Here is a 68,628-nt window from a genome sequence, read left to right on the forward strand (position 1 = left end):
GACCGCCATTATATGTCAAAAGCATCAAGTAAGTTGCTTGAAGAATGCTTAAAAAGTATATTATGTTTTCTTGTTTGCAATAGCTTGCATTTATAGCATATACTGGTTTTGGTTCCTGAAAAATGGAAGATCTACATTGAACTCGATCAACTTGTAAAGAATCTTGGTGTATGAAATGTAGATTAAGCTTGAGACTAGTCAATGGTTCATTTAGGATTAAAGAAAATCAAGAGAAGGCAAAAGTCTTGTTAGAAAAGAAAAAAAAAATCTTATAGTTTTCATACGGAATTACATAAGCAGATGAGGTAACAAACAATAGGAAAAAAATAAAAAATAAGTCACACCTCACAATCTCTTACACCAGCTTATAAAATAGAGGAAGCCCTAAAATAGAAGCTGTGTCTCTACTAGTTCAAATAATCTTTAAAATATTTGTAAAGAGGTCCATTATCTGGGACCCATCAACCTCATCTGTTCCTTTAGAAGAGTGCAAGTGCCTTTCCCTCCAAGACTCACATGAACTTTATTCTTTGCTATAACGGTAAACCAAACCCTAGTAATTAAGCATTCTAGGCCATTGACTTAACCTGGTATTATATTAAGATGTAGAAACTCTCCATGACTTTGGCATTAGGGGTCCCAAAGAGAGTCAGTCTGGTATGCATCCCACACATTCATCCCCACATCATTGTCAAACCCCATTGGGTCATCATCGTATGATGAATGCATCAACATGGTTGGAGATCCCAAAGTTGACTCGTTGATCGCTTGAATTTCTCTGGGCGAGAGTCTCACCATCGTTGTACCTATGTTGGAGGAGCTTGAGGTGTCCACTTGCATGGCTGACTCTACTGGCTCTGTTCTGAGGCAGAGTGCTGCCTGATGAGCTGCCATGCGAACGCTGTCTGCGCTAGAGTCTGCAGGACGTGGCAGGCTGTTGACGAGCTCGGGGAAGTTGAGACGAGCCCCTTGTCCCCTGAAATGGAATGCTGCAACGTCATAGGCGGTTGCAGCCATTTCAGGAGTCTCGAAGCTGCCTAACCAGATACGGTTCGTGGTCCCCGGTTCGCGGATTTCAGACACCCATTTGCCCCATTTTCTCTTCCGGACTCCTCTGTAGGCAGATGGTATACCAGCTTGACCATCATTTCGCGCATTGTTAGTGGAGTTACTACGACCAGACGACATGAGAAACCACACAACCAAGTTTTTTCTCAAAATGTTTTCTGTTTGAGTGCTTTGTCTGCTTAGATTCTGATGTTTGAATGTTAACAATGGTTTGCAGTTATTTGTAGGTGTGTATTAGTGTCTTAAACAGCAGATAAAAGCATGTAGACGTTTAATAATAATGTCAAAATTCAAAAGTGTAGCTTCCAGGAAACTTCAAAGATGGGTTTAACAAGTGTTATATCTCAGATGGAGAACTGTAGATTCACTTGTTATTGTGATTATAATAATGAGAATTGAGAATATAAAGGAAGGAGGCAGAATCTGGATTTTGTTTTAAAGTTGAAAAGAAGTGTAGTGAAGAAATGGAAGTAGTAGAAGGAAGCAGAGAGAGAGTGGATGGGTTTGGATTCTGATGTTGAAGACGCGGTTTTGTTGCATTATCTGTGGACCCATTTGAGATCCATTCCATAACTTTGTAATGCTAAAGCTTGATGGGGAAAGTGAATTTTTCCTCAAACGAATGTCAAAGATCATTGGATCATAAACTCTTTGAAAGTCAATTCAAATAGATAAAAAATTAATTGGCAATTCATTTCGCTTTTGTAACAAATAAATTCCCAAAAACTTTTCGAGTCAACTAAGAAACTTGAAATATCAATTATAATCCTTTTTGTATTGTAGCAGAGCAAATTTCATTATTTCATGTCAGAATGTTGGTTTTAAAAACTCATTGCCAATTTTATTTACTAATAGGGTATGGTACATTTTAGACAGAACTGATAAAATTTGTATGAATTTTTTTGAAATATTTTTCGAAAATTCTTATATTAATCAGTTTTATACGTCACTAATATATTTTCATCTTATCTAAAAAATTTGATGTAGTATTTACATTGATATCACAATACGTCTCTCTTCAAGGGATCACACAAATTATGGCATTCTTCAACTTCTAGCAACACATGTAATCCATCCTGTACTGACATATTCAACCTAAGAACTTCTTATCTAACCATTGTTGCACTATGAAAAATCCTTCACCTAACCCTTACAACAACATTCGACATATGTCACTGTCATCTTTATTTGCAAAGTTATCTCGAAGGCCACTCCCTTCACAAGAGAACATACATAGTCTTTGCATAGGATTACCGAACTTGAGAGACTTTTTAATTATCTTACAGATTTTTACCCTGGTGATTCTAATACCATTTGTAGGCTTTTAAATTCATGTTCAACTCTATACATTATTATGATATTGCTCACTTTGGTCGATTTCATAAAATTCGCAAAAAAATTGTTTTCGGGTTCTTTTCAAAATCTCGTATGCTAATTATAGTTGAATACTATTTATCTGGTATAATATTTGTCTAAATTCCTAATATAAGATTGGAATTAATATTCCAACAAAATATAGAAATTGTAGTATTTCCTCCGATAAGATTATAAGAATTGTAAGTGTTTCTAGGTATTTGGACACTTCAGTAAAAAAAACATATTGCCGAACTATCTATAATCAATAATCAAACTCTCGACGTTCTAAATCTATGGCTACTAACCATTGGACACTTATTTTATGTTTTATTTTGTACTGAATTGGGGTTTCTTACCCCCAATGCTCTAAGAAAAATGTTAGATTTTTTTTGGCTCCTAGAAGATTTTGTTTCTTTTGATGTTTAAGTTTTAGTCACAAATGATATATTTTTATATGTGTGTAGTTCAGTTATGCGAAACGGGATATATTCAAGTCACAATCTCTGCTTTACAAGAATTGTCTTGGTCTGAAAAGAAGAAACGTTGTTGTTTTCTTTGTCGGGAAAGACAGCAGATAAAAGTTCAGGTGAAGACAGAAACAAAGGAATTTCAATAACAAGAGGAGAAAAAGAACTACTGTAGTTGAAACATGTGTGACTGTTACCTTTATCAAACAAAAAACTATTCAATTTTAGTAAAAATGTGTGACTATGAGTTTAGAAAGTTAGAATCAGAAGCACACGAAAAGTTTCCTTATACCACCGACTTAAATTTTATCTTATATTCCCTCTATACTAAAATGATGTTTTAGAAATTTTAAATAGGAAGAAATATATATTTGATTTCATAAAATGATTCCTACTTGTAAATAACAATGAAATGTGTTATTACATATTTGAATAGAGACTGAAGCTTTATTTTTAGATTCATTAAAATAATAAAAACACAAAATATATTTTCTCTGTTTTATGAAGAACTAGGGGCATCTGCGCGAATTTCATTGTTGTTAAGTATGATATTTTGGATAAACTAATTATCTGATTTTCTTTATTTGTTAATAAAATTATTTGGTGTTTTTGTTGTTTTATGTAGTAGTAGGTGATAGGTTAATATATTATGTATTTGTTTTTTGAGATTTTTGCAAAATTGACTCAAAATTCAAAGTCAAACCTAAAACTAACCCACGTTTTTTTTTGGATTTTTCTTTTGTCTTATTTACCCCACAAGTTCATATAATTCACGAAAATGCCATCAAATTTATTTATTTTTTTCCGAAAATGACATTTTTACTCTCTCACCCTCATCATCTTCAAGTAATTACAAGATTGTCATTGTCATCAATACCCCAACCACCATGAACAACCAATTTGAAGCTCTTAATGCACCTAAAATCGATTTACACTCTCTCTTTCTCACTTGTTATGAACTAAAAACAACATCTCTTTCACTTTGTCTCCATATTCATCCAAAAAACTCAAGCTTTTGATTCAAATTTTTTTATGGTTGATAGAGCCATTCAAGCATACTATTCTTGGCGGGTTACTTTCGTTTGAGATTCTGGGTGGTTGGAGAAGACTCTGTGTGCTAAGGAAGTCATCTCACTAGTTTAAGGTATGAAATTGGAATTTTTTCCAGATCTGTTCGTGTAAAAGACTTACCCGTAAGTAGTCTGGCTGTAGAAGACTTACGGGTAAGGGACCATGTAGAGAAAATGCTCTATTACCACATCGAGTTCTTCTGGGGAGATATTGGAACAAATGCTGTCCCTGACGACTATGTGCCTCTTAGGGATCGATATCCACATAGCAATCCAATGAGTGTCGTTGTAGCTCACTGGCGCATAGACATCATCAATATCCGTCCCCCAAACCTTGTTCGATTGGAAAAATGATGGTATAGTGCCTGCATAATAATTTCACGTCCCACCAGGGAGTCTTCTTCCTAAACCATTCTGATCGGGCTCCGAGTCCTTAAAATCCTTGTAGTTGAATCTCCATTGATGAGCAAAGAGATGATCTAGGAAGCGCATTCTCTCGCTCCTGAAATGTTGTGGGTTAGCGTCGTACCTCTTCCTCAGCACATTAAATTAAGCATCAATATGCTGCATATAAAATAGGGTACAAGTCAGAAGATATCAGACGACTTACCAGACGACTTATTGGTAAGTCGTCTACAAAGAAAACTTATCAGTAAGTCATCTAAGTCATAGCAGAAGACTTACACAGTCCTCCAGCCACTCTAAGGAGGTCCGGAGGATTTGATACCACCAAGTTCTACTTGTACGTGGTTTTTTATCGAGAAGTGTTCTATAATGATTGCAAACACAAAATGTTGAAAAACAATCAGTTTTTGTAGACTAAAGCAAGCTATTATGGGAAAAGCAAACACTTACGGACAAGTTTTCAACCAATCAGCGAGCTCCTTCAACTTCTTCTTGTCAATTGGTGAAAAGGATTATAGCATGGATAAAGCTTTTTGTTTGGAATGATCACTTTGGCCGTGTTGTTTGCTGTATAAGGAGATTGCTGTGAAGCAGCAAGTTTCCTTGTTCGATCACTCTTTGCACGGCAAAATGCCAAAGCAGCATCCCTCTTTTCCAGATATCTAGCATCCTCCTTCTGTAAATCCGAAACAGTGGATTGATTTTTGTCCAATAGAACAAGGCTCGGTTCTGGAGCTTTATCTTTCGAGGAACTAGCATCTGCGGGCACATCTGGACCTTTATCCTCCGGCAAGCTCTTCCTTCCCGCGTTCGTCCCATTAACTCTTTCACTCTGCAATATACAAGATGGGTTTATACAATAATAACCAAAGATCCATTTCAAACAATAATAACCAATGACTTTGTCCAAAGATCCATTTCATATACTATAAACAAAGCACACATGTTCTGACATACAAGAAACAAAGCAAATGCAACTTTTCAGTTCTTATTCTTAAGACTTTGTCTAGTCAATCTCTTGTTGGGAGAGGATTCGTTACTAACCCCGGGTTCGAGCGTCGGTTTAGGTGGAGGGGTAGTGTTTTGAGCTGATGTCCCTTTCCGTTTTGTGGTGATACCAACCTTCTTCTCCACAGCTTCCACCCTTTCCGACAGATACTTGATCTCCTTAAGGCACGTCCCAAACCCTTCCCTCATGGCATCAACTATGTCCTTAAACATGGTTTTAATATCCTCTTTGGTCAACCCACCAACAGTCGTATGAACCTCTTCACTAGCCTCTGCAGCTGCCTCTTCACTAGCCACTGTAGCTGCCTCTTCACTAGCCTCTTTACAAACTTTCTTCCGAGGTCTTGACTGTCTTCCTTCACTACCTTTTTCTTCGCTGGACTCACAACTGCCGGCTTTGTATTGACCCAAGTACCGGTGACTTCCCAGCAATCCATGGTCCACTTCCACGGTTTCTTCACAAACATGAGTTTAATTATGTTCTCCGCGGGCGTGTCCTCAACATCAAACTCCCATTTTGGAAACATTTCACCAATGTCCTTCTGAACAAAGTTGATCACCCTAGTCTGTAGTAAATAGAAGATATGAACTTAGATATTTGACGGATTAAGAAAGATGGAAAGAAAAGACTTCGCAGACGACTTATAATTAAGTCGTCTGGAAAGTCTTCCAGCTGGACGACTTAGTAGACGACTTATAATTAAGTCATCTGGAAAGTCTTCCACCTGGAAGACTTAGTAAAATATTTATAATTAAGTAGTCTGGATAGTCTTCCCAGACGACTTAATTATAAGTCTTCTACTAAGTCATCCAGCTGGAAGACTTTCCAGACGACTTAATTATAAGTCTTCTACTAAGTCATCCAGTTGGAAGACTTATCAGACGACTTAATTATAAGTTTTCTGCGAAGTCGTCCAGATTGCAGTAAATACCTGACTGAGGATAGCCTCTTTAAACTCTCTACGTCTTTTGCGACCCTTGTAAGCCAGTATCGATGGAGACGGATTGTTTGGGAGAGGATTACCATAATTAGCACCCAATTCCGGCAGAGCTGTGTACACCCAGACCTGGAGAGCTTGCGCAAACCCATTAATAGTATAACAACCCGAAATATCTCTGCCCTTCATAGAGTCCATCAGCACCTTAAACGTGAGTCTCCCCCATGGATAATTCTCAAACCGTTCTAGCTCCATCACTAGCCTTGCCAGACTAACCGGTGTAGGGGTTGAATATTTTCTCCCTTCAATGTATCTAGTGAAAATGGCAAGGTACGCGAGCCGCTTGCGATCATCCCGAGACCACCCTTCGCATCTTTCAAATGCTGCTATTATCTCCTGAGTAGATGGCCCAGCATCGACATGAACTCCCAACATCTCCCAGAAAGAAGTCAACTCCTTTGTAACAACACAGTGAGGTATCTCAAGGTCCTCGATGTACTCGCAGTTTAGACCAGTGAGGTTTTCAAACTCTAACAATGAAAACCTCACAGGTTCTGGACCAACGAGACTCCACAGCTCATACTTCTTCTTTATGCCTAGTTGGAAAAAGAGCATGTAGTGAACCAGCCTTGAAGCCCAATCAAATCCCAGCTCTTGGAACTTGATGAAAACTCCCAACTTCGACTCCTTCAGCTCTTTATATTCGTCATCATGAAGAGCTTTCTTTAAAGCAGTATGCAACGTCCAACAAGTATGATACGAAATGCTATGCACTGCAGGGGGCTCTTCCCTTAATGTATGTATCCTACGGGGAGTTCTAGTATATCCATTTTTTTTACCTGCAAAACAATCAAAGACAACCATTTCAAAACAATCAAAGACTTATAATTAAGTCAACCATCTCAAAACAATCAAAGACTTATAATTAAGTCGTCTGGCAAGTTTCCAGCTGAAAGACTTATAATTAAGTCATCTGGAAAGTCTTCCAGCCAGAAGACTTTGTAGGCGACTTAATTATAAGTCTTCCAAGACTTCCAGTAGAACATTTTAAAGCCGACCTGAAAATTAGGAAAAGATATAGTCGCCTTCGACATAGCGGTTTTATATCTGCAAAAATAGACGTGAAAAAAGAACGAGTGTATAAATTGATAGAGACAACGTTTTATGTTCATTTCTTCCTCAATCAATCACTCGACAGTAAGAGATATAACTTACCGGCGGCGGAGTTCAACGAGACGCCTCTGAGAGAATGCGTGCTAGGGTTTCCTCTAAGATCTATATAGAGGAAGCGGCTGTGAGAACGGTGGTGAGAACGATGGTGATAATGGCGGAGAGACAACCGACAGTGCGAACGATGGATTAGAGAGAATCGACGGAAATCGCCTACGAAATTGCCTTTGAGAGAAACGGCAGGGTTTTTTGAATTTCGGAAAACAGTGAATAATGAAAAAAAAATACCTTATATATGTCCGGTAAATAATCCGGTTAAGTTTAAAAGTACATTGAAAAATTAAAGGTTCGGTCCGGTTTGGACGACTTACTAGTAAGTCGTCTGTCGAATACTGTACATCAGACGACTTACTCGTAAGTCGTCCCAGACCCTAAATTTAACCCCTAAACTAAATTGACTAAATTAACTAACTAACCACGTTATAAAGCCGTAATTATAGTTAAATAGTGTTTACTATACACAGAAATAAACACACTTAGGTAAATTTTAAAGTTTTCAAAAAAACATTTATGCATTCCAAAATCTAACCCTAAGAACACATACAATACTACAACATATGTTGGCAAAACCCTAAACCAAAGAATATCATGACTCACTACTTTCACTCATCTATGTTGAAAACAATTAACCTTTGTTATATCTTAATTTATATCTCTTAAAACATATGTTAATTACATGATTTCAATTTTTCACTTATCAAAATATTTTTTACAAAAATTTTAAATTATTTCTAAGTAGAATTAGTCCACACGACTTACTGTAAAGTCGTCTGGACAGACGACTTAAGGGGGTTAGAAACGTAAAAAAAAATTCGGTTTTTTTGTTTGTTCACAAGGGGCTGGTTGTAATTTCAATTGTCTTTTAGGTTACTTTTGCATTTGATTCAAGTTTGAGTTTACTTTTGCATTTGAAATCAAGTTGTGAGTCGTATTTGGCAATTTTTTCTTGTTTTTTCAATAATGTGTTGTTGTGTGCATAATATTAATTGTTAGTTGTGAAGTGAGTCTCTGATGATATTGAATTTTAATAACTTGCTTTTATGAATTTGTTGATTCTAAGATTAACGGTTTCGACTTCAAAATTGTATTTCTTTTTTATATATTTTGAAACATTATTCTTTTAAGATGTTTTGTGCCCTCTCCCCATATTTTGACCGTGAGCCATCACCATTTATGTATTTCATTTATCTTCCTGGTGTGCGGTGCTTCTCACCCTCTCCAAAAAGACTCACATTCGTGCTCTTATTCTTCATCGCCTTCTTCTCCTGTGAGATTATCTGATATTTTTTGTAAATTGGGATTATGAGTTCCCATTTGTGCGGTTGTTTCCCACGCGTTGTAGGCTGTTCCGGTCAATATTGGCACTACTCTTCTTCCTTAGATTTTGGCTTATGTTAGGGGCTGCATCCCCTTGAGTTGGGACAAAGTTTAGTCGTCTTTGATGTTGTCTTCCCCGTCGTTGGTTTGCCGTCAATAGTCCCTGTTCGTCTTGGTTTTCAAGATCTGATTTTTGGTGATCTAACATTTATGCTCTCTTTCATAGATCGAAGACGGTTCCATGGTTTGTTGATTTTGTTTCATCTCCCCTTCCTTCCATGTTCTTTCATCTCATTGCAGCTTTCATCACTGCTCACATCTCTGGCGGCTCTCCTTTCCTATGTGTATGCTGTGTTGGCTTAAATGGTTGTTTCTGGTGTTAAGCTAAGGCTTTGGTTTCTTGTTGCTTACCTTCCATTCTGCCTCTCTCAGTTTGTTTCTCTTGTTCCCCTCCTTCTCTTGGTATAGGTGTGTGAAGTTAGTTTCTTAGAGTTTTGGTCTTTTATATCCAGAGCTTTGTGGTTCTTTGTTGGCAGAGACACCTTGTATATGCGTGTTAAGTTTATGAGATAGTTCTTACCTCTTGGCTGGTGGTTGTGCTTCCGCTGATTTAGGCATATGTCTTTCTGCTTCGTGTGACTTTACCCTTCTGGTGGTTATTCTTCCTCTGGCCTGCTTTCTTGGTTCGAAAGTTTAACGTTCATGTAATTACTCTCTTTTGTTTAATCCAAGAAAAACCAAATGAATATCTATAACTTTGCGTTAGTGTTTGATCGCGTTCTTTTGTGTTCGGGATTGCTTTGTCTCACATTTTATCTTTCTAACATTCTCTAACCTCTGCTTGTTATGACCAAGATACACTATGGTAAGGTGAGATAAGTTAGTTTTCGTTCTTGATCTCCTTTCAGCTCCGGACCTTTATTGAGTTAGCGTTGTTATGGCATTTTCTGTTTTTTTTTTTTTTGTGATTGTGGAGGTTTTAGGTTTAGATTATGTGTTTGTTCTAGTTCTTTCTTCTTAGTTCGGTTATTTTATAATTTTTAATAGTAAAATAAAAATATAATTTGTAGATAAAATATTATAAAATAGTTAAAAATATTAAAATAATAAAAAATTATGTTACTTTTAGTTGTGAATAAATTAAATATTTATATATTTATATTATTTTATGTATTTGTTTATTCATATTGCATTTTAATGACCAATAAAATAGATTATTAGACTTTATGTGATGATGGTTAGTAGAAGAAGGATTATATAATACACAATTATAAAATGTTGGGTTAAATTGTAGTAATCTAAAAAAAAAAAACCTAAAATGTAAAAAGAAAAAATATGATGATACATGTCATGAAATCCCCCCTTCCACCTGTCAAAAGAAGAGAAAAAAATCTACTTTATATATATATATGTCAATTTGATACTCTAATCTCTTTCAGAAACAATAGTTGTATTCATTGTAAAAAAGTTTTTTGAGGTGAATAAATTTAAAATTCATTCAAAGAAAGAAAAATGTTATTTTGACATTTTCACAGATAGTAAGAAATGATTGAAATATATTTATGTTTTTAGTAATTACGCATATTTAACCAAAACTTGTTAGATAAATACAATTATTTTTAAAATCAATGCATTTTGTGAATAATATTTAGGTTGAAGTATATATAAATTGCATTAGAATTATAATTATAAAATGACATGGTTTGAGTAATAAGATAAAAATGTGTTATGTTTTTTGTAAAACATAGTGAGTATATAAAACTATCAAATTCAAAAGCCAGTGACAGTAAAATTTCCGGCTAACTACCAGTGTCAAATCATATTTAGATTTATGGTATATCAACAAAAAAACAAAAATCCAAACCTTGTGAATACTTCTTCTTTCCATTTTGTTGTTTGTATTGTACTTTTGGGTTTCCTCAGTGTAAGCACTGAAATGGGTCTAACGCGTCAAGGAAAACAATGAATCGAACCCCATATAACTCATATCCCAGTAAAAGATACAATGATGTATGGAGATATAACAATGCGCTGATTCATTATATATAAAATACATTAAACACTCACAAGACAAGTGCTTAAAGAGCTTATTTAGGAGCTTAATTAAATAAATTAGTAGAAAAGTGTGGTTTCCAACAATGGAAGATGTTCATTGGGTCTCATATAGTATTGATGATGAACATCGAGAGAAAGAGAGATGAATATGTTGCTTGAATGCGAAAGAAGTAGTGGTGAATTGCAGCTGGATTCCTATTTTGGGGACTTATTAATACAAAGGGTGGTGAGTTGCAGCTGGATTCCTGTTTTTGGATGTACATAATTAGTCTTAATTATTAGTTTAATACAAAAAAACTGAAAAACATAAGTACACTCCTTTTGTCCGAAGGAGGCAACATAGTACGACTTCTTGAGCTCCTTTGAGTTGACGACTATACATAATGTCGGCGTGAGGATCGTTAACTTCTTTGTTATATGGGCTTCTTCCAACCGTTAAGTGGCCTAATTTCTTATTTTACTGTAATGAAGGATTTAATAAGCCCAATAAGTTTCCACTCACCTTCGTCGGAAGCAGATCATCACATCCCGTGAGAAAGACAGCGTTCCAAATACTCTTGGTTAGGCCTGTGATTAGGGTCGGTTAGGATATTTAAGACCCAAAAGGACCCAAAATACCCGAGTTAGACATGAAAATTCAAAAAATACTCAAAAACCCTAAAAATATCCGAAGAACCGCAGTGAGCGCTATTTGATAAATGAGGTAATATATGTAAGATTAGTCTGCAGGCCTCATCTTCGACAAGAGAAAGAGTGCCTCTTTCTCATGTTCATTGACGGAAGTCTTTGGCTAACAATTCATATTTCTCCCAAAAAGAAGACATTTGATAAAGCCAGCTATTCGAACGCTTAACACATGCAATTTGAGTTATATCAATTCAGGAGTCCAAGCGTAAGCTAGATTCGTTAATTGGCCTGAAAGCAAAGTAAGGCCACCGGAGGCTTGCAGACCTATTAGTCGAGTGACTTCGTTCCTCAGAATTGACCGATAGCCCACTACAAGAAAACAACGACATACTGAGGGAAAAAATCGTCGGTATGTCGTCGGAATAACGTTATTCCGACGACATACCGACGAAATAAGTCCTCGGAAATAACTCCTCGGAAATTCATTTTTCCTCGGAAATTTCCGACGGAATTCCGAGGAAACAAATTTCCGAGGAAACTCCGAGGACCACCAGTTCGTCGGAAAGCTTCTCGGAATATACCGAGGGAGAACTTCCTCGGGATATTTCGATGGACTTTCCGATGGTCCAATTCTCTGAAGTTCCGACGAAATGTTCCTCGGAATTGTCATCGGGAATTTCCGAGGAACTGAGCCCTCGGAAAATTCCGAGGAACGAGTCCCTCGGAATATTCTGAGGAATGAGTCCCTCGGTATATTCCGAGAGTTCATTTCCTCGGAATTTAAAAAAAAAAAAAAATTAAAAAAAAATAAAAATTTTGAAATTTAAATTCGAAAATATAAAATTAAAATTAAAATTGAAAACATATTAGATAATATTCAAAGTTGTACAAATAAAAATAAAACATTCCGAGTTTTTGAAAAAAAGAAAACTACGGGTCTGACACGTTCGGGAACACCTCGTTCGGGTACATCCTCTGCATCATCTCCATCATTTGCTGGTCCAGCCTCCTCTGTGCCTCATAGCCCGCCTGTTAAGCCGCCATCTGGGTCTCCAACAAAGATATGCGATCATCCTTGTCCTTCAACTGAGCCGTAAGTACTTCTGGATCAACAAAGGGCGGTGGTACAGAAGAAGGAGGAACCGACCGGGTGCGACGACCCAAACCGACCAAATGTCACTTCTTCTTTGGAACCGACTGAAATATAAAATAACCAAATTTAAATCAAGAAATAAATGAATTGAACTTCAACAAAAAAAGAACTTACGGATTCAACGATTTCGTTGATTCGAAACCGGGACAAGTTGGTCGAAGCCGTCGAAGCGCCATCCTCGGTTTGAAGTTGAGACACTTCATCTTGCACCTAAGTTTGGACCAGGGTGACCACTTCCCTCACAATACCGTCATCAATCTGGCCAGTCTTCTTGTTGGTATACGCCCTCTTCATTAGGGCGAGATCATCAACCGGATCGCCATCATTTTATTCCGCCTTGAAAAAAACATAAATTAAAGAAACATTAGAAATTAGAAGAAATGCACAAAAAATAAAATTTGAAAACTTAAATAATTGAAAAAAAAAGCAACTGAACTTACCATGTGATCTCCCAGAGAGGCAATAGATTGAGCACCCAAGTTACGCTTGAAGACGCCCTTCCTTTTACGGTCGCTCCTGCGGTTGGTGGAGTTGGTGGAAGAAGTTTCTTTCGTCTCTTCCTTATCCCAATGCGCACACAACTCCATCCAGACCATGTTGTTTATCGACTTTGGGACCTTTTAATAAAAAAGAAAAGAAAATAGTTTAATAAATTAAAAAATTGTTTAATAAATTAAAAACAAACCTTGTTGATTTCCCACTTTTTCTTCCACTCGTGGATCTGCTTCCCATAGTTGTCCATAACTTTATGGACGAAGTGGTGATAGATAAAGAGCGTCTCATCTGAATTCCAGTTGAATTCTTGCTGAAAAAAAAACACAATTAGTAGAAAATTAAAAAAAAAAGATTAAAAATATAAGTAAAAAATTAGAACTTCCCTGAACTCGGCCTCTCGGGTTGAGTCTTGTAACAATACCCATGGATCATCTCTGTTCCTTACCCGGGGGTATTTGATATAACAAACCTGTAACATTTAAAAAATTATTAGTAAAATTATAAATTAATACACATGATGATGAATCATTCTAAATAATTAACATTTAATTACCTGATCGGCCTGAGAAGCAAGAATGAACGGATCATAATATTGCAGCTTTCGCCTCGAATTTACTGATGTAACACCAAATGCATCTGTTCTCACACCTCGATCTAGAGTGTTGTCGTGCCAATCACAATAGAAAACAGTACAGCGCAATCAAACCATGCCCAAATACTTGATTTTCAAAATCTCATGTATGTGTCCGTAGTATACATCATCTCCTGATGCAGAACAAACGCCAGCATCATAAGTCGTACTCGAACGTCTCCTCTTCCGAGTTGTGAATGCATATCCTCGAGTACAAAATCTCGGATATGACTTCACAACAAATTTTGGTCCAACGACCATCTCGCGTATCCAATCGTCAAATGTTTCACCTCTGGCCAAACCAGCAGACACCTATATTAATAGCACATATATATGTTATATCAATAAATGTGAATTAGTATAAATATGTGATAGCTGATATTTTAATTTGTTTAAAGCACTCACATAAGTAAACATCCATCCAGAAAATTCTCTCTGCATTATTTCTTCTAGTTCGTCCTCTGTGGCGTATCTATATTTGAACCTCTTTTCTGCCATGAAAATCCTGTACATATGATGACAATAATGTAATTAATTAAGATTTAAATTTCAACTTGTTAAAATAAAAATTTGTAAGCTAATTTATTTACCTCTCATATTGAAGAACATCTTCGCAGTTGGTGAGCAAATATGTTTGCAAATTACTGCGCTCCTACTCAGTAAGTCGACGGTCCTTTGGTTTTCCGCTAAGTTATCCAATGTCTGTGAAAATGTCTGGAACCGTAACATGATATGTTGTCGTTCGCCTCTATCATCATGCCGAACAGGTCTTCTGTTTTTGGTCTGAACTTCTGCTGGAAAGTAGTACTCGGCAAAGTTTGAAGTTTCTTCATTGATCATCTGTGCGACTATAGAAACTTCCACCCTACTTAAATTTTTCACCATCTTCTTCAAATGAAACATATACCGCTCATACAGATACATCCATCTATACTGCACAGGACCACCAAGTTCCAATTCTCTTGCCAGGTGAATAACAAGATGCTCCATAACATCAAAAAATGAGGGAGGAAATATCTTCTCAAGGTTGCACTGAATCACGGCAATGTTAGTCTTCAAATTTTTAATAACTTCAAGAGTCACTGATCTCGTGCATAAATCGCGGAAGAAACCACTTTTCCCTGCAATTGCTTCATGAACATTTCGTGGTAATAGTTCCTTGAAGGCAAACGGAAGGAGGCGCTGCATCATTACATGGCAATCGTGGCTTTTCAAGCCAGTAAACTTTCCTTCCTTTCTGTCGATACAGTTACGCAAATTAGATGCGTAACCGTCTGAAAATTCCACATCGTTTGAAATCCAATCAAAGAATGCATCTTTTCCCTCTGCATCAAGTCGGTATATGGGAAAAGGAGCCATACCATTCTCATCAACATGAAGTTCTGAACGAGCACATATATCGACTAATTCCAGTCTTGACTTCAAATTATCCTTTGTTTTACCTTGAACATTAAGGATCGTGTTCATGAGATTGTCAAAAAAATTCTTCTCAATATGCATGACATCTAAATTATGCCTTAGTAGATGATCCTCCCAGTACGGCAGATCCCAGAAAATACTTTTTTTGTGCCAGTTATGTAGGTCTCCAACAGCATCTACCGGAAAACGCTCATGTCCACCGACGTCTGGCGTCCTTTCTGCACCAAAATCTCTTAGTTGTGTCTTCAAATCTTTCCCACAAATTTCAGGAGGTGGACTGTCAAACACCCTCTTGTTCTTCATAAAAAAATTCCTACTCCTACGATATGGATGATCAGATGGTAGGAATCTCCTGTGACAGTCAAACCAACACGTTTTCTTTCCGTTGTTTAGTTGGAAAGCATCAGTGTTATCTTGACAATATGGACATGATAGCCTTCCATGCGTTGTCCATCCAGATAACATACCATATGCTAGAAAATCACTTATTGTCCACATTAGTACTGCCCGCATTTGAAAGTTTTCTTTACACGAAACATCGTATGTTTCAGCACCTTGAGCCCATAGTTGTTGTAACTCATATATTAGTGGCTGAAGAAACACATCAAGTGATCTCTTAGGATGCTCTGGTCCAGGAACGAGAATCGAGAGAAGCAAAAACTCTCGTCGCAAGCACAAGTTTGGGGGTAAGTTGTATGGTGTAAGAATGACTGGCCATAGAGAATACTGTCTTCCACTCTTGCCAAACTGGCTGAAACCATCAGTACATAATCCAAGGTAGACATTTCTTCTCTCATACGCAAAGTCGGGATACTTTGATTGGAAATGCTTCCACACTTTTGCATCTGAAGGATGTCTGATCTCACCATCTGTTGAGTGCTCTGCATGCCATCTCATTGGTTGCGCTATGCGTTCAGACAGATACAACCTCTGCAACCTTTCCGTCAAAGGCAAATACCACATCCTTTTATATGGCACTGGAACTCTTCCACTCGTATCTTTATAATGAGGCTTTCCACAAAATTTGCATGTAACCCGCTGTTCATCCGCTCTCCAATAAATCATGCAGTTGTCGCTGCATACATCTATTACCTGATACGATAAACCAAGACCAGCTACGAGTTTCTGAACCTCGTAGTATGAACCAGGAGCTACATTATCCTCGGGTAGAATACCTTTTACAAAATCAGCAATCGCATCCACACAATCTTCAGCCAAATTATAATCTGTTTTAATGCCCATCAATCTTGTAGCAGATGATAAAGCTGAATGACCATCTCTGCAACCTTCGTATAATGGTTGCTTTCCAGCATCCAACATATCATAAAATCTCCTAGCTTGTGCATTGGGTAAATTTTCTACTCTAAAATGATCATTTACCATCTGCTCAGTACCTACACCATAATCTACATCAGTTCTAATTGATTCTTCTAATCTAACCACTGGCTGAGGTTTGCTAGTACTACCATGTTCATAATCAGTTTCCCCATGATGATACCAAATTTTGTAACTTCGTGTAAACCCACTCAAATATAGATGAGTCCAAACATCCCACTCTTTAATAACCTTTCTATTTTTACAATTAGAGCAAGGACATCTTAACATACCTGTTTTTGGTTCCGGTTGTCGGTGAACTAACCCCATGAATTCGGTTATACCTCGTTTATTCTTCCGTAAGCAATCTCGTGTTCGGATCCAAATGAGGTTGATCGATCCAAGAACGAAAATAATTTGAAGAAGGCATGTTTTTATGAATCAAATTCGTGTGTAAAGAGAGTAAGAGGGAGGATGAAGATATGGAGTGAATGAAGAGGATGAGGGGTGCCTGTATTTATAGTTGAAATCATGCCGACAGACCGAGGAAATTCCGACGGAATTCCGACGCCAACGGCTAGTTCGTCGGAATTTCCTCGGAATTTTTAAAATCCCCCAACGGCTCTCTAACGGCTGTAATATATCCTTTCTGCACCAAAATCTCTTACTTGTGTCTTCAAATCTTTTCCACAAATTTCAGGAGGTGGACTGTCAAACACCCTCTTGTTCTTTGTAAACAAATTCCTACTCCTACGATATGGATGATCAGGTGGTAGGAATCTCATGTGACAGTCAAACCAACACGTTTTCCTTCCGTGGTTTAGTTGGAAAGCATCAATGTTATCTTGACAATATGGACATGATAGCCTTCCATGCGTTGTCCATCCAGATAACATACCATATGCTAGAAAATCACTTATTGTCCACATTAGTACTGCCCGCATTTGAAAGTTTTCTTTACACGAAACATCGTATGTTTCAGCACCTTGAGCCCATAGTTGTTGCAACTCATATATTAGTGGCTGAAGAAACACATCAAGTGATCTCTTAGGATGCTCTGGTCCAGGAACGAGAATCGAGAGAAACAAAAACTCTCGTCGCAAGCACAAGTTTGGGGGTAAGTTGTATGGTGTAAGAATGACTGGCCATAGAGAATATTGTCTTCCACTCTTGCCAAACGGGCTGAAACCATCAGTACATAATCCAAGGTAGACATTTCTTCTCTCATACGCAAAGTCGGGATACTTTGATTGGAAATGCTTCCACGCTTTTGCATCTGAAGGATGTCTGATCTCACCATCTGTTGAGTGCTCCGCATGCCATCTCATTGGTTGCGCTATGCGTTCAGACAGATACAACCTCTGCAACCTTTCAGTCAAAGGCAAATACCACATCATTTTATATGGCACTGGAACTCTTCCACTCGTATCTTTATAACGAGGCTTTCCACAAAATTTGCATGTAACCCGCTGTTCAACCGCTCTCCAATAAATCATGCAGTTGTCGCTGCATACATCTATTACCTGATACGATAAACCAAGACCAGCTACGAGTTTCTTAACCTCGTAGTATAAACCAGGAGCTACATTATCCTCGGGTAGAATACCTTTTACAAAATCAGCAATCGCATCCACACAGTCTTCAGCCAAATTATAATCTGTTTTAATGCCCATCAATCTTGTAGCAGATGATAAAGCTGACTGACCATCTCTGCAACCTTCGTATAATGGTTGCTTTCCAGCATCCAACATATCATAAAATCTCCTAGCTTGTGCATTGGGTAAATCTTCTCCTCTAAAATGATCATTTACCATCTGCTCAATACCTACACCATAATCTACATCCGTTCTAATTGATTCTTCTAATCTAATGGCTGAGGTTCGCTAGTACTACCATGTTCATAATCAGTTTCCCCATGATGATACCAAATTTTGTAACTTCGTGTAAACCCACTCAAATATAGATGAGTCCAAACATCCCACTCTTTAATAACCTTTCTATTTTTACAATTAGAGCAAGGACATCTTAACATACCTGTTTTTGCTTCCGGTTGTCGGTGAACTAACCCCATGAATTCGGTTATACCTCGTTGGTATTCTTCCGTAAGCAATCTCGTGTTCGGATCCAAATGAGGTTGATCGATCCAAGAACGAAAATAATTTGAAGAAGACATGTTTTTTATGAATCAAATTCGTGTGTAAAGAGAGTAAGAGGGAGGATGAAGATATGGAGTGAATGAAGAGGAAGAGGGGTGCTTGTATTTATAGTTGAAATCCTGCCGACAGACCGAGGAAATTCCGACGGAATTCCGACGCCAACGGCTAGTTCGTCGGAATTTCCTCGGAATTTTTAAAATTCTCCAACGACTCTCTAACAGCTATAATATATCCTCGGAATTCATCGGTTTTTTCCGAGGAATACATTTTTCCTCGGTATTCCATAAGAATATTCCGATGGATTAATATTTCCTCGGAATTCCGTCGGTATATTCCGAGGAAATTCCGAGGAAACCAAATTTTGTGTTTCCTCGGAATATCCTCGGAAATTCCTCGGGATATTCCGAGGATTTCATTTTCCGTCGGAATGTCCGTCAGAATACCGTTGTTTTCTTGTAGTGGCCAATGCTAACAGGCAATGGAAGAGATATTCAAAAAATGAATACGGGGAAGTCTATTCAATACCTTACGGTTCAAAGTCAAGGTAAACTATTCCATCGGAAATACTCTTGGTTAGGCCTGGGATTAGGGTCGGTTAGGATATTTAAGACCCATAAGGACCCAAAATACCCGAGTTAGACATGAAAATTCAAAAAATACTCAAAAACCCTAAAAATATCCGAAGAACCGCAGAAATACCTAAAAATTTATCCAAAATCAGATCCGAAAACCCAAAAGATACCCAAAATTTTACTTGGATATCCAAATTATATTTTCTGAAAATCTATAATTTTACCTGAAACCTGAAATTATACTCGAAACCTGAACCCGAAACTTAAAAAAAAATATCTGAAATACCAAAACATACCCAATCACCAATATCTACCTAATATATACAATAATTTTTGGGTACTTTGGATATCAGGCCAAACCTGTATTTTCGGGTCGGTTCCGGTTCGGATCTTCGGGTCCGGGTAAAATGCCCATGTCTACTTTTGGTGTTTGGTTCACAGCCATCTCTACTGGACTTGATGTGACCAAGGCTCTAAACACCTCTTGGATTAGCTTCTTCCCTTCAAGTTGTTTCTCTATTTCTCAAATTGTGTAAATTTTGTTCTGTTTTCTTATTCTTTTGACAGCTGCTATGCTATTTTCATGTATACGTTTTTTTTCTCTTAACAGTTGCCAGGGTCGGCTCAACGGTGTCATGAGCCCCTGGGCAAATTTTTTTTTTTTCAAACTATTACTTTTTTAAAAAAAAAATCTGATAGATATATGTTTTTTTCAAAATACCAGAAGTATTTTTAAAAATAAATCTATGGAAATAAAAAAAAATATTTTCATATAAAAAAAATTTGGACCCCTTTTCTTACTTTTAATATAAAAATACATGTATTTTTTTTTAAAATCGGATCCTTATCTATTAAGAAATAGAGGGACAACGGATTGAGCCCGGGATGGTCGCACTGCTCGCCCCCCTATCTAACCCCGCCTTGACAGTTGCTAAATCCTTCATAAATATAATGTTGAATTAATTGTTAAATGTTAGAACCTCTCCAATACTCTTTTAGGATTCACATAACTTATGTGATCCTAAAAAATTAATATATGTCATGACGATACCAAGAATCAGAGGATCCTACCACAAGTTGAAGATCTGAGTACGAAGAAGTTCTCGCATACATTTTTAACGAAAGACACGAAAGTGGTTTTTCTACTACCACAAAACCCATCAAAATAGAAAAGTTACAAAACACATAAAAATAGAAAAGTTACAAAACACATAAAAAATTACAACAAATGCTTAGAGCTAGTGCAACAAATGAAGATGATATCAATCACTTATGGTGACTCTGAGTTTTCTTCGACCAACTTTTATGATAGCATGAAGTAAAGATATGTCCGATCACCAATCCACAAAACAAACCAGGTCCATAGGCTATTGCAGCTGCTACGCAGTTAAACAATTGTTCCTCTGAATCCAACACTTCCTCCGGTTGCTGTGTTGCAGGAAGCGAGCCATGATTTTTTCCACAGATTTCTTCGAGACCAAAGAGTCTAGGGTTGTTGGAGAACGAAGAACAGCTTTGTCTTTGAAACTGCGTGCCTCGTGGCACTGGACCTTCAAGAAAGTTACTAGAGAAGTTCATGTATGACAGAGAGGAGAGCTCGCCAAGACTTTGAGGGATTTGACCTGACAACTTATTACACGACAGGTCCAATGTCTCGAGCTTTGTCAGATTCGCCAAGGATTGTGGGATACCCCTTGTGAAGCCGTTACCTGATATGATGATATTAAGACTGAATGAATATTATTGATAGGAGATGGCTACATTTATACAGAGTACATACGTAGGAAAAGGTAATACAATATGTACAGAGTTAATGTGATTGAGCATAATATGTAATTAGAATGATTTGAGGAGATCTGATTATATTGAGTATATTCAGATTCCTTATACCTGACAAGTTGAGAAGATGCAACTCCTTCAAATAACACAAAGATTCAGGGATCTCGCCATAAATCATGTTTCCGGAAAAATCAATGGCTCTGAAGTCTTGTTGGATCCGCTCAAAGCTCGTCTCTACTCCTTTAATCACCATCACCATCGTATTACGATAAAATACAGAATCATTAATGATATCAGCCATGTAAGGGTCATCTTCTTCCCTCGTTTTGGTCATCTCACGCCAGTTGGAGAACCAGTGCGGTGGGAGAGTTCCGGTGAAGTCATTGTGTGAAATATCGATGACTCTTAATCTCTGAAACCCAACTGACACGTTGAGATGATACAACGGCCCATAGAACTCGTTTGATCTTAGGATGAGAACGTGTAATGATGGCAGTGATCCCAACCATGAAGGAAACACGTCTTTGATTCTGTTGCTTTCCACGTTTACAAGTTGCAAAGCTTTGCAGTTGATCAATGACTTTGGAAGCTTTCCTTCAAGCTGGTTTCGACTCACGTCGAATGATCGTAACTCGGTAGCATTAGCAAATATATCTGGAAGAGTTCCACTGAAGCTGTTGTTACGAAGAATCAGGTCTGTAAGAGAATCAATGGAGTTCCTTAAACAAGGAGGAATCGAGCCGTTGAAGAGGTTGTTGGACAAATCTAAGAAGCTCAACCCTTTAGTCTTGCATATCCAACGGGGGAATGGAATGGTCCGCGAAATGAGTTTGAGTTCAGATCCAACGCTTGGATCAGTGTTTCTTGTAAAGGGTTTTCAAAACTGCTGAAAAAATTGCGAGAAAGCGTCACTGTTGTCAATCTCCATAAGCAAGAGGGTACTTCACCTTCCAACATGTTGTTAGAAAGATCAAGTACATGGAGGTTGGCTAGCTTTGATACAGACCTAGGGATTTGCCCAGTGAAATTGTTGTTTTGAAGATATAATGTTTGGAGGTTGAGAAACTTAGATATGGATTCTGGGATTAGGCCATCGAATTTGTTACTAGCAAGGAATAAATCCTCTAGTTTAGAAAAAGATGTATTAGCAAACTCTACAGGTCCAGTGAATTGGTTTTCTTCCAAATAAACTGTTTGTAAGGAAGGAATAGAGAATAATGATTTAGGGAAAGGTCCAAGAAATGAGTTATTACTAACATCAAAATGCTTCAAGCTGTGGAATCCACTCATGTCAGATGGAAGCGTGGATGTGAAGTTATTAGAGCGGAGGCTAATATGATAAAGCTTGGTTAAGTTGGTGAATGAAATAGGAATAGTGCCATTTAAGTTGTTTTGGCCAAGTGACATGACTTGTAGTTTGTTAAGGTTTCCGATGGAAGATGGGACCTGACCTACCAAATTATTAGTAGAAAGTTGAAGATAGAAGAGATAAGAAAGGTTTCTTATCGAGGAAGGAATCTCTCCTATGAGCTGGTTGATCCCAAGGCTAAGGTATCTGAGCTGGTTTAGATTGCCTAATGAACTTGGGATTACTCCTATGAGAGTGTTATCTCCTAGGTTAACATGTCTTAGCCTCTTTAGATTGCCTATTGAAGCTGGAATATCACCTACCAGATCATTATGAGAAAGGTCAACTAGTGTGAGACGAGATAGGTTTCCTAATGAAGAAGGAATCTCTCCTTGGAGGTAGGAATAACTAAGATTTAGGTGACGAAGATATTGGAGTCTAAAAAGGCTACTGTTGGTTTTCAGAGAGCCGATGAGCAAGGTATTAAAGAGGTTAAGTGATATAACCTGGCCAGATCTATCATTGCAGGTGATACCCTTCCAGAAACAGCAATCAGTACTGGTATTGTTCCATGCAATTGGGTTCGACTCATCAATAGGAAACTCGTCTTTGAATTCCAAAAGAGCATCTCTCTGGTCTGGTAGGCAAAAGTGGAGTGGAGGAGAAGCAAGAGTGTGGATTAGGAGGGAGATTATAATACCAGAAAAGCAATAACAGTGGCTTCGAGTCATGATATCTCCCTCTTTTTTCAGTTTGTGTTGTAAGTAATGTGTTATGTTGTATGATCCACTGCCTCTCTTTAAGAAGAGGAAACACCAAAGGTGGGGCCGTGGGGGCTGTGAGTTGAATACGGTTGGTTTCCCATAAATGAATTGTACTATTTGTCCCCAACACTTTCCACATAAATTCCAATGGACCATTCGATTTGAAATACGTGCATCCACAAAATGTTTAGACGTTTAGAGTAAAAATGCATGGACCATAGTCAACTTTTATTCCAAAAAGCAAAATATGTAATCTCCATCTGGAAAAAATTGTTTGAAAAATCAAATTATTTTGAAATTAGCTATTACTTCTTAGCATAAGCTGTAAGGGAACATCTCGGCAATAGAAAGCGAGTTTTTTTAGCAAAGGTCTTCGATCCTTTTGACTAAATGCTTGAAAACGTTCAAACGTTAAATTACATATGCTTGAGAAGAATGGTCTTTGATCGTTTGATTCATACATATCTGCTATATAAAGTTATGTAATTCTACCTGCGTCTTGGTCAGACTTGCTTGTCTTTCTGGAAGTTTTATGTATGGTTTATGAACATGTGGTGTAGTAACTTCCTTGCAGAATATCCTTTGTTATATGGGCTTGATAACATCTAGGTTCGAACCTAGGAAACTTGAAGCCATAAAAAAAACAAAAAGCTAAAATAGTCTTACACTGGATTACTACTCCTATATAAGGTGGATTCATTCTTCATCTTGTCTAGGGTTATATAAGTTGTGGCTCAACCAGTGACAATGATGCACCTTCTAGACCTTCTTGGAATCTTTTTGATTTTCTTAATGATGTCATCACCGAAATTCCCGCTTAAAGTCAGTTTCTTCAGGGCAGGGCAGTTCCTCAGAAAATATCTAGCTAATTTCATCTGGCTTGATGATCTTGTTGTAACTCGTGTCGAAAGCTCAACATACTTGAGAGATGATACGAAACACGGCGGCACAGAGGAGAGTTTGAGCGGGCATCCCTCTTTATCAAACACAAATTCCTAAACCAAACAAAGAGGTAGTTAAATTTTATGGGATATGCAAAACGTTTTACATAGAAGAATAATAATAAGAGTCTCACCAGACGAGTGTGTGTAGATTCGGACAGCAACAAAGAAAGGTCGGCAGCAATTCCCAAAACGACTCAAGGAAAGAAGCATTTAACCAAGACAAGTCAGAGAACTGAGGTAACGGTTCCCATTTTGAGTAATCATGGATGACCTGTGTTTACAATATTAAAAAGAATTAAAAAAGTAATGATAATCATGCATTTTTTCTATTAGGTATATACTGTTGTTATTGAATCAACAACATCATGAGTGTGCGTACCTGTAGAGTAACAGAAGAGATCTCCATGCCACAGACTGTCGATATTCTGGTGAGGAAATTACGGATCATAGTCCTCTTGGAATTGGAATCATCATCATCATCATCATCATCATAATCTTGGTACAGTAATGCATAACGGTCCTTCCCATCAAAGTTAACATCGATTTTCACCAATGCAGAGGGAGCAATACTGTGAATGATGATGCTTCCAGATAAGTGATCACAGAGACTCATATGCTCAAGCCTCGGAGCATCGATTTCCACAACATGATCGTCTCCCAAGAGACCAACTTCGTAATCCTCAATCCCTAGAGCGAAACTTATCAAAGACTTGGAGCGCACACTCATGGTTTCAAGAAGCTCAAAGCGATCCCTGATTACGGTTAGCATTTCAAGAACAGGGCAGCTAGCTAGTAGCAAGTCGAAAACAGGAACCTGTAACCAGAGATTCCTCCAACGTTTCGACAAAAGGCTGGTTCGGACTGAATCTTTTGTCTAGAGAAAAGAGAGTATGTGACAAAGCAACGAATCTGGTAAATCGTTAATATCTGAGTTGCTTCTTCTTCTTCTTCTTTCCTCTGAGTTGCGAACCTTTTCTCCATTACTTAAAGCCCTCTAAACCCTAAGAGCACCATTAACCTAAAAGCATCCGCAACTGGGACGTCGAGAATCCTAACCTAGGCAAATTAGATTATAATAATATAATTTAAGCTAAATAATCTAAGGATCAATCCGTAAATAAGGATTTACCGGATTAGATCCTTAGAGACGTGGCATGATTTGATTCGTTTGGTCGGCTTTTGAGTTTGTTATTGGAAAAAAAAAAGAAATCATTTTCGACGGAAGACGCAGAAAAAAAAGAGAGCTCTCCACGAAAGGCGATTTGATCCGTCGGAACACGAAGGTAAATCGAAGCCTTCTCATGGAATTTTTTGGATTTAGATTAGGTTCGATGTTGTATTTCTCTCAATTTAGGGTTGGGTTCTCGGTTTTCAAATGATTTGGGGATTTTTTCGTATGAAGTTAGGGTTTCAAACGATTTGGGTTTTCAATTGATTTGGGGATCTTTTTGTCTGTAGTTAGGGTTTATACACGATTTTGATTTGAAACGATTTGGGGAGCTTCTCGTTTGTTTTACCGTCGATTATTACAATCGAGTTTTACAATCTTCTCATTTGTTCTTAATCTTTGGTCATGTTTTGTTCTGACGGTTCTAACTCGATCCTTCTGTTTTGTTCAATCGGTGCTCTTTGCTGTTTATAACTTCCCTTTGATAATCTTCTCGTTTGTTCTTAATCCCTTTGCTCGTTACTTTTTATAATCTTCTCGTTTATAATGTTCTTTGATTGTTGTTGGTTAACTGTATTCTTCGCTTACATATCTTCTTCGCTTTATCTAATCTTCGCTTACACAATTGCTTTCAGGTTAACGAAGCATGGGACAAGATTATTCGTACAGCCAGCCTTCTTCATCAGATGAGTTTGACATAACTTCCCTTCTTCAAGCAGAAGCTGAACTGTACGCGGATGAAGCTGACAGTAGCTACAATATGGCAGAGCCGTTTCAGTACCCACCTCAACCTGAGGCTGATGATGGAATCCCGACGACTTGCTACTGTGGTGGTGAGCCTGTTGTCGCAACATCTTACACCTCTAAAGATCCAGGCATAAGGTACTTCACGTGCGACAATGCTGATGATGGTGACTGCCATGTTTGGAAATGGTGGGACGTGGCTGTGATGGAGGAGATGAGTGACTTTCAGAGACAACTTAGGGAGCTTAAGGATCAATCTGATGTGAATGTGTCGAAGCTGGTTAAGCTAGAGAGGACCGTTGGTGAGTTATCTAAGAAGGAAGCAGAGGTTATACATGGCTTCGCATTGGAAGTTTATGTAATGGTCTGTGGGTTAGTTTTAATAGGCTTGGCGGTCATGTATCTTCATGGTTAGTTTCTCTCTTGTGCTTTTCATTGAATCTTATGCAATCTTTTAAAACTTTTAACTTTTTCATCTCATGTTTTTTCAGGAAGAGCTTGAAAGGATTACAACGACCGTCTCTGACCTCGAGAGTGTCTATATAAAGGTGCGTAGTCTCTTTTCTTTGTAATATACTAGTCCAATTTTTTATAATAATCAAATCATATAACGTGAAAATATTTATAATAGCTAAAACTTTTTAATAGAATTTGTGTTAAATGCTTGTGGTTTGCTTTCTACCTTCCTAACCCCTTAGATTTGATGCTTTTAAATGTTTTACAATGTTAGAATACGGTGTTAGTCTGATTTGATTGGTGTTAAATGCTAGTTGTTTGCTTTCTACCTTTCTATCTGCTCTGATTTTATTACCTTTGAATGCTTCGTAGTTAAAGCTCGCTTACTTAAGCCTATGTGTTGCTAATAGAGCAACACAGAACATTCTCTAACCATGGATAACACAACTAGTTATGTTAACCTTTTGTATAGTCAAAGTTCAGTTGACCTTGAATCACCCGAACCTGTTTGGTTCGGTAGCCAAGGTCCTGATGAATCTGTTGTCGAGTCTGCTGTCAAGGAGAGGAGGAAATGGTCTCCGAAAGAGGATAAAATCCTTATTGGTGCTTGGCTTAACACCAGTAAAGATCATGTTGTTGGCAATGAGCAGAAAGCTGGTGTTTTCTGGAAGAGGATTGTAGATTACTACAACGCAAGCCCTCATCTGGTTGGAACAGTACCTAGAGAGCTTGGTCAGTGCAAGCAGAGGTGGGCTAGGATCAACGAGCAAGTCTGCAAGTTCGTTGGATGCTACAATGCGGTTCTGAGGGAGCAGAAAAATGGTCAAAATGATGATGATGTGATGAAAGCTGCGCTAGACTATTACTTCAATGCTTACTTCGTCAAGTTCAGCCTCAAACATGCCTGGAGGGAGCTGAGGCATGACCAGAAATGACCCTCCACCTATCTGCCTAAGGATGTTGGGAAGGAAAAGCGCAAACAGGTGTTGGCGGTTGATACATAAGATGAAGTGGGAGAACCGGAGGGTAGACCTGTGGGGTCAAGGCTGCTAAAGCTTCTACTAAGAGGAAGAAGAGTGGTAAAGAAGAGGAGTTGTCACAGTTACAGGCCATCATGGAAGTGAAATAAAAACTCTCTAAGCAGAAACTGCTTGATCGTTTACTTGCCAAAAAAGATCCACTCACTGAGATGGAAACATCTCTTAAACTCAAGCTTATGTCTGAGATGTTATAAGGTAGACATGTCGTATTGCGTAGTTTAGATATCTCGTATTGAGTAGTTTAGCTATCTGTTATTAAGCAGAAACTGCTTGTGTTCTTTTAAAAACTATAAATTCAAATTCTCTATGGAGTTGTCTTGAGTAGTTACAACTACTTTCTTATTGTATCACATGTCGTATTACTTTAATTATTTGCTAACTCTTGTCTTTTGTTTTGTTTCAGGTGCAGCTGTAGGACATGTGAACCAAGTCACGGGTGCATTTGTGAAAATGTTTAGCTCATGTGAATCCAAGTCACGGGTTGTATGTAAGAAATGTTCTATAAGTTTTCCTTCGAGCCTGTCTTTAGGTAGCTATCTCGTTTGCTTAGTTTCCACCAGATCTTCTTTCCTTTTGTTTCCTTTTGCTACTACTGTATTCTCGGAGTTGTAATCTTCTTTTGCTGTAACTCGAAGTTGCGGATGCTCTTATGTCCAGCAAGTTGTAATGAACAAGTACTCCTTCTCTTAATTCGGTAACGCTATCACTTTAGATGCTTCTCTTTACTTGCTTCTCGTTAACCAATATTGTATAGATCATTTATAACCAAAGTAAAGTTGATCATGTATGCCAATCGAAACTAAAACTTATAGAAACCAATGTACTTGCTTCTCTTTATTACTTACTTCATCATGTATGACCAAACCAAACTAAAGTTTAATGGAAGAAGACTTATTGAATCATGATTCGTATAATAAGAAGGTTAATGTGGTAGCATAAGTATTATAGACATGTATTTTTTTAAGAAATTGTATCATATTATAGACATGATTGTTAGGAAATACGCGGTCAAATTTTGCGGAAAGCCAGAATTTATGGGATCGAAAAGAGGGCACACACACCAAATTGTTAACGGAGTTCGGCCAATGATGCCTACGTCTCCGGACCTGCTACAGATCTTTTATTATTAACCAGGGAATTTTTACAAGCTCACAACTCACACCCCGATCCCAAATACACTCAGAAATTACTAGTAATTTCTTAAAGAAGATTTTTGTGAGAAAAAAAAGTTTTTTTTTTTTTTCTTCTTCTTTTTTCTTCTCCTCTCCTCTCTCGTTCTTTCTCTCTGTTTTCTTGTTTTGAGATGATTTTCCTCTTCACCTCAGCTCTCCTTTTATAAGCATGAAGAAGGTGTTTGGTGGCTCACAATCTTTGACAAAACCAACGTCAACAATTTCAGCTCACCGTCCATGCCGTCACCGTCCATGCCGACCAACACGTAAAACGTGTTTTAACAATCTCCCACTTGAAGACTGATTTCAATCTGTATTCACACCTTGATCAATGTAGCAGGTATTCCCAGCTTGTTACTCCAACAAGCCAACTGAGGTTGCACACAACCTCAGCTTATCATACGGCACGACCTTCGTCAGCATGTCTGCCGGATTCTTGCTTCCTGGGATCTTCTCAAGCACCAACATTTCATCTTCTAACGCAGATCTGATGAAATGATATCGACGATGTATGTGCTTCGTCCGAGCATGGTAAACCGGATTCTTTGCCAAGTCGATGGCACTTTTACTATCACAGTATAACACACCTTTCCCTTGGTCATGGCCTAGCTCTTCTAGAAAAGACTGTAGCCATATCATCTCTTTTGTTGCCTCCGTTACCGCAACATACTCAGCTTCGCAGCTTGATAGAGATACAATTTTCTGCAACTTTGAAACCCAACAAATTGCAGTACCGCCAAAGGTGTAGACATACCCGGTTGTGCTCTTCGTGCTGTCAACGTCACCTCCATTGTCAGCATCAACATATCCCTGCAATCCCGTCTTAGACTTCGTGAAACATAGCGATAAGCTTGGATTTCCTTTCAGGTATCTGAAAATCCACTTAACGGCTTCCCAATGTTCCTTTCCTGGATTGCTCATAAATCTGCTGACGACTCCCACTGCATGTGCAATGTCTGGCCTTGTACATATCATCGCGTACATCAGGCTTCCTATAGCAGAAGCATATGGAACTTTATCCATACATGCCATCTCGTCTTCCGTCTTTGGAGACTGTTCTCTGGATAACCGAAAGTGACTTGCCAGGGGAGTACTGACTGGCTTCGCATCATCCATGTTAAACCTCTTGAGGACTTTCTTCACATACTCCTCTTGTGATAGCTTAAGACCTTCCTTGCTCCTACTGATTCTCATCCCTAGAATCTGTCTTGCTTCTCCAAGGTCTTTCATCGCAAACTCTTCTGAGAGTTTCGTCTTCAAGCTATTGATCTCGTGCAAGTCTGCTCCTACTATCAGCATGTCATCGACATATAGGAGCAATATCAAGTAGGACTCTTCAAGCGTCTTGAAGTAACAACAGTGGTCAGCTTCACACCTCAAGAAACCAACGCCTTTAATAAAGCTGTCGAACCGTTTATACCACTGTCTTGGAGCTTGTTTTAAGCCGTACAAACTCCTTTTCAGCTTGCAAACAAGGCTTTCCTTCCCTTTGATCTCAAAGCCTTCGGGTTGCTTCATATAAATTTCCTCATCCAAATCACCGTGAAGAAATGCCGTCTTCACATCCATCTGTTGAAGATGCAGATCTTCTTGTGCTACCAGCCCAAGAACCGTTCTGATGGTCACCATCTTGACTACAGGAGAGAAGATTTCAGTGTAGTCAACGCCTTCTTTTTGTTGGAATCCCTTCACAACAAGCCTCGCTTTATAGCGCTTACTTCCATCAGGTTCTTCTTTTATTCGGTAGACCCACTTGTTATGCAATGCCTTTTTCTCCTTAGGCAAATCTGCTAACTCCCACGTGTGATTGGATAACAACGAGTCCATCTCGTCGTTCATTGCAAGCTCCCACTTGATCGACTCATCAACTTGCATAGCTTCCTCATAACATTCAGGCTCGCCTCTGTCTGTGAGCAGAATGTAGTTGAGCGATGGAGAAAATCTTACTGGCTTTCTGATGATTCTGCTTGACCGTCGTAACTCCGTGACTGGTGTATATGGGACCACTTCTGAATCATCACTTTCTTCAGCCTCACCACTCTCGTCTTGAGAGATTTCTTCTTCTGCTGTTGCGGTATCCTGTGGCAACTCCGGTGTCAGGATATCTTCTAAGTCAACAGCTCCAGGCTCTTTCTTCTCCGAGCCTTCTCTTAGCTTATCCTTGTACAACATTTCTTCGTTGAACACAACATTCTTGCTGCGGATGATCTTTCGATTTTCATCATCCCAAAACCGGTAACCAAACTCCGCGTTACCATAACCGATGAAGTAACACTTCTTAGACTTCGAGTCGAGTTTACTTCTTGCAGCATCATCAATATGAACATAAGCTAAGCATCCGAACACCTTTAGATAAGAAAGATTTACTTTCTTTCCGCTCCAAACTTCTTCAGGGATCTTAAATCCCAACGGTACAGACGGTCCTCTGTTTATTAAGAAGGCTGCGGTATTGATTGCATCTGCCCAAAACGTCTTTGGCAATCCACAGTGCAATCTCATGCTCCTTGCACGCTCATTCAAGGTTCGGTTCATCCTTTCCGCTATTCCATTCTGTTGAGGCGTTCCAGGAATAGTCTTCTCCATTTTGATCCCATTATCAGCGCAATATCTCTTGAACTCGCCGCTGATGTACTCACCACCATTATCAGACCTTAGACACTTCAACTTGAGATTCGTCTCAATCTCAACCATGGCTTTCCAAATTTTGAAAACCGAAAACACTTCATGCTTGTTTTTCATGAAGTAAACCCACACTTTTCTTGTGGAGTCATCGATAAAGGTCACATAGTAGTACGAACCTCCCAGCGATGCAACAGGAGCGGGTCCCCACACGTCAGTGTGCACCAGCTCTAACTTCTCAGATTTTGGCTCTCTTCCTCCTTTAGAGAAACTAACTCGTTTCTGCTTCCCAAGGATGCAGCTTTCACACATCTGATGATCCACCGTCTTCAGATCCGGAAGAGCGCCATTTTCCACCATGAGTTTCATCCCTTTCTCACTCATGTGTCCCAACCTACAATGCCACAACTTGGTCTGTTTGGCATTCCCGACAACAGCAACAGTGTCTTGATAACTCGTCGTCATATAAAGAGTGCCTCTTTTATGACCTCTAGCCACCACCATGGAACCTTTTCTGACCTTCCAGGCTCTACCACCAAAGTTAACATCGTGCCCCGTATCATCAAGTTGACCTACTGAGATCAGATTTCGCATCAACTTTGGCACATGTCTGACCTTCGTAATCTTCCACACACGTCCGTCTGACATCTTCAGGTTGATATCTCCAATACCAACTATGTCTAAAGGTAATCCATCAGCAAGATATACCTTTCCGTAATTTCCCGCAACATAATTCTCCATAATGTTATGGTGCGGTGTGGTGTGGAATGACGCTCCAGAGTCAAGAACCCATGAATCGACTGGGCTATCAACATAGGATATTGACGCTTTGGTGGTACTTGTAGCTGCATCACGAGCTTCAATTTTCCTCGGGGAATCAACAGACACTACCAATGCATCAGCGATTTCACGTGTCACTGCATTGGCTCCGCCTCTTGTGTTGTCTTCCTTCTTCGGTGGTGCTCGGCAATTCTTCTTGATGTGACCTGTCTTTCCACAATTCCAGCACTCTGCAGGCTGTCTGAATTTGGATTGACCCCGTCCATTCCTTGACTTCGATCTGCCATTACTTCGGTTATTTCTATCTGGGTTTCTCCCTCTGTTTTCCACGTTGAAAGCAGAGCTCGTTGATGCTTCCCCAGAGTCTATCCTTCGAACTTCCTCAGCAAGGATACGATCTCTAACATCATTGAATTTGAGCTTTTGAGTACCCACAGAATTACTAACCGCTGCCCTCATTGGCTCCCAACTATTTGGCAGAGATGCCAACAAAATCAGTGCTCGCACTTCATCTTCAAACTCGATTTCAACCGATGACAGTTGGTTGACAATCGTGTTGAACTCGTTCACATGTGCGGCAACCAGGCCACCTTCTTCCATCTTCAAATGAAAGAGTTTCTTCATGAGAAACACCTTATTGTTTGCCGAAGGTTTCTCATACATATCAGAGAGAACTTTCATGAGCCCTTCTGTGGTCTTCTCCTTTGCAACGTTGTGAGCAACGTTTTTCGACAGTGTTAACCTTGTAACACCCAGAACTTGTCTGTCAAGGAGCTCCCACTCAGCCTGATCCATCTTCTCAGGCTTCTTGCTCAGCGGTTGATGAAGCTTCTTTCCGTACAAATAATCTTCGATTTGCATTCTCCAGAATGCATAATCTGTACCGTCAAATTTCCCGATACTGTGCGCCAAACCATCTTCGCCTCCCATCGTTTCTGGAACCACCGTGTATTAGAACACCTCCGTCGACAAACCGATGTTACCGACAAAATTCACTATTCACGAAGTACTGTTCACGTGAATAGTAACTCCACAAAAAATTTGACCGATCACCGTAACTCAGGCTCTGATACCAGTTGTTAGGAAATACGCGGTCAAATTTTGCGGAAAGCCAGAATTTATGGGATCGAAAAGAGGGCACACACACCAAATTGTTAACGGAGTTCGGCCAATGATGCCTACGTCTCCGGACCTGCTACAGATCTTTTATTATTAACCAGGGAATTTTTACAAGCTCACAACTCACACCCCGATCCCAAATACACTCAGAAATTACTAGTAATTTCTTAAAGAAGATTTTTGTGAGAAAAAAAGTTTTTTTTTTTTCTTCTTCTTTTTTCTTCTCCTCTCCTCTCTCGTTCTTTCTCTCTGTTTTCTTGTTTTGGGATGATTTTCCTCTTCACCTCAGCTCTCCTTTTATAAGCATGAAGAAGGTGTTTGGTGGCTCACAATCTTTGACAAAACCAACGTCAACAATTTCAGCTCACCGTCCATGCCGTCACCGTCCATGCCGACCAACACGTAAAACGTGTTTTAACAATGATCCCAAAACTTATAGAAACCATATTAAAAGTTGTTAAAAATGATAATAGAATAACTATAGATAATTTGAACTTATAGAGAATTTGAGCTTATAGATAATTTTTTAGTTTTAAAAAATAAAACTTGTATATAATTTGAACTTATAGATTAAAAAAATAAAACTTGTTGATAATTTGAACTTATATATTTAAAAAATAAAACTTGTAGATAATTTGAACTTATAGTTTTAAAAAAATAACTTATAGATAATTTGAACTTATAGAGAATTTGAACTTATAGTTTTTAAAAAATATTATTTTTTGAAGCACGATACCTAAATATGTCATCATCTTCATCCGATGAATTCTAATAAAGATTGGACGAAATTTTCGACGAATACTTCGAAGATACATTCAACAACATAGTGGAGGCCCAAACCATTAAGCAAAGGAAACATGCTTATATAGAACGAAACCGTGAAGTAGGACACGACCGCTTATGGAATGACTACTTCAGCGCAGATTCGACATTCTCGTCACATCTATTCAGACGCCGTTTCCTCATGAATAAGGAATTACTCTTGCGTATTGTCCATGGCCTATCAGAGTGCATTCCATTCTTTCAGCAAAGAAGAGATGCAACTGGGAGGTTTGGTCATTCTCCACTACAAAAATGTACGGCAGCAATTCGTCTACTTGCTTATGGTTCTGCGGCTGACACGGTTGACGAATATCTCCGACTTGCTGAGGCCACTGCACTTTCGTGTTTACATAATTTCACTGACGGAATAATACAGTTATTCGGAGATGAGTATCTACGACGACCCACATCGGAGGATCTTCAACGACTGCTCGATATTGGAGAGAAACAAGGGTTTCCTGGGATGGTCGGGAGCATTGACTGTATGCATTGGGAATGGAAAAATTTCTCAACCGTTTGGAAAGGACAGTACGCACGTGGATCAGGAAAACCGACAATTGTCTTAGAGGCTGTAGCTTCACACGATCTTTGGATATGGCACGCTTTTTTTGGTCCTCCAGGTACCTTAGAAAATATTAATGTCCTCGACCGGTCTCATGTTTTTAATGACATTTTAGAAGGTCGAGCTCCCAGGGTAAAGTATGTGGTCAACGACACACGTATAAGTTGGCGTACTACCTCACAGACGGTATATATCCAAAATGGTAAACATTTATCCAATCTATCACACTCCCTCAATGTCCTAAACAAGAGTTATTTGCTAAAGTTCAAGAAGCAACCCGAAAAGATGTGGAGCGGGCTTTTGGAGTATTGCAAGCTCGATTTGCGATTGTAAGAAACCCGGCTCTTTCTTTGGACAAAGAAAAGATATGGAAGATTATGAGAGCATGTATCATACTACACAATATGATAGTCGAAAATGAGCGGGATGGATACACTCGTTATGATATATCTGAATTTGAAGAAGGAGACATCACCAGAAGTTCACAGGTGGAAACCGACAGGCCTACAAATCTCAATAATATGTTTGGCATTCGGAATGATGTTCGGGATATGCGTATACATCAACATTTGAAAAATGATTTTAATTGAGTATATTTGGAACAAATTTGGTGATGAAGATTAATAATTATTGTATCATTATGTTTAATTATTGTATCTTTATATTTAATCATACAATAAATAAAAATTAAATTTCACTTTTAAGAAAAAAATTATTTTTTTATTCCTAAGGACTACAAATTGGAGAACACCATTGGACACACTATTTTGACTAGAGTCTTTAACTATTCAAACAAAAAACAAAAAAAAGGAAAAATTAGGAATATAGGACACTAACAACTTTGATTTGTCACAATAAGATTTTGTGTAAGTTTTTTGTCCTATTAAGATTTTAATTAATGTTAATACGATTATACACTTAGATTATTGAAATTTTAATTTAATTAAAATATAGAATGTTTATTAATTAGATTTATTTATAACTGTTTTTACATTAGAGATAGAAAGAAAAATTAAAAGCATTATCAGTTACGTAATTGTGTATGTTTCATTCTTTCTTCTTCCATAATTCAAGGCACGACATTTTTTCACAAATACCTTTATGAGGTTTATGCTCTCATCTTCTTCTTTATCTTCTCATATTATTGTCTCCATCTTTACTTGATATCCTTCTTAGCCTCTTTGATTTCGCATTGTGTCATGTGAAGATGGTTTATAGCATCTTCGATTTTGTTTCGTATTTTATTTTATGGGTGATTTTCTTTTGTTCTTGATTAGATCCTTTGTTAAAGGCGGCCATTAAATCGGAGTAACGAAAATTATTCACGTTTTTAAGTTTTGAAAGCTTGAAATTGGAAGATACATGCTAAATCTACAAATTTAAACCATACCCAGCAAAAAAAATGCAAAAATAATGGACGAAATCAATCAAAGAAAGCATGACGGCTCTGTAAAAATATCTCTGTAACCCTAAAAACTGTTGAGGAAGATGATGACTTATTTACGGTTATGCTATTAATGAAAATAAACACTAAAAAGAGCATAATGCACTTCTTGAGGAATGAACCTGACAACCAGGCAACATAAACATACCCAATTCCCACAAGGCCGCTTCAATAAATGATGTTCTCTATACAAATCATTAAGTAATATAAACAATTTTCTGAAAATTGAAAAACAGTTTTTAAAATTAATCCACGATTAATCGGTATTTAGTAAGGATATTTAAAAAATATGGAACTTCCATATTTTTGGTTTAGACTAAATTTATTAAAGATATTAAATAAAATATTCTTTGAGAGATTTAAGATAGATTTAGTTTAGATTCAGGAAACATCTTCAACTGTATATGGAAGTTTCCATATTTTACGGATTTACCTAGAATATGTATATTACCTACGCAGAACAAAATATAATAGGCGAGAAACATATTCTTCTTTAAGGCGTCATATAAGGTAAAGGGTAGAACATGTTATGGCATGTAATGTAGCCGAGCTATATCATTGAGTTGTAGCTATACGGCGTTATCAAGTTGTAGGTAGACTGAAGACATCTTTCTTGATTATAACATAACCAATTCTAGTTTTGTTAGAATATACAAGAAATATTAGTTTACGTTATATATCCTTGATATATCTATGTTTAAAACTTAGAATCGAATTTATAGACTAAGTAGATTACTAGAATGTGTATTCTAACTATATGTAGAAGATAAAGTAAAATATGATTCTAGTTTAAAAAAATAAAAATTAAACATATATGTTGTCATACTTATGTTAGTTTTCATATTTTCTTACATTTTTAAAATTTAGTTTACTATTTTTTCCATAACAGAAGGGTAAAACATGTCCAGAATTGCCAAAAATATCAGAGGTCCTAGTTCAAAGCGTCCCTTTTTTCCAATTCTCCCAAAAAAAAAACTATAATACACCTAAGGACTCCAAGAAGGAGTCCACTATTGTGGATGCTCTAACAACCCATAATGGGGTACTTAATTTTTTTTTTCCGGATTAAAAAAATTAAAAAATTAAAAAACAGACCAATCGCGGACCGTCATGTGTCAGTGGGGCCCGTGAACAGTGCAAGCAGTGTTTAAATAGGCTGCAGAAGAGCTGGTGCTTAAAATTTTGTGGATCCCACCCTTGAGATCCACCCACTATTATATTATTTTTTGTTAAACACCCCCCTATAATCACTTGGGTTAATGGTGCTCATGTTTATTGGTAAAACCCACTTAAGGGCTCTTAGTGATTTTTTTAGTATTTAAGTGAAGTTAAGCTACTTTGTTAAGAGATCCTTAATGTTAGTGGTTTATTATCTTAATTAGGGATTCTAAAAAAAACATTATTAAACATAATTTTATTTAAAAGAAACAAAGTTAAGCATATTATTTGAAACATAAATTTTAAAATAAAAACATTAAAACATAAAAACATAAAACAAAGATTACTTAAAACGATTATAATTTGAAAGAGGCATCGAAGCTTAATTGTTGTCTTGATCACGTCCAAATTACGCCATATATGTTCAACCAAATCAACTTTCAGTTGTTGATGTGCTTGTCTATCACGAGTTCTTCTTCGAACACTCATCTGATTGGCGATATTTGTTGGGATATCTGTCGAATAGGTGAGATCGACATGTGAACTTCTGCTGCCTTCTCCTTGTTGGAAATCTGAAACATCATATTGAGTGTATTCATCTCGTTCGTCTTCTACTATCATATTATGGAGTATGATACACGTTCTTATAATCTTCTCAATCTTGACTTTATCCCAAGAAAGTGCCGGATTTTTAACAATGGCAAATCGAGCTTGTAAGACTCCGAAAGCACGCTCGACATCTTTTCGGGCAGCTTCTTGACGTTGAGAAAATAAAACTGCTTTCGGCCCTTGTGAAGTTGTAATAGATTGGATAAAAGTTTCTCATTTCAGATAAATACCATCGGTGAGATAGTAAGCCAAATTATACTCGCTTCCGTTGAACGAGAAATTCATTTGCGGAGCTCGACCATTTATTATGTCATCAAAAACAGGTGAGCGATCAAGAACATTAATATCATTTAAGGTACCTGGAGGTCCAAAAAACGCATGTCATATCTAGAGATCATATGAAGCAACTGCCTCTAAAATAATTGTGGTTTTGCCCGAACCACGAGAATATTGCCCTTTCCAAGCGGTGGGACAATTCCTCCACTCCCAATGCATACAATCGATGCTTCCTATCATTCCGGGATAATTCTTCCACTCTCAACCTTCATCTTGCATCTTGATCATTCAATCCAAAGACACAAAGACATGAAATATCAAAACAAATTAAGGTTCTTTGCATAGAGATTCATGTTAAGACAAAATTTAAGACATCATTAATCGATATATTCAACCATAATTCACAAGACTTTGCTTTAACCAATTAAAGACACCTAAGACATGATTTTTATCAAATTCAACCGAGGAAAGTGATGGCTTTTACCTTGATGCACAACCGGAACCATCAGTGTCGAGTTTCTTCATCGTCCCTTAACCCCTTCATCATGCCTCTTCATCTATCAATCTAAAGACAGGAAGACAGGAAATATCAAAACAAATTAACATTCAAACATAGAGATTCAAATTAAGACACAATTTGAGACATGCATAATCGAAATCTTCAAACATATATACATATCAACGCAGCTTTACCTTTCGATTCGGCGGAGCAGTCGATTGAGATTCACCGTTTGGTCTTCGCCTCAGAGAACCACCAAGATAGAGAGGTCGTCGGTTTCCTGGGTGGAGGAAAGCACCGGAAAGAGACCCGCCGTCTTTCTTCGTCCACGAGAGCCACCGACAGAGACGTCACCGCCGATACGATGAGAAATCGTCTTCTCGCCTTCGGAGAGAATTGAGACCGAGAGAAAGAGAAACAGACGTAATAAATGAGACGGACCAAGGTCTCCACCTCTCCTCTGCCAAATTGAAGCGTGACACGTGCCCCTAAGGGACTGTGTCTTAATGTTCTTAGTTAAGAGACGCGTTTTCTGATTTTTATTTTTGGTTTAATTCTTTTAATCACATTTAATCAAAGATATGCTGTTAAGATACAACAATAAACATGTTCTAAGCCCTTGATTTTTCTCTCTTCTTGAAGAGACCTCCACATTTCTAACTCTAAATCTTGTCACGTAGTTGACAAAAAAAAAATCTTGCCACGTATTCTCATTTTTTTTTGTTTCCATCTCTCAATTTGGGTCAGAAAATTGGGCTTTTCTTTCTTTCGTTGGCCCACAACAATATAGTTTTTCCCACAAATTAACTTTCATTAAAATTGATGAACAAAACATGGAATTAAACAAGATGAAGTAAAAGACCGAGTCGTGGTAACTCGTTTTGCTAGTTCATGCGCAACAGCATTCTCTTTCCGGTTGTGTACTTAAGACGAGACGACTTTTCATTGGAATGCGTAGAGTAACCAGATGTTGAAGCTTTAAGTTGACTATTACGAGTGGAATTTCCCACATACATTTTCAAGCCAAGATATACGCCATATCAACTACCAACAAAAGGGTCTATAACAAAACAACTAAACAGAAAATTACAAAACGGATCTTCTTACCTTACCAATTCAGTACAACACACGAACAAGAACACATGCTTCACACATGGTTAACAGAGAGACTGCAAGAGATGGGCTTAATGAGCAACTAGGGTGACTCTAATGTGTGAAGGGAAGAAGATATGTCCAGTGACCAATCCACAAATTACACCAGGTCCATAGGCTATTGCAGCTGCTATGCTATTTTCATGTATACGTTTTTTTTCTTACCAGTTGCTGAATCTTTCATAAAATAAAGCTGAGTTATTTGTTAAACGTTAAAATCTCTCCAATACCTTTGGAGGATTCACATGAGTAACTTATGTGATCCTAAAAATTAATATCCACCTTACTGCTGCTTGTAAAGGATGCAGAGCTTATTACAAATTTAGATTCGCTGCTCTTCGCTTTTGGATCCAGTTTATATTCTTTTGCGGCTGTTACGCTATTTTTCATGCACAATATATATTTTATAAGATGTAAGGTTAATAGAGTCTGATCGCTCTTAAAGAAGGTAAAGTAGCTTGATAACATCTGGGTAGAATCTAAGAAACTTGAAGCCATGCCCCACACACACAAAAACCAAAAAAAAAAAAACAAAAAGCTAAAATAGTCTTACACTGGATTACTACTCCTATATAAGTTGGATTCATTCTTCATCTTGTCCACGGTATACAAGTTGTGGCTCAACCAGTGACAATGATGCACCTTCTAGACCTTCTTGGAATCTTTTTGATTTTCTTAATGATGTCATATCCGAAACTCCCGCTTAAAGTCAGTTTCTTCAGGGCAGCGCAATTCCTCAGAAAATATATTGCTAATTTCATCTGGCTTGATGGTCTTGTTGTGCCTTGTGTCGCAAGCTCAACATACTTGAGAGATGATACGAAACACGGCGGCACAGAGGAGAGTTTGATTGGGCATTCCTCTTTATCAAACTCAAATCCCTAAACAAAGAGATAGTTAAGTTTTATGTGATATGCAAATTTTTAGATACAAGAATAATAAGACTCACCAGAATGAGTGTGTGTAGGTTCGGGCAGCAACCAAGAAAGGTTGGCAACAACTCCCAAAAAGATTCAAGGAAAGAAGCATATAACCAAGACAGGTTAGAGAACTGAGGTAACATTTCCAATTTTGAGTAATCATTGATGACCTGTGTTACAGTTGTAAAATGTAATGATAATCATGCATTTTTTCTATTAGGTATATACTGTTGTTATTGAATCAACAACAACATGAGTGTGCGTACCTGTAGAGTAACAGAAGAGATCTCCATGCGGGAGACTGTGAATATCCTGGTGAGGATATTACGGATCATAGTCCTCTTGGAATTAGAATCATCATCATCATCATCTAGGTCCAATGCATAACCATCCTTCCCCTCAAAGTTAACATCGATGTTCACCGACGCATAGGGAGCAATACTGTGAATGATGATGCTTCCAGATAAGTGATCACAGAGACTCATATGCTCAAGCCTCGGAGCATCAATTTCCACAACATGATCGTCCCCCAAGAGACAATCTTGGTCATCCTCAATCCCTAGAGTGAGAGTTTTCAAAGACAATCTTGGTCATCCTCAAGACTCGGAGCATCAATCCGCATGATTCCAAGAAGCTCAAAGGGATCCCTGATTACGGTTAGCTTTTCGAGAACAGGGCAGCTAGCTAGCTACGAGCATATCGAGGTTGGATTCGTCCTTGAGCAGCGATTCGTCGTACGTTACTCCATCTAAACACAAAACCTTGAGACAAGGCAGGGAAACAGCAGACGCTAGTTCAAAGCCGCACAAGGCCACGTGGTAGAGACTTAGGCTGACCAAACTAGTTCGTTATCATCTGAGTTAACCTGAAAATCTAGATGCCGAACTCTGCGCCTGACTAAAGCATCTATCCACGACTTCAAAACACTATCATCATCGAGATCCTCGTAAGAACACATCAACTTGAATCTATCCAAGGCTAGGTTTTTGTCAGATTCGAGAAATCTATCGACGAACTCCATGAAACTAGAAACATCATTATCGAATTGGACCGAGTCCAAATCGAAAACAGGGACCTGTAACCAGATATTCCTCCAACGTTTCGACAAGAGACTGCTTCGAACTGAATCTTTTGTCGGGAGAAAAGAGAGTATGTGACAAAGCAATGGATCTGGTAAATCATTTATCCCTGACTTGCTTCTTCTTCTTCTTCTTTCCTCTGAGCTGACTTGCTTCTCTTTCCCGAACCTTTTCTCCATTTCCTCTAAACCCTAAATTTCACAAGACCTTGGTTTTTCTCAGCCCTGGACTTCGGATATTAGCATTGGGTACGGGTAAAATCCATTTGGTCCGGGTCTTTGGATAAATGAATCATCTATCCAATAGCTACTTGGTAAATTTCTGTTCGGATTTCGGATCGGATACCCATTTATAATGTAAATTATATACATATTTACTAAATAAAATAACTTACATGTAAATGGAAGTGGTTCAGTGGTTTCATATATTATACTAGGGTCGGATCCGCCCTACGGACGGGTATGCAAATAAACAAAACAATATAAATATATTTTAAATTTTAATTAATTTTCAGTTTATTTTAATTTATAATTTTCACTATTTTTACAACAAATTTTACTATTTCTTCTCTTTTATAAATTATATATTTTTTACTTTAATAAAACAATTTATAAAAAGTATAAGTAAACTATATCTCTTATTCCAACATAAATTTCATAAGGAAGCAAATAAAAAAAACTTTTAAGAGTGTTGTATGAGTTAATACACTAAAATTTCTATGAATTTTTTTTTTGTAACACCTCTATGAAAAATATTACTATTTACTATATCATTTGTTAAACTATAAACATAAAACAATATATTGCAATATAATTATAGTTGAAATATAGTCATGGATTAATACTCAGTGTAAAAAGATAATTAAGATATTCTCAATAGATATGCACAACTTATTTAATTTCTTTTAAATTTTGTTTTGTTTTACAATTGCTATCTTTTCAAAATACCAATCAGGTTATTACATTGTTATTAAAAGTAAAATTTTATATACTTTCTAACTTAATCTTTTATTTTTATATTTCGTTTACAATATCAAGCACTAATGTATCAGTTATAGGATTTATGTGAATTTTGAGTCCAACATTATGATCCAAAAACATTATTTTTTTTCCAGTAAAAACATTATGCAATCTTGTATTAATATCACAAATTAAAAATATAAATTTTATTTTTTATAACATCTATGTTTATTATTACTATGCAATCGAGAGTACATATGATCTTCATGAAGAAGATTAGTGATATATTGTATTACATGTTAATGAAATTTAAAAGAATTGTCTAAAGGCCTAGCTTACCAAGCTTACTTGCGTCAGAAGGTAATGCGTATACTAACAATGTGTATGCTTAGACAGTCCCTGTCCCATTAGTGTACAATATTGCCATCGTTTACTTTAAAGTTCAGAACCAAAGACATAATCACTTTTATTAAACCAAATGAATTTCTCAGCTAGCTTGCACATAATCAAAATAGAAATTATGCAAGAAGCATCGAAAATGAAAACAAAAATTGTATTTGTTTGAATGCTTCCAATCAAATGATTCTTAAGCGATATTAGGGATTGAAACTGAGGATGACAAAATATTATAAAGAGCCTTCTTAGATCTGTAGTAAAGCAAATGCTAATTGTATATCAAATCGTTAAGACAGCTAACCTTTTTAGGTGTAGATACACTCTTGTCAGATCATGCTTGATGTCGGTCTATGGAGTTAAGTCGGCTGTTTAAAGGATGAACCAAACCATCGCGACGGTTCAGATTTAAGAACCGTAGACAAAACGGCGCCATGGAAGCCACAGACAGAGCTTTTAATTGATGACTTGTCCAACTCTTCATCACGAAACTCCATTGTTGCTGTAGGACTTCAAAGATCGATGAGGCAGATGAACCCTAATTTAAGTTTCGATTAGATGATGATGTTCTCCTTCCTCGTCCTCTGATGATGAGTAGATGGTTCTCATTGTAACAAACACAACCTTTTTATAGTCTCAGTCCCACCGCTTTACATGAGGGAAGCTCGCATTCAAGTTATGTCGTGGGTGAAGGATTTAAGAAGGATTTTAAGAGGATGAATCTGTAACTGATAGCTCTTGGGTTTGTTAGAATGATGAAAGAACACTACCAGATTTCAGGTTGTGTCTTCATCGAGAACGCGGAGATGAACCTGGTTCTACCCTAATATTAAAATGCTGCGTAATGCCGCTTTACATTAAGAGATATTCGAGAGGGGCTGGGTCAATCGTGCAAATTTAAGGCCCGATCAGAAGACGAAGCCGAACTGTATGCAGAGTAACTTAAATAAAACGATGCGGATTGATTACCTGACACGTGTCACGACCAGAATACTCGACTTATTGACATGGCGCTGACGTGTCTCTCTCAGGAGTGAGACCAACATTTTTTTTTATATATATAGATTTCCTAATAATGAATTTTGTAACACGCTGATTAGATACCTAAATTTGTTAAACTTATAAAATTGATCTATAATTGATTTTTTTTATCTTTTTCATTTGTTTCAAGAAAGAGATTAACTATCATTTGTATTTTTCTAATGACTTTAACATATATATTTTCACATTAATTGATGTGATTGTAAGAATTTTAAAAATAATTGTACTTTTAGCATAATATTTCCATTAGAATAGTTTAGTTGGTTTAAGTTTTACTTCGTAGTTTTGGTTTTGGTATCTTATAAGAAATTGTAAAACATTATTTTTTAAAAAAACCAACACATTTAAGTTTCGCCAGTTATTTATTTTAAGCTAAAGTTTAATTCGATGGCTAGATAATTCAAAATAAGTCTCATGTGCAAATAAAGAAACACAAACAATGTACAAAGAACCTCAGAGAATGATGTGAGAATATTTATGAGAAAACTTCCAATATTTTTTTTTGTTTTTTACATGTGTTCCAGGAAGTCTTCCAAATCGTGTCTATTATTCTCACCTAAAATTTTAAGAAATTTTTTTCTTTTCGCTTAAATATTATTTTGTTAAAAAAAATTAAAATAATAAATTTAAAATTTTACATAATAATAATTACTTTTTAAAAACTAAAACTGAAAATCTAAAAAATAAATCATGAATCCTAGTTCTTTTGAAAAAAAAAAAAAGAAACACTAGTTCTTTCAACTTATTCCCTCTCAGCCGTCACACAAACTCATCTCAGATATCTTGCCACGCCAGATCTCTCTCTCCCGTGCCTCTCTCTCTAACACCAGAGCTCTCTATCTCTAGCCGGACCTCTCTCACGCTCCCTCCTCTCTCTTGCTCGCCTTCAGGTCTCTTCTCTAGCCGGATTCTCTCTCTCTTGTGGCTCTCTCTCGCCGGACCTCCCGCACAGTTATCTCTCTCTCTATGTCTGTGTGTGTGTGTCAGTTTTGAATCAGATTTGTTTTTGATGTTGGTGGAGGAGGATGGAGAAGAAGCTTGACGGAGGAGGCTCCTCGCCGTGACTTTTCTTTCCGTCCCAAAAACCTCAGTAAGTGTTGGATAGTGATCAGATGTTCATTGTTGCTTACTAAAACAGTTCGTTACAGTCTCACAAACTTTTTAACTTTTGATGTTGTTTGTTATATGTTGCAGATTGAAGCATCTCGTGGCTATTGTTCAGGAGATAAACTATAGACTTTCAAAGGTTGAAACTTTGATAGAGAGGATGGAGAAGAAGCTTGACGGAAGAGGATGGAGAAGAAGCGGCCGGCTGTGGAGGCTTCCGCGGGAAGGACGGCGGCGAGCAGACAGCGGTAATCTTTCCTCAGCCTCGTCCGCTGTTCATATTCGAGGTAGTGTTTTTTTTGGGTTTTGTTTCTTTTGTTTCGGTGAGTTTTCATTTGTTTATGCTGAGATTTGTATTAATTTCCATAGTTTTGTGATTTTTTTTGTTTTTGTTTTGATGAATCTTCATTTGGGGTTTTAAATGTTTATGCAAAAAGAAACTTTTATGATTTGAGAGATTCGGGGTTTGATCTCTTTATGTTGTGATTGTGACATCTCAGACTAAGTAAAAGATGGTGTGGTGGACCTATGCGCTGGCACAATCGAATAAACAAAAGGCCAGTTCAAAAACAAAGCATTAAATGAAATGCTGCGTTTTGGCAATACGGACACGTGTCGACACCACATGATTGGACTTTGTGACCTGGATGCTGAGGTGGCGCAACAGGAGAAAGACAAGCATTTTTTTATATAGATACTAGGGGTTGGCCCGCCCTACGGGCGGATGAGTTTACACTAAAACTATTTTATAATAAAATATATTTTAATTTTATAAAACATTTGGAAATTTACTCTATATTGAAAATAATAAAGATAATTTATTTTTATTCTAAGATCAAATTGTAAATTTTATTAAATTTGTTGGTTTGAGTTAAAAAAAAAACGCTAACATAAGTTACAAAAAAGACCACTAATATTATTTTTTGTCGGAAAACACAAAATTATTAAATTTAAAAATATGTGTAATGATTTACATTTATCCTATTTGATTTCTATTTGAATTTGACACTGAAGAAAATTTAAACTAAGAATAACTAAAAATATTTATACTGTTGTTAATTATTTTTCCTATTGATTTGGATTTCATGTGTTTTTTATGTAAAGTTGGTATGATATTTATTGTATTTTATTTATAGGATTATCATGTTTGTTTGATTATGATGTGTGTTAAATTCTTTCCGGTGATTGTAGATGATTATTGTCCATACCACGAAATGAAATTTGGTTTGAAAATAATGTCATAAACAATTTAGGAGGTCATTTGCCTATTACGTGTTAGCTGTAAACTTTGTTGTTGGAGAAGCTTTTGGTGATTGTGATTGGTGCTTAGGAGGCAAATGAGATTATTATTGGGATGGGCCTGTGTATTGATGTAATGGGATGTAAGCTATTTTATTAATCCGAAATGTTTAAAAGTGTTCGATCATTTTAAACATGTTCTGAGTTTTTAGAAAAGCTCCCAACTGTTCGCGTTGTTTAAGTTTTGTTTATGCTTGAAGAGGTTGCACCACAATTGTTAATTTGACTGAGTGAGCAGTGAAAGTTGAGATTTTAGTAGAAATGATAACTTGCTTTCTTGATCGCGTGATGCTCTTTAGCTTATTGCAAGTGGTGCACATGCTACAAAAGGTTTTTTGTTAAAGAAACTCGTACGACAGTAAAGTTCAAAAAAAAAACTTGTACTACAGCCGATATATGCTCTACAAATAGAGTAACAGGCAATGATAATCTGCGACGGTGAGGATTGCGTTAAGTGTGTGATACAGGATATGAACCCTTTTTTTTAAGTGAGTCAATGACTTAATTGTTGTAAAGTGGTGCTTAAAATATGCGACTAAATTGAACCTTCAAGTCAGTGCCTCCACCGAGTTCGCAAGGTAGTTTTTATTTATATATATATACATGTAAAAACAGAGCTTACTTGATGAGATATAACATGGCGGTGGGAATGATTCTCAAGTCATATTTCATTAATATGCGAAATTTAAAAAAGCTCCAGCGTAGTTTGTAGGAGTCGACAGGAGGGTCATAGACTCCCTTACTTAAGATTTTACTCAATGCATGCCTTCTTTACAAAGAGCCCATGTTCCAGAACTGTTGGCTTCTCCGCACTTCGCAGTCATTTCGGGAACAATAGCTCGAGCACCTGGTAGAGCTGTCTCGCTTCTGTTTTCTTCAACCATCCCATGACTATCAAGCCTTCTGCTGGTCATAGAAACACCGATGTACACACCATGCGAGGGATTTGTTATTACAGATGCAGCTCCCCGGCATATCAGCGCTGGGATCATTGAATATATGTCACCATGTAAGGAGGATGAACATGCAAGTTGTTAGTTGTGAACTGACCTGGAGAGTAAAATAGAGGTGCAAGTTCATATAACTACGATAACAGCTACTGTGTAAAATAAATTCTTTAAATTTAGTAATGATTCAAACATATTGTTCAAGTCGTATATTCAACGTAATGTGTTTTACCGTTGTGGGTGGTTTTGATGCCCATAACTTCCCCACCAATATCTTATATCAAAGAGTAAGGAGTTATAACATTTCCAATCTCAAACAAAACAATCGTAATCCATATACTATGGAGGCAAAGTTAAGAAAAAGACCTGGTAAGAGGATGTTTGTGTTAGCCAGTAACAACACTTTGATCAAAGCTCCGGAAATCATAAACGTATACAAAAACAAATCATGAAGATCTTTATTAAGAAACATGAACTGAAACTTTAAAAAAAATATCCAAGCAATACCTGTAGATATTTTGATATTATGATTTGATTTCAGAGGTCTTGGCAGAGGCTTTGGTTTGTCGATTGGATTGTGGAAGAACATGTTTTGTGAACTTTCTAAAGATGATCACAAATATCAGGGAGGCCATTAAAATCATTGATCATGAGTGAAGATAACATAAGACATATCACCGGATAAGATAAATATTACAAAAAATATTTACTTTTTGGGGCAAATACAAAGTTTCTAAATTTACGACTGGATCATAAAATAGTCACCGTAGCCATTAAAATTAAGAGGATACCTACAGATGAACACATGATACGGAGCCACAGACCCACAACCAAAGGTCTTGAAGAGAGCATGGAACGATTTGACATGTCTTCTCATCGACCTTGATCTGAAGCTTATTAACATCATTCTTTCTTAGTTAACTTGATGATTAAGCTTCTTCTGCTGATCCTCAATGGTTTAGTCAAATGAAAATTAGAAAAGATTTTGTTCCTAGAAAATAAAAAATAGAAAACGGAATAGTAGTGGGTTGAGAGCTCTACCTTTCCTCAAGCAATCATAGTGCAGTAAATTCAATTTTCAAATAATTATGATACAAACAGATAACATATCACAAAAACATGATAATAAGCCTATTTAGGTTGGGTCAAAAGTTTTGACTCAAAACCCACACTAAAAATGCATCAGACGCATGAATCATAGAAAATCCTGACCGTAAACATCATCGGAGGAATTAATTTTTACCAAGATCCATAGAGGTCATTCCAAAAGACTCTCTTCAGTTGAAACCATAGTGAGGCGGCTATAGTTGTGACTCGTGCAGATATGAGGATGTTTGATTTGGAATTTCTAGATGCCACAGTGGCTTTAGGTTAGAGCGGATTTAGATGATGATATAAAAAGTGGGAGAGGAGGAGAAGTCGAACAGTGATTCCAGATTTGTGTTTCGGATCTTATAAATGCAAATAATAGCCAAAGTTATTGAGTGAGTGGAGCAGAAATTCAAGTCTCTTGACTTTTCAATTTCTCAATAAGCTACGAAGGTTGAGAAAGAAATACAGCGAGAGGTTTGGTTATCTGACATGGCGAAAATAACTATTATTTATTGGTCGATTTGCATGCCGACGCAAAATGCCCAATGGAGAGATTGAAGTCTACTTTATAGTATAAGATATATAGATAGATAGATTTTAGTGTTCAATCCGGGATCAAATTGATACTAATCGTTGGTTTCTTAAAGCCACCTCAACATTGCTGACTCTAATTCTTGTCACGTAGTTATTTGTTTCTTCGTACATATCTCTTATCTCTCAATTTGGGCTTTTCTTTCTTTCCTTGGCCCACTACAATATTTTTATCTGATGTTTTTCCGTCTATTTAAATTAGGTCACAAGACCTTGGATCAAATGCCCATATATTCTTATTCAGTTCTTTTTTTCTAATGCTCCTTTCTAATAATTCATTTGTTTTTATTTTTTTTAATATAAAACTAGAGCTTTTTTTCTAATGCTCCTTTCTAATAATTCATTTGTTTTTATTTTTTTAATATAAAACTAGAGCTTGATCCGTACAGATATTATTTTTATTTTATAAATATATAATTAATGTATAAATTTAATAAATTGTAAATACTTTAAATATATATTTATAATTTATTCTTATATATACTTTAATTCTAGAATTTTATGTTTTATATTTTATATTTTACATTATAAATATATAAAGATTTGTTATATATATTTTACTTTGTTATTAATTGTTATTACATAAAAATATAACATCTAGCTAGTTCGGTACAATGAATTCATAACCTGAAATAATCAAATAGATAACCTCATTCAAAATATATTTTTAATTTTCACAGTTTCCATACAAATATTTTTAAAATTTATTTACTTATACTATAGAACAAATATTTGTTTGGTATAATTTTTTATTTTCGTGTTTCAACAAATGTACTTTAGCATCTACAATTTTAGTATATATCAGGATTTTATAAGTAAATTTTATACATGTTTTACAACTTTCAACATGTTTAAATGTGAATGATATTTTAAATGATTTTTTTAATAAAATAATTTAATTTATTAATTTAATATTTAATTCATATAGTACTTCTGTTTTAATATAATATAGGCTATAATTAGAAAATTTATGAAAATCATACAATTTTTTTAAATAAAATGTTAATTAACATTAAATAAAATAAAATGTTAATTAACATAAAATGTTATGAAACATCTATTATTCTTAAACTCTTAAACCCAATGGAGACATGGGATGAAACAACGACACATAAAACTCGTTTGATCTAAGTATGAGAACATGTAATGACGGCAGAGATCCCAACCAAAATGGCAACTTGTCCTTGATCTTGTTGCTTTCCACATTCACAAGCTCCAGAGACTTGCAGTTGATCAAGGACTTTGGGAGATTTCCCTCGGAATGTATTAGAACTCATATCGAACATCTGGATCAGTGTTTCTTGTGAAGGGTTTTCAAAACTGCTAAAAGTATTGTTGGGATGTGAAATCTCGTGTCCAACTCTGTATTATCCGATTAGTACGATATTGTCCACTTTGGACCTTAGGCAAATCCGCATGGTTTTATTTTTGGTTTCCTTTCCAAAAGGCCTCATACTATTAGAGTTGGATAGCTCTTTATATATTACTCTCTTTGTCTAATTCTCCAATGTGAGAATTAGTTTGTTATATCACAAGCATTGTCGGAAAGAGTCAGCGTCGTCAATCTCCATAAGAAACTTGGTACTTGACCTTTCAACTGGTTGTAGGATAGATGTAAAACCTTGAGGTTGACTAACTTTGATAATAAAGGTCAAGGGATTGACCTACTGAAACTGTTGTTGCAAAGAAATAATTGGGTGAGGTTGAGAAATTTAGATATGGATTCTGGGATTGGGCCATTAAATCTATTAATAGCAAGGTTTAGAAAATAAATCTTAGGTGATGACGAATATGTATTTGCAAACTCTATAGGTCCTGTGAATTGGTTAATTTCCATATTAACAAATTGTAATTATGAAGGTAATGAGAACAAAGATTTAGGTAAAGGCCCACCAATGAGTTTTCACTAACACCAAAATACTCGTGGAATCCATTCATGTCTGATGGAAGCGTGGATGTGAAGTTATTAGAGTTGAGGCGAAGATGAGAGAGCATGGTTAAATTGGCTAATGAAATAGGAATATGGCCACTTAAACTGTTTTTGTGGAGAGACATGACTCTTAACTCTTTTAGGTTTCCGATGGAAGCTGGGACTTTACCTATCAAATTATTGTCTGAAAGGTCATGAAATGTGAGATGAGAAAGGTTTCCTATCGAAGAAGGAATCTCTCCTCGAAGTTTGCAACCCCTAAGGTTTAGCTGACGAAGATTTTGGAGTCTGAAAAGACTACTATTAGATTTCAAAGAGTTGTTGTAAAAGCTGTAACTAAGGTCGAGCGATATCAACTGGCCATGTTTGTCATCGCAAGTCACACCTCCCCAATTACAGCAATCACTACTCTTATTCCATGAACTTGGATATATGAAAAACTCATCTCTGAATTCCAAAAAGTATCTCTCTGATCATGACGGCAAAAGGAGAGCGTTGGAGAAGCAAGAGTGAGGAATAAGAGAAAGAAATAGATGGTAGCGATACCAGAAAAGTAATAACAATAGCTTCGAGTCATCATCATCTCTCTTTCTTGAGTTTTGTGTTATTTAATGGCCTATTGGGTTATGTATGTTGTATATGCTCATTGTTTCTTTTTAAGAGGAAGAAACCCTCTTTACAGGGGCTGTGACTCAGTAAGTCTTGCGTCAATTCGTTTGACTAAATCTTCGTAACTCAATTGTGCCACTTGTCTCAATATTTTCCACGTAAACCATTAGCTCACCCACTCCTTTTCAGAAATATCTCTTAACGTGTTATTTAAGTTATATACTTATTTTTCTTAAAACGCTATTGACTCTTAACACATTTGATGTTCAAGTGATTAATCATTTAACAACTAAAGCGAGCATGTTTTATCTTGCAGGTGCTTCCGCCTCTTTATATTGATTCAAGATATTCACATAACACCCAACTTCATAAGATATAAGGTTAATAGAGTCTGATCGAGAGTAAACTCTTATTGAAGGTAAATATACTTGATAACATCTAGGTCGAACCTAGCAATCTTGAAGCCATGCCCACACAAACACACACAAAAAACAAAAAGCTATAATAGTCTTACAACTGGATTACTACGACTATAAGTTGGATTCATTCTTCATCTTGTCTACGGTATAAGTTGTGGCTTAACCAGACAACCAGAGACAATGATGCACTTTCTAGACTTTCTTTGAATCTTTTTTATTCCCTTGATGATGTCAGCACCAAAACTCTTGCTTAAGCTCAGTTTCTTCAGGACAACACAATGACTCAGAAAATATCTAGCTAATTTCATCTGGCTTGATGTTTTTGTTGTGCCTTGTGTCGCAAGCTCAACATACTTGAGAGATGATACGAAACACGGCGGCACATAGGAGAGTTTGATTGGGCATCCCTCTATTTCGAACTGAAATTTCTGATAATTAATATGCCCCAGACAAAGAGATAGTTAAGTTTTATGGGATATATGCAAACTTTTACATACAAGAATAATAAGACTTACCAGTACGAGTGTGTGTAGATTCGGGCAGCAACCAAGGAAGGTTGGCAGCAATTCCCCAAAGGACTCAAGGAAAGAAGCATATAACCAAGTCAACTTAGAGAACTGAGGTAACCGTTCCAATTTTGAGTAATCATGGGACCTGTGTTACAATTAAAAAAAAAATGTAATGATGGATGTCACAATGATAATTATGCATATCTGTATTAGGTATACTGTTATTGAATCAACAACATCAGTGTGCATACCTCTAGAGTATGATAAGATATCTCCATGCGGCAGACTGTGGATATCCTGGTGAGGAAATCATGGATCATAATTGGAAGAATCAGCATCATCTTCGTCCAGTGGTGTATAACCATTCTCGCCATCAAAGTTAACATCGATGTTCACCGATGCATAGGGAGCAATACTGTGAATGATGATGCTTCCAGATAAGTGATCGCGGAGACTCATATGCTCGAGCCTTGGAGCATCTATTTCCACAACATGATCTTCAAAGAGACCAACTTCGTATGAGTCAACCCATAGAGTGAAACTTTTCAAAGACCTGGAGCGAACACGCATAATTTTAAGATGGTCAAAGAAATCCCTTATTATGGTTAACTTTTCAAGAACCGGGCAGCTAGTTATAAGCGTCTCAAGGGAACTGGATTCGTCATGATGGATCAGCGATTTATCGTACTCATACCTTACACTATCTAAACGCATAACCTTGAGACAAGGCAGGGAAACAACAAACTCTAGTTCCATGTCACCCAAGGCTACGTGGCAGAGACTTAAGCTGGCCAAGGTATTACATGAATATAGCGAAAGAGGCATACAAAATAGTTCATAATCATTTGACTTAACCTGAAAATCTAGATGACAAACTCTACGCCCAACTAAAGCATCTATCCACGACTCCAAAACACTATCATCATCAATATCCTTAGAATAACATATCAACTTGAATCTACTCAAGGTTAGATTTTCGTCAGATTCAAGAAATCTACCAACCAACTCCGTAAGACTAAAACCATCATCGAATAATTGGCGTGAGTCCAAGTCGAAAACAGGAACCTGTAACCACAGAGATTCCTCCAACGTTTCGACAAAAGGCTGCTTCGAACTGAATCTTTTGTCGGGAGAAAAGAAAGTATGTGACAAAGCAATGGATCTGGTAAATCGTTTATCTCTGAGTTGCTTCTTCTTTCCTCTGAGTTGCTTTGCTTCTCTCTCACCAACTTTTTCTCCATTATTACTTATGCCCCTCTAAACCCTAAATTTCACAAGACGTCCATATATTCAGACAAAAGAGGAGTTACGTGAGAGGAACGGTTTAATAACACTAAATAGGTTAAACCGATCAGAATTTAGAACCGAACCGAACCAATACATTAATTTATTGTCAACTAGGAGTTTTCCTACGCCAGCGCAGATATAAAATATTTAAAAATGTTATATATAAATAAAATTTTCTATTTTTATATTTTACTTTTATTAGTTTAAAAAATAAAACTATAATGTAATTATTTTTAGTTTGATTTATTCAATTTTATTTTGACCTTTTAATTTTGCATTATTTAACTTTTGATAAAAATAATTAAAATTTATAAAGTTACTTTATTATATTATTCTTTATTTAATTACCATTTTTAAATATGTCTATTTGTAAATATATAAATTATTTCTAATAATATATACATTAAATAAAAATAACTTATATACGTTGATAAAATATATTTTAAACTACACTTATTTTAATAATAAAAATATGATTCATATATTGATGTAAAATTTTAATATTCGTAATTATTATTTATATATAAAAATAACTTATATACGTTGATAAAATATATTTTAAACTACACTTATTTTAATAATAAAAATATGATTCATATATTGATGTAAAATTTTAATATTCATAATTATTATTTATATATAAAAATATATTATTTTAATAGATATAGAAAAGTTATTGGATATCATAAAATCTTACCAAAATGAATATTTACTGAGAAAAAATATTTTTGATATAAAATTTACTAGTTATTACTATATTATGAAATTTTTCCAAAAATATAAATCCGTATGTAAAATCATCATTATTATATTTAAGAAATCTTACCAAAAGCATAAATCTAAATATAGTAAATTTTACATGTAACAATTAGACTTATGCCATATGTCATATTTTTTTTAAGTCATTTTTTTTTTTTTGTGAAAGTTAATGTGGTGATGACACATATACAAATCAATTCTCGCGTATAGTTTAGTGGGGACTAGCTATCATCAACAATACAGGATCTAGAGATCGTACGGTTCTCGTTCGCCCTCATGAATCACATCTATAAACTAACGGCCTAGATCATAAGAGTTGCTCGTGAAGAACACAATTGGATCTGAGCTCTCTCTTCCTCTTCTCTCTGTGACTCGAATCAAAGGACGAAACCGCTAACCTCCAATGGATCTCTCATCTCGCTTCACATCGATCCTCTTCATCTTCCTCACCATCACCACAGCCTTCGCCGAGATCCGCAAATCCGAGATCCGATCCGATGACCGCCCCATCATCCCCTTGGACGAGTTCGGATTCACCCACACAGGCCGCCTCGAGCTCGACGCCTCGAAGATCTCCCTCTCCAACACCAACCCGGACCTCGATCTCTCCAAGGTCGGCTTCTTCCTCTGCACGCACGACGCCTGGGTGCACGTGATCCAGCAGCTCGAGGAAGGAGAGATCACGTGCGCTCTCCAGTCAGATCTCGTCAAGCACGTGTTCACCTTCAACAGGCTCAACAGGAACACGAGCTTCTCCACGGTGTTCACCGAGAACGACGCCGATCAGTACTCCCTCGTCTTCGCCAACTGCCTCCAGCAGGTGAAAGTCACCATGGACGTCAGATCCGCCATGTACAACCTCGAAGGCAAGAGCGGCGGACGCGATTACCTCTCCGCCGGAAGAACCGTCCTCCCGAAAGTATATTTCCTCTTCTCTGTCATCTACTTCTCCCTCGCCGCCACGTGGATCTACGTCCTCTTGAAGAAACGACGCACCGTCTTCGCGATCCACTTCTTCATGCTCGGCGTCGTCGTTTTGAAAGCTTTGAACTTATTGTGTGAGGCGGAGGATAAATCGTACATTAAGAAAACCGGATCCGGCCATGGCTGGGATGTGTTGTTCTACATCTTCAGTTTCCTTAAAGGAATCACTCTCTTCACATTGATCGTCTTGATCGGGACGGGATGGTCCTTCTTGAAGCCTTACTTGCAGGACAAGGAAAAGAAAGTGTTGATGATAGTCATTCCTCTTCAGGTTGTTGCTAACTTTGCGCAGGTGGTTATCGACGAGACGGGGCCTTATGATCAAGACTGGGTCACGTGGAAACAGATCTTTTTGCTCGTTGATGTTGTTTGTTGCTGTGCTGTTTTGTTTCCCATTGTTTGGTCCATCAAGAACTTGCGTGAGGCAGCGAAGACTGATGGGAAGGCTGCTGTGAACTTGGTTAAGTTGACTCTGTTTAGGCATTACTACATTGTGGTTATCTGCTATATCTACTTTACACGCGTTGTTGTGTATGCGCTGGAGACCATTACCTCTTACAAGTACATGTGGACTAGTGTTGTGGCTAGCGAGTTGGCTACTTTGGCTTTCTATCTGTTTACTGGGTACAAGTTCAGGCCGGAGGTGCATAACCCGTACTTTGTTGTTGATGATGATGAGGAAGAGGCGGCAGCTGAGGCTCTGAAGCTTGAAGACGAGTTTGAATTGTAAGTCACCGTGTGATTCACGAAAGAAGCATACTTTTGTTTGACAGGTTGATTGAGGGTAAATTGGATCATTATCAAAACTTATCTGGTAAACCAGCTTTTATTTTTCTTCTTTTTAATGTAATACATGTTTTGTTTATTTGAGTTGTTAGGACACTTACTGGTATGAATGTCTTGTCTTATCCATTTCATAGTATTATTGTGTATTAATGGTAAATAAAACCCTTGGTGCTTTATACTTATGCGGAGTCTTTGCTTATTATACTATGGACAAAATGGCCTGATTAGAATGCAATACATATTTTGTTTAATTAGTTGTTAGGATACTTATATAGAATTTCTTGTCTTATTCAATTGCGTAGTATTATTGTGTATTACTGGTAGATAAAACGCTCGGTGCTTTATAGTTATGCTGAGTCTCTGCTTACCATATGATCGACAAAATGGGCTGATTAGAAAAGTAGGTTAAGCAAACAAGTAGGCAAACTTTGTGCACACATATGCCTTCATACCTTTGTTGGATCTGTTGTTCTTTGTCCAAAGTGACAGCTCAATGAATTGGTACTGTAAAGTTGGTTTGAGAATTGAGATGGAAGAGATTTCATTTGAATGGTTGAATTGCATACACTTGATTTTCCCTTCAAAAGAAAATAGCACTTGTTATTTGTGCCATCTCTCAGCTAATCTCAAATGTCTTCCAAGTTATGATATGGAAGGTCATCCATCTCTAGAAATATTTAATCAATTAAGCTTCAATTATTTTTATATACATGCTTCAAAATTGTGGTCGGGAGGAAGATTGTAGGTGAATAGTATGAGGTGTTAGGAGCTTTTTGTTGTTGAAGTGTTTTGTCTAATTAGTAGTTGGTTGTATGTTATGGAAACCTTAATCTTATAATGAAATTCAGATGGAAAAAAATAATAGATATGCTTCAAAATTGAGTAAATGATGAAAAGAAAAGAAAAAGGTTGGAGAGAGGAGAGGTAGCCGGTAGGAACAACAAAGATGGTGAGTTTTCCTTAATCCACGATCCACACAGAAAGTAGACTCCCCACCAAACACTAACATAACAAACTAATTAAATTAAATTTGGAGCTATTTCACGTCATCACCCGATTAAAGGTACAAAGCAAGAAAAATAGCTCTTTCTTGCTCTCGGTTTACTACGTATGTAACACGAGTGGACAGTAAATTATGTTCGTAATAGAAGACTTTTTTCTAGACTACCACAAGTTGAAGAAATGATGAGTAGGAGGATGGATGTTCCCGTGTACATTCTCAAGCCAAGATTTTAGACCAATACCACCAAACAGGAAAGACTTGTATTACAAAACATTAAGTAGAAAATACAAACAAGCCCAACGGGTCTTGTGGACAACACACGTGGCAAATCAATTACAAACACGAACAATACGTTGGGCAACATGATAAATGTTAATTAGAGAGAAACTGCAAGAGATGTGGTGACTGAGTGTTTTTTACCAAACTTTTCTGTGAACCACTCAAGATTATGTAATATGAAGATATGTCCAAGCACCAATCCACATAATACACCAGTTACATATGCTATTGCAGCTGCTACCCAAAACAATTGTTCCTTCAACTCAGAAAATTCCTCGGGAATATGTGATGTAGGATTTGTGATGTAAGTTTCTCCACAGATGTATTGGAGACCGTAGAGTCCAAGGTCTGGTTATCCGAGAATGAAGAACATTTCTGGCTTTGAAACTGTGTGCCTTTTGGAACTGGACCTTTGAGAAGGTTATGAGAGAAGTTCATGTATGACAAAAAGGAGAGATCACTAAGACCTTGTGGGATTTGACCTGACAGCTTGGTACTCGAGAGATCTAAAGCCTCGAGATTTGTCAAATTTGCCAGGGATCGTGGGATATCACTAGTGAAGGCATTACCTGACAAGTTGAGAAGACACAATGCTTTTAAGAAGCCGGTGGACTCGGGGATTTTGCCATAAATTCTGTTTTCGGACAAATCAATAGCTTTGAAGTCTTGTCGAATTCGCTCAAACCTTGTCTCTACTCCTTTATTCACCATTTTCATGGAACTATAAATCGTAGAATCATCCAAGAAAACGACCATGTGTCATCCAGCCTGGATGTTAATATGGGTTCAACACAGCAAACCCATTTATAACCCTAAACTTCATTTTTTAAATAGGGTTTAAATAGGATTGGTCCTAATAGGACCTGGGTTTAAAATTCTAACCTTTTTATTTTGATTCACACAGCTATTATACAATATTTAATAATGTTTTTCACCAAAAAAAACTTAAAGTCGAGTTTTCTCGCCAAAAACTAAACAACGAAACTTTCCGTCGAAACCGCAAAATCGAGTTTTCAACTAAAACAACAAAATCGAGTTTTTCCTCCGAAAACGCAAAATCAAGTTTTTCGTCAAAACTTCAAAATCGAGTTTTTCAGCCAAAAAATCAAAATCGAGTTTTTCGCCAAAACCTCAAAATCGAATTTTCCCGTGAAAACGTAAAATTAAGTTTTTCTGGAAAACCCGTAAAACTCAATTTCACGGTTTTGGCGGGAAAACTCGATTAGCCGGTTTTGGCGGGAAAACTCGATTTTGCGGTTTCGGCGGAAAAACCCGATTTGCCGGTTTCGGCGGAAAACTTGATTTTGCTGTTTCGGCCGGAAAACGCGATTTTACAGTTTTGGCGGGAAAACTCGATTTGCCGGTTTTGACAGGAAAACTTGATTTGCCGGTTTTTGCGGGAAAACTCGATTTTGCGGTTTTGGCGGGAAAACCCGATTTGCCGGTTTCGGCGGAAAACTTGATTTTGCTGTTTCGGCGGGAAAACGCGATTTTACAGTTTTGGCGGGAAAACCCGATTTGCCGGTTTCGGCGGAAAACTTGATTTTGCTGTTTCGGCGGGAAAACGCGATTTTACAGTTTTGGCGGGAAAACTCGATTTGTCGGTTTTGACAGGAAAACTCGATTTTGCGGTTTTTGCGCGAAAACTCGATTTTGCGGTTTTGGCGGGAAAACTTGATTTTGTGGTTTTGGTGGAAAACTCAAATTAGGTTTTGGTGGAAAAAAACACAATTTTTGTTTTTTGACGGAAAAACTTTATTCTTACTTGTGGAACAAAAACTCGATTTTGCAATTATGGGAGGAAAACTTTTGATTTTGATGCTCAACAAATTAGAAGAAAAAATCATATCATATCTTAATTTTTCTAGTTTTATCTTTAAAATTTAAGAACAAAAATAAATGAAATATTTTTTTCAATTAAATGAGCTAACTCTAGTACCAACCTTTTTTTTGTCATCTGTAGATTATATTAAACACAAAAACATCATTTCTTACAAACCAGAGCCGGCAAGGAATACATTCCTTCCAGAACCATAAGCCGGCGAGGTAACATGTACCACCCGGAGCCAAACGATGGATACAACACAAACCCATAAAAAACTAACAAAGACACGAAGAAAAAAAATGTCGAGAGGCAGTAGAGTAAAACAGAACTTCAGTAGAGGAGAGCTCCACCTTGCGCTCAAAGACGAGCTTACCGAAATAGAACTCATCAACAATTAACACAAAATTAGCGGAGCAGCGAGATAGAACTCTGGTACCAACCTTAACCCTTAATTATAATAGGATTAAAATAAGGCTGAATTAAAATAGGGCTGGGCTTATAATAAACAAAACAGGGTTGGGCGCTATTATTAACTTCCCTAGGCTGGTAGCATTCACAAAATCTATCATGTAGTCATTTTCTTCAGGTAATGTGGTCATTTCAAGCCGGCTGAAAAAGTAGTTAGGTGGGAGAGTTCCAGAGAAGTCATTATGTGAAACATCTATCACTCTTAAACTCTGAAAGCCAATGGACATGTGGTTATGATACAACGGCCCATAGAACTCGTTTGATCTGAGGATGAGAACATGTAGTGATGGTAGAGATCCTAACCACAATGGAAACTTGTCCTTGAGTTTGTTGCTTTCCACATTCACAAGTTGCAGAGCTTTGCAATTCATGAAGGACTTTGGAAAATCTCCCTCCAGCTGGTTGTAACTAACGTCCAGTGATCTTAACTTGGTAGCATTGGCAAATATATCCGGAAGAACTCCATTGAAATTATTATTACGCAGACTTAAGTCTATAAGAGGAACCATGGGATTCTTTAAACATGGAGGAATTGACCCGTTGAAGAGATTGTTAGACATATCTAAAAAGCATAACCCTTTAAGCTTGCAGGATCCATAGGGGAAACGGTCCTTGGAATGAATTTGAACGTAAATTCAGCATATGGAGCAATGTTTCTTGTATTGAAGTGTTTTCAAAACTGCTGGAAAGTTGTGGGAAAGAGTCATTGATGTCAATCTCCATAAGAAACTTGGTATTTCACCTTTCAACTTATTGTTGGAAAGATGTAAATCCTTGAGGTTGGCTAACTTTGATATAGATCCAGGGATTAGTCCAGTGAAATTGTTGTGGCTAAGATATAATTAATTGGCTGAGATAAAGAAATTTAGATATGGATTCCGGGATTGGGCCATTAAATTTGTTATGGGCAAGGTTTAGAAAATAAAGCTTTGGTGATGATGAAGATGTATTCCCAAACTGTATAGGTCCCATGAATTGGTTTCCTCCCAAATCAACATATTCTAACAAAGGAAGCGAGAACAAGGATTTAGGAAAAAAGCCCAAAAATGAGTTTTCACTAACATCGAAATACTCCAAGTTGTGGAACCAACTCATGTTTGATGAAAGTGTGGATGTGAAGTTATTAGAGAGGATTCTAAAATGGGAAAGCTTTAGTTAAATTGGCTAATAAGAAAGGAACATTGCCACTTAAACTATTGTGATCAAGAAACAATACTCTTAGCTGGTTTAAGTTTCCAATGGAAGCCGGAACTTCACCTACCAAATGATTATTCCCAAGATCAAGTTCTAAGAGACGAGAAAGGTTTGCTACTGAAGAAGGAATCTCTCCTTGGAGATTGTTCTCACTAAGGTTTAGGTGAAGAAGATATTGGAGTCTGAAAAGATTACTGCTAGTTTTCAAAGAACCGTTTAGAAAACTGTAACGAAGGTCAAGTGATATAACCTGGCCGTATTTATCATCGCATGTGACACCTTTCCAGTGACAGCAGTCACTGCTCTTATTCCACGGACTTGCGTTGGACTCATTGATCGAAAACTCGCCTATGAAATCCAAAAGAGCATCTCTCTGGTCGGGGAGGCAAAAGTGGAGCGTAGTAGAAGCAAGAGTGTGGATTAGGAGGGAGAAATATATGGTTATAATAATACCAGAAAAGCAATAACAATAGCTTCGGATCATCATATCTTTTTCGAGTAATGCGTGTTACTGTATGCTTCACTCGGTCTCTTTAAAAAGAAGAAGTAGAAACCGCTTTTCGGGTTGTGACTTAGCAAGTCTTGCGTCAACTTGTCTGTTTGGGTTGGCTTCTCCAAGTCTTCCGCTTCCTCTCGTCCAAGAATTGGACCACTCGTTTCTATTAGAACACCTCTAAAGTAATAGAAACCACAAACTCACTTCACTCCTCTCCAAAATATATCTCAATGTTTTATTGAAGTTCTTCTCTTTTTATTTTTGTACTTATAGTTAGCTATACTAATAACTGCACTAAAACAAAAAATAAATATAATTATGATTTACTCCAGTAAAACCTACGTTGCACGGAAGCTTCATCGGACGTCCGCTTCCTGCTTCGGAACCGGAATCGGAATCGGAACCTCATGGAAGCTTACGGAATCTCGCTTCCAAAACGCTTCTAAAATATTCTCTTTAAGAACACGTTAGAAGCTTACGATTCCGTTTTGGAATCACGCTTCCATTCTTTAAAAAAAAAACACAATATCTTATATCAATAAAAAAAATAAAATTATAATTTTTAATTTATATAAAATCCAAATTTTAATAGTATTTAGTAGAGAGAATAGAAATATACAAATATTAAAATTAATACTATAAATTATCTTTATGCATTGAAGTTTTTATTAAAGATAAATCATATATTCAAATATATTATGTCAATTAATTCTAAAGTATTAAAAATAATTAATATAATAATTTCTTTTAAATTTAATTTATGTGTATTTTCATAGTTTTAATATAAAATCATTTCAAAATTATTATAAATGAATAAATGCTTTATTTTAAATTTAAATAATAAAACTTTTAATTCTATATTTTGAAAAACTTCTTATATATGTATATATATAGATACGCTTCCAGCACTTATCCGCTTCTTAATTTTTTTTAAAAAAATTACTTCTACGTTTCCATACGCTTCCGCTTCCAAGCATCCGCTTCCGTTTCCATGTAAGATAGAGTAAAACACTTGTACTGTTAAAAAAAAGGTCAGCGGCCATAAATCTTAAACTATTAAAATTGAAGTATAAATTCAAAATAACCTTGAAGTTTTCAGTATAATTACCAATCCATACCACTGAGTTAATTAACGCCATAACAAACCCGCGAGTTAATATTTTCATTTTTAAATTAAATTTTCATAGAGTAAAAACCAAACCATTGAATCTAGATTTTTATGATTTATCTACAATCACAAACCGAGATATAATTACATAACTGACGATTAATAGACATAAGTTTTCATAACCGACGAGATACAATCAGTCATGCCACCTGACTTGTTTTCTTAACCAACGACTAATAGACGTTTCTTGCACAAACAAAAATACATGCACAAACCGAGATACAATTACATTAATATCTGTTGCAATTAACCTGTTTTCATAACAATTACGTGTAGAAAATAAATTGATAAATGAACTATTTTGTGTCGTCAAACAAACAAATACCATCACATTGATAAATAAATTAAAAATTCAACCCGGTCTATATCTAAAACCAGTAAATACAATCATATTGATAAATAATTAACCAAAACTTGATTGGGAGCCCAACTTGATTGTAAACTCTGAGTTATCTAATTCAAAACTGGATTATTAATTAGTTCATGCCTCGTATAATCCCAAAATAAAGATTACGACCTACCCAAACTTATTGCTCATGTTAATTTCGTGGAGGTTAATAACTTCATTGCCATATATCTAGCATTCGTTATTCCTAAATATTCTTAAAATTCTCTAACGTTGATCAATATAAGAAATATGCTCAATAAAATATTTATATCAAAAAGAAAAATGTTTTATTTATCTGCAACTGTAAATGATAACTACAACCAGTTTTTGATTTACAGAAGTTTAGAGTGGTACACTACAAGAAAACAACGGCATACTGAAGGAAAAAATCGTCGGTAAGTCGTCGGAATAACGCTATTCCGACGACATACCGACGAAAAAAGTCCTCGGAAATAACTCCTCGGAAATTCATCTTTCCTCGGAAATCCCTCAGAAATTTCGGACGGAATTCCGAGGAAATGAATTTCCGAAGAAATTCCGAGGACCACAAGTTCGTCGGAAATTCCTCGGAATATTCCGAGGAAGATGTCGTCGGAATATTCCGAGGGATAAACTTCCTCGGAATATTTCCAAAATTAAAAAAAAAAATTATAAATTTATTTTTTTAAATTGAAATTCGAAAATATAAAATTAAAATTGAAATAGAAAACATATTTAAAATACAAAAAATAATAAAATAGTTTTTATAAATAAAAAAAATGTTTTATAAATACAAAATTAGTTTTAATAAATATAAATATGTTTATAAATATGAAATCATCTTTTTATAAATACAAAATAGTTTTTATAAATACAAAAAATAATAAAATAGTATTTATAAATAGTGTTTAAAATTGAAATAGAAAACATATTTAAAATACAAAAAATAATAAAATAGTTTTTATAAATAAAAAAATGTTTTATAAATACAAAAATTAGTTTTAATAAATATAAATATTTTTAAAAATATGAAATCATCTTTTTATAAATACAAAATAGTTTTTATAAATACAAAAAATAAGAAAATAGTGTTTATAAATCAAAAAAATGTTTTATAAATACAAAATTAATTTTAAAATATGAAATCATCTTTTATAAATCCAAAAATCGAATTTATATACAAAGAACGTTTTGTATATTTAAAAATAATTTTTATAAATACAAAAATAAAAAAAATAGTGTTTATAAATCAAAAAAATGTTTTATAAATACAAAATTAGTTTTAATAAATATAAATATTTTTATAAATATGAAATCATCTTTTATAAATCCAAAAATCGAATTTATATACAAAAAACGTTTTGTAAAATCGAATTTATATAGAAAAAACGTTTTGTAAATACAAAAATACTAAACAATTTATAAAAAAAAAGTTCTAAATCAATTCAACACAACCAAATCACAATTCTAAACCTATTACACAACAAATCACAATCCTACCCAATCACCCTAACAAACATCTATCATAAAAAAACTTCTAAAATCATCAAATCTACTTAAAAACCTAACAAATAGGACCTAAGATAGTGGGATAGGGTCCTTACATGATTTGTAAGGGAATGAAAAGGATTCGCCGGAGAGATCGTCGCGAGAGAAGGTGGAGAACGCCGGAAGGAGAGAGAGATCGCCGGAGAGGAAGAATAGAGAAATGGGGAAGAAGATGCGTTTCAAGTTTATAAAACCTTGGGTCCGACGGATATTTTCCGTCGGAATTCCCTCAGTATTTTCAATTTCAATTTTTGCGAAATATTTGGCGGCTTGTTTGCCCGGTTAAATGAAAATATTCCGAGGAAATTCCGACGGCCACTTAAATATCCGTCGGAATTTCCTCGGAATATTTTCATTAATTCGAGGAAAAAAAATATCCTGTGCATGTATATCTATTAATTTATATTGTTCCTCGGAATATTCCGAGGAAATACCGAGGAACTAGTGTTTGGGGTTTCAAAACATCAATTTTTTTGCCGTATTTCATTTCTTATACAATTGTAATGCATACCATTGAGGATTCTTTGTATAGATGAGTATAAACCATGAAATAACAAATTTCAAAACGAATTGAAAGTATTCCCTTTACCGTTCATTAAAGTGTATAAGTGTTTCTCTTATGTTGTGGGATTTCATTCATACAATCGGAAAAGTGTTAATTATATGGTAATGAACAAATTTTTGACTTCATAATGAACGTAAGACACTTAATAAGGGTTATATAGGTGTTATTCAAACCGCAAAACGTTGTTTTCGGTTTAAAAACTCTATTTCCTCGGAATTTTCTCGGAATATTTCGAGGGAATTCCGAGGAAACCCTTTTCTTCCTCGGAATTCCGTCGAAATATTCCGAGGAAATTCCGAGGAACTAGTGTTGGGGTTTCAAAACGTCAATTTTTTTTAAACGGATCGATCGATAGATATATGTCCAAAAACGCATCGATCGATCACTAAGATGGACCAAAGCGTAACAATGTGATCGATCGATTAGATTATCCCATCGATCGATCGAGGATATCAAGTGTTCCTCGGAATTTCCTCGGAATATTCCGAGGAAATTCCGAGGAACTAGTGTTTGGGGTTTCAAAATCTCGAATTTTTTTTTATAAACGGATCGATCGATGGATTTATGTCCAAAAACGCATCGATCGATCACTAATATGGACCAAAGCGTAACAATGTGATCGATCGATGGGTATATGTCCAAAAACGCATCGATCGATCACTAGTTCGTCGGAATTTCCTCGGAATTTTGTAAAATCCCTATAATATTTCCTCGGAATTCATCGGTTTTTTCCGATGAACACATTTTTCCTCGGAATATTCCGACGGATTGATGTTTCCTCGGAATTCCGTCGGTATATTCCGAGGAAATTCTGAGGATTTCATTTTCCGTCGGAATGTCCGTCAGAATACCGCTGTTTTCTTGTAGTGGTATAAAATTGTTTATAATATTTTTTGTAGTTATTGTAAAAGGCCACAAACCGCTATCACCCTAAACGCAGCGTTTACTGATGATAACCGGTTGCCAAACTCTAAGTCAGTGTAATTTTTGACCGCTTTTTGATCAATTGGACCGAGTTCAAATTATTTAATACACATTTGTAAGGGATGTAATCCATTTACAATATCTACCTTTTAATAGTTTCCTAAATTGAATAAATTCATTTCATTAACTTGGACCAAGCATTTTATTATAGTAACTAGGTGATGACCCGCGCCCTGCGCGGAGTGAGTAGACTAAAAAAAATTATAAATTTAATCAATAGATATTGAATAGGTTAAAGCAATAGTGAGATATTATACATGGTTTAGATTTAGGAATTCAATCCGGCAAAACCGAACCGAAATAGAAAAAATGTTTTGAATTTGGTAATACCGAATATACCGAATGGATGTTATTTTTTTTTTAAATGCGCTATATGGATATGGTTTGGCATATAAACTAATTATACTGATCAAAGCGAATAAAATGAAAATATGTTGTATAATTATAAGTAAATTCTATAATATAATTAGTAACATATACATAATTTATTTATTGATATGGTCTTCATACTTAAAATTTTTATTTTACTAATTTAATATTTTGTTTTAAGTCAAAAGATATATTTCGTCTTTATCAAATTAAAAAAAACATAATTTTATTTTTTTTACGCTGACATATATGTACACTAATATTTAGTTAATAATATTATGGATTGCTAATTTTTCTATTCTATAGAAAATATTATTGTTATCAACTTAATATGTTTACTAATTATTTTAAATTGTAAAATAAAATAGTCTATTTAAAAATGAAAGTATCTTCGTGTTTTATTAAAGCCAATATTTAATTATATAAAGTAAAACTTACAAAATTATAAAAGATCATTTTTTTTTGAAACAAAATGTTATTAAAGACAAAATGTTATAAAAGATTATATTTATGGTATTTTGGTATAAAACCAAATAAATCAGAAACTGGCTGTATATAAACCGGACCAAACCAAAATATATATGGTCTTTAATATGGTAGCTATTTTTTATAAACTCGAATACCGAAAAACCGAAAAAACCGAAGAAACCGAACAGACATCAAAATTGAACACCCCTATATGGATTAGCAGAAGTAACATTTGATTTTTTTTTAAAGATTTAAAGAATATATAGCATATGAAAACCATTTCACTGGTCTCTTCACCAGCAGCCGAATACTGCTTCCAAAGTTTTATGACTTTCACCCATCTTCCACAAAGACTTCTTTGGCTCAAGTCAGAGATGAAATTAATGCCACTTATTTTCTTTGCTAGTTTTGAAACGTTTAGGTTGTAATACCGTCGATATTAGGATAGTATGATATATATACACAACTAATAAAGTTCTGACCCAGGAGATTTGAAAAAAAAATGAATATCCCATTGCCACAAAGGAATGTTGCAAATCCCTAATTGTTCGTACATTTCCATACAATTATAGAAAGTATTATATGCAAGGAGCTAAAATAAAAGAAGTCCATATTAAAAATGATATTTGACTTTAACCTTAACCGGAAAGAATTATATAAATTTCCATATTTAATATCTATCACCATTTATGTTAATTTCGTAATAAAAAAATCTTGTTGCAAAAGTTAAAGGATTGAAAGAAATTTAATATGTCATTCCTTTTTGAATGTATTTTACAATCACTTGAGATTGCGTTTAAATTTTTTATACACGACATTTTGATTTTACAATATAATCGAGTTTCTATTGCTCAATCCCAAAATAAATGTCACGTATCCCATAAAATACGAAAACAATTAATCAAAATTAATGTCACGTACCAATGTTTATAGTAGAACATAATTATGAATCGTGTCCCTAAAAAATGTCATGTATCATTTATGAATTGTAAAGAACATGATATTTGACTTTAAACTTAACTGGAAAGAATTATATAAAATTTCAAATTAATGTCTGTCAGCATTTAAGTTAATTTTGTAATAAAAAAATCTTGCTGCAAAAGTTAAGGGATTGCAAACAATTTATTATGGAATTCGAGTTTGAATGTATTTTACAATCACTCAAGAACATGATTATTAACAATATATTATAAAAATATGGATTTTTGAAAGGAGCCAAAATAAAAGAAGTCCGTATTAAAAATGATATTTGACTTTAACATTAACCGGAAAGAATTATATAAATTTCCATATTTAATGTCTATCACCATTTATGTTAATTTCGTAATAAAATTTTTTTTTTTGCAAAAGTTAAAGGATTGAAAGAAATTTAATATGTCATTCCTTTTTGAATGTATTTTACAATCACTCGAGATTGCGTTTAAAATTTTTACATACGATATTTTGA

General features: G+C 36.2%; 6 protein-coding genes, 1 long non-coding RNA gene and 4 pseudogenes across 16 annotated transcripts; 4 read left to right on the forward strand and 7 right to left on the reverse strand.

Moving 5' to 3' along the window:
* Window positions 1-630: 630 nt before the first annotated feature.
* Window positions 631-1,219, reverse strand: LOC106399576 (ethylene-responsive transcription factor ERF021). The gene has a single exon (XM_048760098.1). It carries the CDS (start codon window positions 1,186-1,188, stop codon window positions 631-633), a length of 558 nt encoding a protein of 185 aa, XP_048616055.1. The 5' UTR covers window positions 1,189-1,219.
* A 19,148-nt stretch (window positions 1,220-20,367) lies between these two features.
* Window positions 20,368-23,301, reverse strand: LOC106401534 (annotated as a pseudogene).
* A 1,040-nt stretch (window positions 23,302-24,341) lies between these two features.
* Window positions 24,342-25,097, reverse strand: LOC106398698 (F-box/FBD/LRR-repeat protein At1g16930). The gene is made up of 2 exons (XM_048759881.1): window positions 25,014-25,097; window positions 24,342-24,930 (listed from the first exon to the last, which is right to left on the reverse strand). Exons 1-2 carry the CDS (start codon window positions 25,095-25,097, stop codon window positions 24,463-24,465), a joined length of 552 nt encoding a protein of 183 aa, XP_048615838.1. The 3' UTR covers window positions 24,342-24,462.
* Window positions 25,098-25,900: 803 nt separating this feature from the next.
* On the forward strand, window positions 25,901-26,450 carry LOC125588599. The gene has a single exon (XM_048760099.1). It carries the CDS (start codon window positions 25,931-25,933, stop codon window positions 26,441-26,443), a length of 513 nt encoding a protein of 170 aa, XP_048616056.1. The 5' UTR covers window positions 25,901-25,930; the 3' UTR covers window positions 26,444-26,450.
* A 468-nt stretch (window positions 26,451-26,918) lies between these two features.
* Window positions 26,919-27,419, forward strand: LOC125588505 (glutathione S-transferase T3-like). The gene has a single exon (XM_048759882.1). The coding sequence runs from the start codon at window positions 26,919-26,921 to the stop codon at window positions 27,417-27,419; it is 501 nt and encodes a 166-aa protein (XP_048615839.1).
* A 12,717-nt stretch (window positions 27,420-40,136) lies between these two features.
* On the reverse strand, window positions 40,137-42,115 carry LOC106401537 (annotated as a pseudogene).
* Window positions 42,116-42,987: 872 nt separating this feature from the next.
* Window positions 42,988-45,762, forward strand: LOC125588600. The gene is made up of 2 exons (XR_007324714.1): window positions 42,988-45,218; window positions 45,323-45,762. It is a non-coding gene; the product is annotated as an uncharacterized LOC125588600 (long non-coding RNA).
* A 1,312-nt stretch (window positions 45,763-47,074) lies between these two features.
* LOC106401536 lies at window positions 47,075-49,667 on the reverse strand. 10 transcript variants are annotated; one of them, XM_048760101.1, is made up of 5 exons: window positions 48,725-49,528; window positions 48,273-48,374; window positions 47,848-48,084; window positions 47,714-47,755; window positions 47,075-47,516 (listed from the first exon to the last, which is right to left on the reverse strand). In XM_048760101.1, exons 2-5 carry the CDS (start codon window positions 48,346-48,348, stop codon window positions 47,290-47,292), a joined length of 582 nt encoding a protein of 193 aa, XP_048616058.1. In that variant the 5' UTR covers window positions 48,349-48,374; window positions 48,725-49,528; the 3' UTR covers window positions 47,075-47,289. The 10 variants fall into 10 exon arrangements, 4 of the variants coding, with proteins under 4 accessions (XP_048616058.1, XP_048616057.1, XP_048616060.1 ...); XM_048760100.1 differs by having other exon boundaries at window positions 48,273-48,472; XR_007324717.1 differs by having other exon boundaries at window positions 47,075-47,584; window positions 47,714-47,847; window positions 47,989-48,084; window positions 48,277-49,667.
* A 2,428-nt stretch (window positions 49,668-52,095) lies between these two features.
* Window positions 52,096-54,088, reverse strand: LOC106400983 (annotated as a pseudogene).
* An 833-nt stretch (window positions 54,089-54,921) lies between these two features.
* Window positions 54,922-56,629, forward strand: LOC106400984 (protein CANDIDATE G-PROTEIN COUPLED RECEPTOR 7). Its single transcript, XM_013841399.2, has one exon. The coding sequence runs from the start codon at window positions 55,081-55,083 to the stop codon at window positions 56,389-56,391; it is 1,311 nt and encodes a 436-aa protein (XP_013696853.1). The 5' UTR covers window positions 54,922-55,080; the 3' UTR covers window positions 56,392-56,629.
* Window positions 56,630-57,688: 1,059 nt separating this feature from the next.
* Window positions 57,689-61,936, reverse strand: LOC106400985 (annotated as a pseudogene).
* Between the last annotated feature and the right edge of the window lie 6,692 nt (window positions 61,937-68,628).

This window comes from Brassica napus, chromosome C6 (assembly GCF_020379485.1).
Source record: "Brassica napus cultivar Da-Ae chromosome C6, Da-Ae, whole genome shotgun sequence".
In the NCBI taxonomy this organism is placed as follows: Eukaryota; Viridiplantae; Streptophyta; class Magnoliopsida; order Brassicales; family Brassicaceae; genus Brassica; species Brassica napus.

Excerpts from the sequence above, each read along its gene's own strand:
- LOC106399576 (XM_048760098.1), bottom strand. The coding sequence starts at position 1,188 with ATGTCGTCTGGTCGTAGTAACTCCACTAACAATGCGCGAAATGATGGT.
- LOC106398698 (XM_048759881.1), bottom strand. The coding sequence starts at position 25,097 with ATGGAGAAAAGGTTCGCAACTCAGAGGAAAGAAGAAGAAGAAGAAGCA. Across the intron at positions 24,931-25,013 it reads TTTACCAGATTCGTTGCTTT|GTTCCTGTTTTCGACTTGCT; the intron begins GTCACATACTCT and ends CTCTGGTTACAG.
- LOC125588599 (XM_048760099.1), top strand. The coding sequence starts at position 25,931 with ATGGGACAAGATTATTCGTACAGCCAGCCTTCTTCATCAGATGAGTTT.
- LOC125588505 (XM_048759882.1), top strand. The coding sequence starts at position 26,919 with ATGGATAACACAACTAGTTATGTTAACCTTTTGTATAGTCAAAGTTCA.
- LOC106401536 (XM_048760101.1), bottom strand. The coding sequence starts at position 48,348 with ATGTCAAATCGTTCCATGCTCTCTTCAAGACCTTTGGTTGTGGGTCTG. Across the intron at positions 48,085-48,272 it reads TATCATGTGTTCATCTGTAG|AAAGTTCACAAAACATGTTC; the intron begins GTATCCTCTTAA and ends GATCATCTTTAG. Across the intron at positions 47,517-47,713 it reads CATCAAAACCACCCACAACG|CGCTGATATGCCGGGGAGCT; the intron begins GTAAAACACATT and ends CAATGATCCCAG.
- LOC106400984 (XM_013841399.2), top strand. The coding sequence starts at position 55,081 with ATGGATCTCTCATCTCGCTTCACATCGATCCTCTTCATCTTCCTCACC.